This window comes from Arachis ipaensis, chromosome B5, assembly GCF_059453495.1.
Source record: "Arachis ipaensis isolate K30076 ecotype BB chromosome B5, ASM5945349v1, whole genome shotgun sequence".
Classification (NCBI taxonomy): domain Eukaryota; kingdom Viridiplantae; phylum Streptophyta; class Magnoliopsida; order Fabales; family Fabaceae; genus Arachis; species Arachis ipaensis.
Genome location: NC_142440.1, coordinates 21,792,594 through 21,864,682, shown reverse-complemented (window position 1 = coordinate 21,864,682; position 72,089 = coordinate 21,792,594). Strand labels below are relative to the sequence as shown.

Here is a 72,089-nt window from a genome sequence, read left to right as displayed (position 1 = left end):
CTACGGATCTCTGATTTGTGCCAAATCTGTTTAGAAATGAAATTGGATCCGGGATGTCCATGCCGTTCGAAGAACGAGTGAAAAACGATTTAAAATGAGGAAGTTATGTCCGTCGGAAGATTGGGGTTTGAATCTGTAAATTCTGCAGCTTTTAACTTAGAAAATTTTTAGCAGAATGACCCCTCGCGCATAGGCGCACTTGGTGCGTACGCGCCGTTCTTCGAGAAAGCGCCATCCACGCGTGCGCGTGGAGTGCGCGTACGCGTGGACCTGTTTTCATCCCAAAGTTGATTTTTGAGTTTTAAAAGCCAAATTTCATACTTCTAAGCCTCCGATCTCACCACTTATGTCTTAAATCATTATGATATGCCTAGCATGAGAAAAAGGGCTAGTGAATGTGGTAACTTGCGAGTGAAGCAAGGGAAAAATGAATGATCATTGAGGATCAAAGATGATTATGTGAGATGCGGAGAATGGCGGTGGAAGTGCTTGTTGTGCCATGGGCCGAAGGGCCGTAATTGTTAATGAATTGGCTGGTTATGGATTTAACCGTGAGCCGGATGGCTAGATTATTGCCGTGTTACGGCGGAGCCATGTTTATGGCCAAGTATAAATGCATATATGATGTTGATTGAATTGTGAAGGTTTGCACTTCCACCATTGGAGATGAGGGTTTCCCTGGGTAGTAGCAATGGCTAGCCACCATGTGCTCCAGGTTGAGACTCGAAGCTCTTTTGACCCTATGTCGTAAGTGTGGCCGGGCACTGTGAAAGGCCCGGATGAGCTCGCCCCCATAAATATTCACCAGTGATGGTGATGGATAAATATTCACCAGTGAGGGTGATGGATATGGATCATGATTATGATCAAGTTTATGATGAGTATAACTCGAGTTGGGGATGCACGACAGAGGGACAGTCCAATGGCTAGCTACCAGGACTTGTCGGGTTGGCTCTATAACCGACAGATGATATCATCAGCCACTAGGGACAGGCATGCATCATAAGCATACTACATGAATTGTTTGAGATTGCCTATTTGACTACATATTACTTGCTAATTGCCTAAATGCCTTATTTGTTCCTATTTGTAAATCTCTTGTCTGATATAACTGTGTTTGCTATATTATACTCCTGCTGGTTGTTGGGAGGTCTGAAGGAAGTAGAAAGGGAAGTATTAGTTAGACTGAAGGATCTTTAGTTAGTTGCCGCTTACGGTTTAGCTTGTTTATAAGCTTTGATATTTTCTGGAGGAAGTTCTAGGATTGCCTTCGGCTTTCCTCTATTATTATGTATTATATATGTGGAAGCTGTTACCGTACTGGGGACCTCTGGTTCTCACCCATGCGGATTTTGTGGTTTTCAGATGCAGGACGCGAGGCTTCTCGTTGAGGCATGCTGGGGACTTCTGGATTAGCGAAGATTCTTGTTCTCGGGACTCTATCTTGATTTATATATCTTGTTTAGATACTTTTATCTCCATTAAATAATACAAACTGTGATGACTCCTTCTAGAGGGGATTTTGGAGATTAGGTTTTCGGTATTTATGTCCCTTTGGGTTTTCCTTGGGGTTTTCCTTATTTTATTATATGTATATATTGCTATGCTCGAACCGGTTACCTTCGCAGCCGAATTTTGAGTTTTGATATTCCTGTTTTTGATACTCTTTATATATATGATCTTGCGTTAGCTTATCCTTTGCTCGTTGTGTTAGTGATCGGAGTGTTGCGCTTTCGAGTTGCGGTTTTTGTTTATCCTTTTTTTCTACAAGGCTTCTAGTTATAATCAATCATTCATACTACTATACGTACTAAATTTTTGTTTTAGAGGTCGTAATACCTTGCCATCTCTGAATTATGACTTAAGCATAAGTCTCTGTATGGTAGGGTGTTACATAACATTTGTTCATTATAGAAAAGAGACATCTGACAAACCTGCATGGATATTTAAATTATGAGCTACACTCATGTTTTTCTTCCTTTTCCTATTCTTAGCTACTTTACATTACTAGCCACCATCTTTATCCAATTAGAGTTCTGTTTATATTTTCCTTTACCTAACAAATCATTCAAGAATATCCCAGTCAATCAAATACCAAGTTTTCATGATCAAATTCCTTTTATGTAATTAAATTTTAACTATTGCTTCTAGGAGGCTTTTTGCTCAAGTTTTTTTTTGTAGTTTTCTTATTTCAATGGTCTATAAATATTTGTCTCAATAGCACAAATTATTTCAAGCTTTCAAGCATGCAAACAATAGGTTCCAAGCCAAGTAAAATTATTTTACTCAAAATATGGATGCTTCTTTTTCGACTTTCTTTCAATGAATCCCTCGTAATTGATATTTATGTCTTTTGTATATTTCGTAGAGATTGATAAGAGTTTATTTCTTCCCGCTGATTTTGAAGATGATAGGATTTTTTACTTTGTAGTTGATCCGAAGGAGGTTGATTTTTTTAGTTATACTTGATGTTATATTGATGTAGTTCTTATAGATTTTATTTATTATATTGGTTATTAAAAGACATTCTGGATATCCTTTATTCAACTTTTGTGTTTCATGTAGGTTCAACCTTAGTTTTCATCTATATTCTATAGGAGATATAAGCAACAACTTTTTGAGAGATTTTTTTATTGACCTAAATGAGAATTTGGTTGAGTTGATAAGAGGATTATATGAGTCTACTAGATATATTCTATTTGGCTTTGATAATTTGGTAAAGTTGTATGGTTTGGATAATGGTGGCTAGCTTAAAATGATCTATGTAGGTGAGAATATCTTCATAATCACGAAGGTTAAAAATGTTAACATGGCTAGGAAGCCACTTCCTTATTCATCCTAGAAGTGTTTTCTCGATCCTATATTACATCTTCTTTCCAATACCACAAGCACTGATCCTTCTCTTAAGGTTTTATCATTACAACCCAATCCTAATGTTTGTGATTGATATCTCATCTAATTTTAGCTTTAACTCCAATGTCTCACCTTTTATTGAGCAATTCTCTAATGATTGTGTCATGCCACAGCCTAATATTTTGAGCTCTATCCCATCTCATTGTACAAATTATAGTGGGATTGATACAAATATTATGTCTTTGAAGATACAATAAACAATTATCTTCAGACATAGCAACAATCTTATTCTAAAGATCCCATAATTCATGATTACCCTCAGATGAATTATTCATATGTTCAACATCCAATAAATTCTCCATTCCCACTACAACATGGTGATCCTGTAGGTTTTAGTTTTAGTTTCAGCTCATTTATTAACATGAATAACAATATTCTAAACCTTGCTAATAGTTCTTTGTAGAAAATTAACCATTGTGACATATCTAGCCCCTTTAAGCAGCCAGATAGCATCTCTATGAAGCCATCTCCTGTAGTTGCCACAAGTAACTATCCTCTAATTAGCTTGATATTTTCTCTTTGATAATTTTTTATACTTTATTTTTCAGAATGTTATATTTTTTAGTTTCTGATTTAACTTTATTGACATTCTTTTTTCCTTTATCATGTAGCTCCTCCCTTCAAGATTTGCAGAAAAAACTTTTCTTAGCAGGAATGGTTCTACCCTAGTTGTGTTTCAGAATGGACATTCATATAGAATGGGTTTAAGATGTGGTAAAGCTAAGAAGGCTCAGCTCTATGTGACAAGGGAATGGAAGGATTTTGCCACTATACATGGTTTCAAGAATGGCACCCTATTAAAGTTTTCTGTTTGTTCTTTGGACGAGCCTATAATGCATGTGAAGGTTGTTGAAGCATAAACAGTCAAGATTTTAGCTGATCTAAGTTTATTTATTTCTGAATTTTTTAGTTCAATTGTTTTAATTTAAGTGTAGTAGTTCAGTCTCTAGTTTGTTATGAATCTTGTATCAATTTACCTTTCTTATCATTTTCTATTTCTAATTTAGGTTTATGATATTTAGTGTTATGTTAAGTTTGTATTAATTTTTTATTTTAGTAATTTTTCTTAAATCTGTTTCATGTGTTGGCATTGTGTTTTCAGTTGTGCAATATGAGTTACTTTATGTTTAATCAAATTCAAAATTACTGTACCAATTTTTAGTTTTTTTTTTTTTGCACCGAATTGATATTATCTGCTCTTCATTACCATTGCCCAATATTCCGATTTTGTTATATTTAGATTGTTTTTCAGGAGAAAACTTTTTTACTCGTGCTTTTTAACATTGAACCAGTTGCATATGATATATTATCAGAAGTTTTTGTTTTTGTTATTTTAAAGGTGTTTTAATCATTTTTTTCTTGCTGTTTAACAATTTAGTGAGTTTGTTCAGTGTTCTTTCAGTATAATGCATTATTATATATGTCCTACGCTATTTAAAATTTGTTAATGTTAGTACTTTCTTTAGTTCTAATTGAATTGTCGTTGTTGAGTTTTTAATATTTGAATTGAGATTTAATAATTTTTCCTTTTTATTTTGTTCAAATGTCATAATTTAATATGTAATCCATTTTGTTTGATGCAATGGCTACGTTAGTTTTCATATAGTCATTCTTCATTAGCATATCACATCTCAACTTTATCTAATGGTTTATTCAGTTCAGTATTCATTCAAATGGTTTCTTTCCATTATGAAATTATATTGGAAAAAAGTATTAAACTTGCATATTAGGTTTTAGAATAATTCTATAAATCACTGCAGATTCTGTAACATTTAATTCTTATACAATTATTATAGTAGGAAGTATGAATAGAACATAAGTAGGTCTTTCTGTTTAGTGCTTGTTTCTCTATTTATTTAAATTCACATAGCTTAAACAATTTTTATTTTTCAATATAGTTTTAATCATTGACCTGATATTGCCCTTTATGGTGGACATCCCACCTCTTTAGATCAAATATATTTGCACTGCTCAATGCTAATCATGATATTTTTTGCTCTTGAACTAACCAATCCAGATTCTGAGCAGCAGTAGGTTCTTAGCTTAACTTATTGTATTCCTTCTAAAAAGTAAACAATCCACAAGTGGTTTTATTTTGAGCACATTAAAGGAAAATATATTTTTGATTTTTTTATTAATACATACGCAACATTTTTAAAATCCATTAACAAGTTTAAAGCTTTCAATTCAGCATGATCATGATATCTAATAGGTAGGAAAGTGTAGAATATGCAGTGTCATTTACTCAACCTATTAAACTATTATAATATTTATTTATATTATCAAAGTTCATTGTTTCTTTTTTTTTTTCCGATAAAACCTTTGTGTCTCTCAAAAATTTTCATTAGTTGATTACTTTTTCTTATTGTCTCTAAATCAATTTCAGTGTTTCAATTCAATATGTAACACTTTAAATGAACCTCGTCTAACTTACATTAAGTTTTTCTTGAATGCATAATTTACTTATTGTTATCTTCATTACTAATTTTTTTACTTCATTTATTGTTCTGCATCAAGTATTCATCCTAATTCCTAACTACATTAGTCAATTTCTCTCTTTATTGCGTAGTCTATCAATAACTAACACCAATATTTCACATATCAAAGATATGGAGGCTAAAGTATTCTACCTAAATATTGATCCCTTTTCGGTAGGTGAATTTCCTTTAATGACACATTTCGATATTTTAGTTCTATGTATATATTAGTTACATCTATCATTAATACTTATCCCCTTTGTTTACTTTTTGTTTACTGTGTTTGTTCTTTTGTAGTCACTGCATGGGATTCTACCTCTCTTTTATAGGAAGTACAAGAATTTCTTTGGGGATATCATATTGCTATATGATGAGAATGACAATCAAATTGAGTTGCGTATTCTTAGAGGAGAATCAAGTGCATATATTATTGATGGGATGCATAATATTATTGAACTAGATGGTATTAAAAATGGTGGTTCTTTGAAAATTAAATATATTACCCAAAAGTTATTTTCTATTCTTAGGGTGAGGGATGGCTTGGCCTTAAGAATGTTACCGCTAAAACGTAGTTACAAGTTTTCTTTGCATGTTACTGTATCTCTAAAGGGAAAAGTTTTTATTTTTGATGATGAAGAACAGATTTTTAGGCAGAATGTTATAGCTGCTTACAAGAAAAAAATATAACAAGGATGATAATTCTTCTCAAGTGCCACCTCCCATTAAGGATAATGTATTGGACTAGAACACACATTATATGCATGATCCAAATCATTCAAGTAACATTGGTAGCACTGTGAAGCAAGCTTTTGAATTTACTCCACTCTATACCAATAATCCAGCTCATTCTATTGAGTATTTGATTCCAATCAAATTTCATGATTTTTTTTCCAAAGATTCTAATGACCAAGTTGTTTATCTTCCTAACCATCCTATATCTGATGCTGCATTGAACCGTTATATGTTTTTGAGTTTTTCCCAAATACCTAGCAATCCCAGTCGTTCTTTGTACAATTTGTTGTTGTACTTGATGTCAACGGTATCCATTTTGCATCACTGGTAAGTTTGCATGCTTTTTGTATATCAATATTTTTTTATTCTCATTAAACATGTTGTTTGGTTAACATGTATTATTCTTTGCATTGGCTTTATCTCTTTTGATTTCGCAAAGAACGCATTTCCTTCTTAATTTGATTATATACGTTTACTTCAGAAGGGTGAATATGCTTACAATATGATGCTAAGATGGATTAAGGTGAAGGCTTATTATGAAGTTTTAATGACAAGGGCTTGGCGTGCATTCATTAGGAACAACTTACTTAGTACAGGTAATGAAGTTAGGTTCATTGTATCATCAAGAGATGAGAGAGTAATTTATGCAGAGATTTTAAAAAATTAAATTAGTAACTAGCATTAAGTCTAGATAGTTCTATTGTATTTATGCATGGTTTGTTGTATTTAATTTATGGCAAGTGGTTTAATCATGCACCAATTTTTTGTTTTGATAGATATGCAAGTACCATGTTAAGATGTTCATGGTACCTTAATATCTAAAGATTGCTTTATTTTGTTGTAATCTACGACAGCTATTTATCTCAACTTATGAACCCATCAGTTCAGTATTTATGCTCATCTTCATTATTTTATGAGTTAAGATTGTGTAATTTATATTTTTTAATGATTAGTTCAGCTTTGAATCATCAGGTGCAGCTTGTCCAATAATAATATTATTTAATTAAAAAATGGTTTAATACTTTAATTGTACATTTTCTTTGATAATTTGTTATCTTAATTTAGTTAATAAATCTGTGTCATTCTTAAATTTTTTTTTATGAAATCATACCTTAATTTGTTCTTTCGGGTTCTTAATATGATTTCTTATTTTGGTTGTATTAAGTAATAAATAATTGCTACCATTTTTACTCTGTTTCATACTTTGCAATTGCATAGCTTTAATATTTCTATATATATTACTACTTTTTAATCATAATTTATTCATTTTTGTATTTAAAGTTAATTCCATTACTTTAAGCACTAGGGTAGTCACATTTATGTTTCATTTAATTAACGAAGCCAGCATGACTGTGCTTTTTTATTTCTATGCACTAACGAATAGATCACTTTAGTGGATTTTTTCTATTCTTTAATTTTACTACAATTCATTATGTTATATGTATACTTATGTATTCTTTTTTTAATGTACCTAACACGTTAATTATATTTGTTATTAGCATTAGTTTATAGTAAATCATTAGTTGTCTCAGTATTGTTGAGTTGTGTGTTTTTCACAGTTCTATGTGCTATTATTTAGTTTCACTTCATTAGCAAATACCCTGTTGCTTAGGCCAATGCAACGTCCTCATATTGGTGTTATTTTACTTCTTATTTTAATGAAATGATACACTAGATATCTCTTTTTTTAGCTCTATAGTTTTGATAACATGTGTATTTTTCTTTTCTTCACGTTTCTTATGATTGTCGTTGATTTTATTTATTAAGATTTTCAATTTATCATCTCATTTAAAATGATACACTAGATATATCATTTACCATATATCACCAAAGCTTGCAAGGGCAAATAGAATTTTCATAAGAAGGCAGAAGAAGAGTTTGAATGTGGTATTTCAAGGTTATATAATCTACATCTTATGAAATGTATCACAAAACTGCATAGTAATTTTGATATTTTACATATTGTCCAAATAATATATCTATTGAATGCTGTGTTTTTAATCTACAGAAGTTTCAGATAGAGATATGTTACCATTCAAGAGACCTTTGGTCAATAGAAATGGATCTATGATGTCCAAAAATGAAAACATTCTACAAATGAGTAATCTATGTGCCAATGCATCACGTTCAAATTTTCAGAAAGCAACAACTTCTCATATGATCTTGTAGTTTCTGATCAGTACTATAGAACATCACTATTTGATATATCTAATGGTTAGCCTCTTTAACTTTTCATTTAAGTGGTTTTTAATTAAGGTCTCATTTTATTTTAGATTAAGTTTTTTTATGTATTACCTTTCCACATGTATACATTTTGCTAGCTCAACAAATTTATCTATCGAACAAGAGATCTGGGGTTCAAATTCATGGAAAGAAAAATACTATGTTGGACTAAATTGTTGTTTTCAATTATAAAGAAAAGATGAAGCTTATTTCAGATCCATCTAGTAGTGGTCTAGTATCTTTTGATATGTTGTTTTAGATCTTCCTCTAAATTTAATTATGGAACCAATGCAGAACCATGTTATAGGTATTTTGATGAATATGTTTTGTTTTTTTCTTAGTTCTTTTATGCTTTTACTGCCACATTCTTTTTTAAATTTGTATTTTTTTTTGTCACATTTTGATTCACAACGCTATCATGCTTTAATTTATCAGGAACAAGCATCCTTTGAATCCCTCGACAGAAACTTTGAACTCTCTTGCACGTAGTACATGCAACATGTTTAATGAATCTCAATTAAACATTGATCATTCATCATTTAATTCAGTGGATATTGCTTCTATTCAAGAATATTCTAACAGTGAAGAATATGAAGGTCATACATTGTTTTATTTAATTTTTTATATACTTATATGATACTTCTTTTTCTACATTTTTTACATATTAGTGAATTTTTTTTATGCAGTAATTGATGGTTATGATGATATTATCTTAGATGAGGATTTCACCACAAAACCAGAAGAGATGGATGTCAATGGTAAGTGATGGTTGGTCTCATTAGTGGCCTTTATTATTGTATTATATATTTCAATTTAATTTCGTTCTTATATAGTTTAATCTATCTACCTATTTATTTTTCAAACCATTTTTACCACATTTTGAGCAGGATGTTGTTACCATGCATGAGGAAGGTATGAAGATTAACCCTTAGAATTTTTTAACAGTTATGCGTGGTACCTTTTACATTTTTTTGGTATTAATTTGTATTTTTTGTTGTGAAATGTCTATTCTATGTCGGTATAGAATATTGGGATGCTGGTGATCCTATTTATACATGTGTATTTGCAATGCCAACATGTGGGATAAAGAGAGGTTTAGCATGACTAATGGCCATGCTAGACCACATTTTGGTCTGTGTTGTATGGATACAAAGGTTGAATTGCCTGTTCTAAAGTCAGCACCTAAGATTTTACAAGATCTTCACTTTAAGGATGATGACATGTCACGATACTTTAAGAAGAACATTCAGTTATTCAACTATATGTTTTAGTTCATATCTATGGATGGTAGAATAAATAACATAAATAATGGAACTGCGCCACCCACATTCTTACTAAGTGGTCAGAATTACCATTGCATCAGGAGTTTACTCCTTTTAGTGAATAATAGCCCAAAGTTTGCAAGCTATATATTTATGATATAGATAATGAAGTAGAAAATCGAATTAATGTTGTTCGGTTAGAATGCTTTTTCATTTTATTTTAAATTAAAAGTTAGAGGTTTATGCCACGAACATTTTTGTTTTAGTTTGTTGTTAATTTTTTATCTTTGTTGCAAAATTTTTTAAACAGGCAATTTGATTCTTGCAATGGTCTTGAAAGGGTCATTGTTGCTGAGCTAAAGAGTATGCTTGATCTCCACAATCCCTTGGCCAGTACATCTCGATATGCTTGAGACTGGTTTAAAGAATGCGATTCTCATAACATAAGAATAAAGTTGATTTGGAAAAGAGATATCGATGGTTGGCATTATAATCTGTCAACTGCACCCAAGGTTGCGGTAATAGTTGTCAGTACATCTCCATATGCTTGAGACCGGTTTAAAGAATGCAATTCTCCTAACATAAGAATAAAGTTGATTTGGAGAAGAGATATCGATGGTAGGCATTATAATCTGTCAACTGCACCCAAGGTTGCGGTAATAGTTGTCAGTGATATTGATGAGTCCTGTTTGGATATGGATATATAATAATAGAGTCATGCTCTAGCCAGCTTAAAAGAATTGATGTTCTTCACCCGTAGTACCTTGCATTGCAATATCCTTTATTGTTTCCATATGTGGAAGACGGATGCAGAATTGGAATTGAAACTTCTTGTCAATATAATACTAATGGTTCGAAGAAGAGGAAAACTATCAGCATGAGAGAGTTTTTTTCATATTGCCTGCAAATGCGGTTTCTCAATTCTCTTATTTTGTTGTATTCTGGTAGACTGTTTCAACAATTCTTGGTGGATTCATATACGATGGTTGAGGCCAAATGATGACACGTCATCTTAAGCAATTTTTAAGGTTATGTTTTTATTTATTTTCTTAGATTTTTAATTAAATTTCTTATGATTTCTAATAGAATTTAATAAATAATCAAATATTTGGAGTTGAGATAATGTTTTTATGTTTTCAGGGGTTTTAGACTTAAAAAGTAGCAAAAATTAAGGCTTTTTTACAAGAAAGCACAAAAAAATAGAAGCATGGTGTAAGAAGTGTAGCCCAAGAAGCATAGCCTAAGTTACAAAAGCATGCCCAAAGGGAAGGAAACTGAAGCCCAAAACACATACGCCCATCGTACATGTCCACCAGCCCTGACCTCTTTGCACTCCAATGGTCATAACTTGAGCTATAGAAGTCCAAATGAGGCGGTTCAAGTTGCGTTAGAAAGCTAACATCTAGAACTTCAGAATGATATGCATATGTTTATAGTGGATGTTTTTGTCTCAGCCACGTACCACCATCATCTTTGGGACACAAAAAAACAGCGCCCTAAACAACTCAAAATGCAAGCCCAGCGCATTTCAACTCTCAGGATGCAACAATTAAGGCTCAAGCTTAATTATCTACATCATCAGAAGCCTTAACCACATCCAAAACACTCAAAATTCTAGAAGATTAGTTATTAATTCTTTCTAAATCATAAAATATTTGGTTGTTAGGATTTGATTTGAATTTGAAAGTTACTAATTAGTTATCTTATCTTTCTCTCTCTGAATGATAAGATTAGGATAGTTTGAATTTGAATTCTAGAATTTAGGCTATAAATAAGTGAACCTTGTTCACAAGAGAAGGCAATCTGGGGGAGGATCTTAGGATCCAAATCCAATTCTCCTCAGAATCTCTTCTTTTTATTTTTCTTACTTCTTCATAGGTAACTAATTCTCTGTCAAAGGGTTAGAAGCTCTGTTTATGTTTTCCATGGATAATTAATCTACATTTATTTTATTTCGAAGTCTTGCATTGATCTATTTCATGATTTAGTTATTCATTTTTCATTCGGATTAGTGAATCGGAAGGTAAGCTAATGCTTTTTGGATTCTTGTATTATAATTGGAAAATTTGATATTTGAAAGCCTGAAAACTCTTCACACGACTATTTGTATTCGGCTAGGAATAGTGGTACAATTAGTGTGCGACATATACATGATTTTCAATCACTCTAATTTTGAATAAGTGACATATAATTTGGATTAGAATAACTTTTGAAAATTATGTTTTCTTTTAAGATTTAATCGGACAAGACTAGCTTGAATATGTGACATATAATTCGACTTAAGGACTACTTTTTAAACTTATTTGAATCAAAAATCAGTTTTTGTACTTAATCTCTTGATTAATTAAAGTGACGCCTAATTAATGCTTGAGAAACTAAGGAGCCAAGAAATTGAAAATCAGTTACTAAAGGTTTCGTCGTGAAAGATCTTTGCAAACTTCAAGATAAATAAAAAAGATTGGTTATCCTAAGAGCATAAGCATCTCCAAAGCCCTTGACTCTCATCATCACTATCTGTGGCATTCAAGCATCCAACATTCAAGATTCTCAACCCTCCCAGCGAGATATTCTCTTGTCCTCTTTGATCATCAATAAGGTTTTATTAATCTAATTAGGATTTTTAATTGGATATTTACTTGTTCAGTCCTTTAATCCTCGTGGGAACGATATCCACTCACCATGGTATTACTTGTACAATCTGGTGCACTTGCCGGTATCTGTGAGCTTCAATTTTTGCTCATCACCGAACAATTAAACTTTATAAGATTTAACCAACCAAAGTTAAGGGTTGAAAGGCTTAAAAGTCCTTCATGAGTCTTTGGTAAGCGGAGAAGTTGATGCTGTTGCAATTGGCCAGCGTATTATTCTACTAAACACTTTTATTGGTGGTCCAAGGTACATGTTTAATAATTGCAAGGATGCTTTTGCTACTTGCAAGTATGCCAGATATCCTAGATTTTTTTATTAACAATTACTAGCAACCCTGAACAGGATGAGGTCAAGAGATTGCTTTGTGGAACATGATTATCACCTCAAGATCATCCTGATGTTGTTTCAAGGATATTCAAAATCAAGCTTAATAATCTAATCAGCAAATTTAAAAGTGGCATTCCTTTTGCCAAGATTGTTGGATGTAAGTATTTTTGTCTTTTACATGTTTTGGTTATTCATTAGGTAATATTCATGCTTCTTGAATCTATAATATATTTTTCATATTTTTGTAGATGTTTGCACTGTTGAATTTCAGAAGAGGGGATTACCTCATGCACACATATTGTTATTCATGCATCCTACAAACAAGCCAAGGTCTCCATTAGATATTGACAGGTTTATTTCTGCTGAAATACCTGATAGGCTCCGTAGACCAAGGTTATATGCTGCCTGACGAACGGATTTCTGTCAGTAAAGAATTTCACAAATAAAGTCTCGTTGTAAGTATAGTTTCTAAACCAACAGAGAATCCTTTCGTACAAAAGTTTTGGTTGTCACAAGTAACAAAACCCAATAAAATTTATAACCGAAGTATTTAAACCTCGGGTCTCTCAAGGAATTACAGGGAAGTATGATTTATTATTGGTTATGAAATTGTATCTTTTTGGGTTTTTGAAATAGGGAACAGGAAAATAAATTGGCAGGAAATTAAATTAATAACTAGAAAAACTCTTGGCAAGGTATGAGAACTGGAAATCCCATCCTAGTTATCCTTATCAGGTGTGATGAGAATTGTTATTGCTCCCACTTATTTAACCCTTACTAAATAAAGGAAAGTCAAGTGGACTAATCAATTTGATTCCTCAAGTCCTAGTCAACTCCTATGGAAAGACTAGCTTTAGAGGGATCCAAATCAATCAGCAATTTCCAATTTTCAATCAACAGCTGAGTTTGACAACTCAAGTGTCACCAATTACTCCACCAAAGCCAAAAGGGGAAAAATCTAAATTATTTATATCATAAATAGAAGAAAGCAATCATAAATCTGAAATACCTCAAATTGCATTAAATAGAATATTCAAATCTAACATGAAAATGTTCATAAGCCAATTTGGCAACATAAGTAATTAACAAGTAAAAGCATTAGAATAAATAAAAGTAGAAAAGAAACATAAATTAAAGAACATTGAACCTGGAATGAAAAAATAACCATAAACTAAGAGGAATCCTGATCCTAAATACCTAAGAGAGAGGAGAGAGCCTCTCTCTCTCTCTAAAACTACATCTAAAACCAAAAATTGTGAATAATGAATGTTGTATGAATGAATGGATGGATTCCCCTATAGCCTCTAATCTGTGTTTTCTGGGCCGAAAACTAGGTCAGAAACAGCCCAAAAATCGCCCCAGTGATTTCTGGTACGTACAGGTTGTAAGACCCAAAATCTTTGAAAAGTCTTATTATGATCAAGTCTCAAATCATATAGTTATTTATAGCCTTAATTTCAGATATTATTTTATTAAAGATAATTAAGGCAAGTTTTGATTTATTGAACTTGAGATAAGTTATGATTTTTATCCAATTTTATAATTATTGGATTATTTTCTATATTTCAGGTATAAGGCTGATAGTTATGAAATAATAAAGATTTTATATGATTTGGACTAGATAAGTAATATTTTAAATATTAATACTGCTACTTTGGAAAAATAAAGGGGTTTAATTATATTATTTCTAATTATTTTGATTTGGGCATTTTATGGAAAATAATTTGTGAAATTGATGAGCAAATAGTATTTTCTATATATAATTAGTATGGGATTTAATTTGAGTTTCAATTACTATATTACCCCATAATTTTATTAAAAATTACCTAAACTACCCCTAACCCTAAAAACCCTAACCCAGTTAACCTTTCCCTCTAACCCTATAGCCACAAAACCCTCCCCCAACAACCAGCAGCAGCAACGCTGCAATGGAAAAGGAAAACAGAGGCAGAATCAAGGATAGGGGAAGAAGGGGGAAGCAGGGAAGGGAGATCCGAGAGGGGAGGAGGGCGACGCAGCCGCCAAGCCCGTCACTGTGCCGATTCATCGCGCGAGGAGCTCGTGCCGTCGCCGATCATCCTTGCGCAGCATCAGGGGCAGAACCGCGACCTGAAGAGAGCGCGAGCCATAACCACCGATGGAAAAGGAGGAGCGAGCGCGGAGAAGGTAAAGTCGCCGCTGTCGCCGGCACCTCCAGCCCGCGTCGCCGCCGAACACGCCGTGGCCTCTGCCGTCGCCAGTCTGGTTTGCTCAGCCGTCGTGCCGTTGAAGAGAAGGCCGTCCAGTCACACCAAACAGGAGAGACAGAGAGATCTGAGGCTGAGCTGGGGTTCAACCACCATGCCCAGCCGTGCTTGCGTTGCCGGCGCCGCCTCGGTTGGAACTGTCGCCGTCAGAAAAAGGTCCAGGCCGCCACTAATGGAGCTAGCCGGAACTGTTCCAAGGTTTTGCCGCTTATTTAGATCCTGCTCTATTTTGGTTCGTGGCGTTATCATTGTTCTGGTCGCCGGAAAACCTTGCTGCCGTCGCCGGAAAAGTATGCCAGTAAGGGTTTCAAACTTGGTTTTCGTTTCTTGTGAGATGATGGGAGTCTTATTGTCGCGGCATGTTGGTTTCAGTCACCGTCGCCGGAGTTGGGTCGCCGCAGCCGCTGAAGGTGGCTACCGAGGCTACCGCCAAACCGGTTCAGAGGCCGTTACTTTCGTTTTGGTATTACAGTAAGTATCTTATGTTCCGAAAAAGCCTCGCGTTAGTATTCGGTTGTGTTTGGTTAATGAATATGAGTTTTGGGTAATGTGAGGCCGAGTCCTGATTACTATATGTTGCGATTAGTGTTGCTATGGTTATTGCGAACGTGACTTGGAGCTGAGGTTTTGGTTGCCGTCAGTTCAAGTTGAGGCGGAAAAGGACTCTGTGAGACTTTTGAGTTATGGAATTTGCGTTTTGAGGTAGGGGCGCTTTCCAAAAACTATAGTTTATTATTGGAATTATTACATATGGGTACTGATGTGAGATATTGTGTATTTGGTGATTGTATCTGCCTTATGTATTAATTGATTGACTCGAATGACTATGGATGTTGGTTTGGCTGAATTATTGTGTGGCCTGTGAAATGTAATGTTTGAAGTTGATTCTTTAAAGATTTGAAATGAGTTTAATCCATTGAGAATTGGTTTGAATTGAGTCAATTATTTTGATGATGTGAAAGATAGAATACTCTTGAAATTCAGCCTGGGTTGCTTTAACTGATTTGGTTTTGATAAATGATTTATCGCTGAACCGATTCTTTAAAGCTTTAGAAATGAGTTAAATCGGTTGATATTGAGTTGATTTTTGAAATGGTTTCCTTGAGATATGCCACTGAGGCGACTGTTGGGTTTAGCTTGCTTTTGAATTGATTTCTGGATTTGAGCTGTTGAAAGGAATGAGAAACGGTTTAGTTGGGACCTGAACCGGGTGGCAAAAGTCCAAGTTTTAGGGGAGGTGCTGTCGAAATTTCTATAAAATCCGAGTCTTTATTGAAATGTTGTCTGGAAAATGATGAGTTAAAGACTTCTACTATTTTATTTGAATTATCAAGAAAAGGATGATTCATGCTTTCGAAATGAGTTAGTAAAGAGGAAATTGTGATTTAGTCTTGTTTCTTAAGAAAGGCATTGTATCTCTTTCAAGAGAAAGTTATTTAGATGAAACTTGTGTTTTAAAGCTATTTGAATGCGAAAAGGGTTTATGCCTTTGAATTTGACTTGGGGGTTTCAATTAAAGAAGTTTCAATGACTTTGAAAGAACCTGAATGTCTATTGACAAGTTTTATTTTGAAATGTTTTGAGAAAGGTTTTAAGTACTCTTTGAACTCTGAACTTTTGCAAGACTAAAACAATTTTGAACAGTTGAAATGCTTTAGAATTTATCATGGGGGTTGAAGCTGGTTTTGCCTAAGTAAAGGAAACGGCTTTGAAAGAAGTAAATGATTACGTGACTCGGTTCAGCTTAGATCCTATTTTATTACTCAAATCGGAAAGCCAAGGTTTTAATGACTTTAAATGAATTCGGCGAAATGAGTTATGCTATTCTCCCCTAAAGACTTGGGACTCTGCCGAAAAACTTTGTTATAAAATCCCATTGTGGGATGGGTGATTTTGAATGTTCCCAAAATTAATCTTTAACTTTCCATGGTTTTGGAAGTTTCGGAAAGAGGATGCCGAGAGCGGCTTTGTTTTAAAAAGGGAACTCACTTTGAGTAAATTTGGCCTGAGCCTGAGATGATTTGAGAAACGAGATTTCTAAAAGCCAAGGCTAAAAAGAGTTGAAGTTTGATTTCAAAGTGAAATGGCTTGAGAAAAGTGATTTGTGGCTAAAATGTCGGTTTTATGAATTTGATGATGTTGAATGGTGGAAGTGCTGTTTTGTTATGGGCCGGAATGGCTGTGTATGATTATGAATATTGGCTGGTTCTGGATTGAACCGTGAGCCAGAATGGCTATGTATGATATTGATTTATGGCTGATTGTCGAATGAGTTATGGGCCGTATGGCTGACTATGAATTATGAATTTAAGCCGGATGGCTAAGATGGATGTTGATCCATGGCTGGGACTGAATGAATATATGCTTGAGATACCTGGGTAGTAGCAAGGGTTGTGGTTCGTCCCACTTGCTCCAGGTCAGAGACTGTGATGCCTGGGTAGTAGCGGTAGTAGTGGTGATTCCACTCGCTCCAGGTTGAGCTGTTAAACACCCGCCTGGGTAGTAGCCGCAGTAGTGGTTATTCCACTGGCTCTGGGTTGAACGGGTAGTAGCAATGGGGTTGTAGCTCAAACCTACTTGCTCCGCGATGGGTGTTTCTGTCCATGGTTAGCTACCAGGACGTGTCGGGTTGGCTATATAACCGACAGATGATATCATCAGCCACTAGGGACAGGCATGCATCATATGCATCTATGTGACATTGTTTGGGTGTGCATATTGTACTTGGTTTGTCTATATGATTAACTGCTAATTGTTCTACTTGCTGTAACTGTTGTTTGTGCTTGAACTTCCTATCTGTGTTTGCAACTGGGACTCTGTTGGATTGTGGTGATTTGGTTGATGGTTGGATTGTTTGGGCCTATGGCCGTGGTTGGAATGAGATGAACCGATGGTTGATTTCAGTTTTATGTTTCTGATTTGGAATAAAATATGAAATGCTATTTTTTTCAGCATAGATAAACCATTTTGAAAGACTTTTGAGTTTTTGAGAATTGAATGGTTCCTCTTTCAGAAAAGATTTCCGACTTTACTTTTATTGTAAATCGATGTTTTTGAAAAGAGGCATGAGACGGTTATTAATCATTGGTACGGTTTATCTTCAAGTATCCTATTACAGTAATTCCCAAAAACCCTCTACTGAGAACCCTTTCGAGGATGATGTTCTCACCCCCCTACATTTTTTCCCTTTCAGGATATGGGCGCAGAAGTTACGAAGAGCTTATTTAATTATTGTTGTGATGCTCTGTATTGTTTTAGTTATGATTTACTGCACCCTCGCCTTTATCTTGATATAATTTGTAAGAGGGATAGGAATTGTATTGGATTATTGCTTGTAATATTATTTATATATGTATGTATGTATATATATGGATGTACTCTTTAGGAGTTGTTGTAAGTTGTATGGTATTTATGGATATACATTATCGAACGAAAGTATTTTTGGGAGCGGTATTGTGGTTTAAAGTTTTAAACAGGCTCATATTTTAGTATTAAGTAATATAAGTGTCGTCGTAATGTCCGAGCTATCAGAGTCGCGCAGCCGGAAGTGTGAACTTTGGTAGTTATGGTGTTACATTATGGTATCAGAGCAGTTCTTCCTGTAGAGCCTGAGGAATGGACTGACTATGCTTCAGTTGCATGCTCTGAGCGTTTGTCATGGAATAGGTCTTGTCAAACGATGAGAATTAGAGCTTTATGCACATGACGATCTATTGATTAACGCTGTTAGTCTTGCATTGCATAGTTCTTGGTATTAAGTTTGGCCGGCTTAATACTAGTGAATTATGTATATGAAAGCACTAATGGGTTGTCATAGATGATATACGAGTTTTGAGTAAAGCGAATCGCGGGTTTTGGGAACGTTAGAAACTATTTCTTGAGGCTATTCAGTTGTGTGTCTTGAATTCTGTTCGAGTTGACCTGTTCTTTTATATCCTAACATGAAGTTCTTGTTTGCTAGTCCTCTTGAAAAGTAGTTTGATACTTCAACTCTATTCCTCTATTCATATGCATTCTTGTTTGATCCTAATTGCATATGCTTGTTTGAAATCCTTGCTGTATCTATCTTTCTCTGTTTGAGTTCTTGGTTCATGTATTCTTTGATATAGCCTTGAACTTGTCCTACTGCGTTGTACATTGTAACTCTGGGATTCTGAGTCCATTCTTTGAGAAATTGTTGATTCAGTTTTTCTCTTACTTGACAGTGATCACAGCCAATTTTGAGATTTTTATAAAGTTGCTGTTGATTAGATATATACTTTTCTATATATGAGACTTTGAAATTATTTATACAGTTTAACAACTATTTCTTTCTAATACCTTGCCTGTACTTTTACTAGTTTACGCAATTGCACTTACTTTAAAAGTAAATTTTGACCTTCTAGTAATTTTACTATAGTTCCAATGGACATCTTTATTTGATTGTGTATTTGGATATTTTCTGAAATACTGGAAAGAAAGGATTTTTCGCTTTTATTCCGGTTGAGTTTCGTTTGATAAGCTTTACTTAACTATTTTGAATTGAGTTTGGTTTAGCATACTACATGGTTTATGCCATTGTTGTTCTTTTGAAAATGTTGGATTCATAGCTTTCTTCTCATGAACGAACTGGTTCCTTCTTAAGCTTTTCACCTCTATAAATGTCATACGTGATTTTGTTTTTAACTAATCTTTTACATCTTGTGAACATTACCATTGATCTTGGTTTGTCCCCTCTTGTGAATCTCATCCTTATGTGGGTCAGTTTGATTCGTTTCAAGATAGTGCATTGTTTATTCTCTCATTATCTCTACAAGAATTTTTAGTTAAAGATTTATCATTGAAAAATTACAAATGATTGAGTTGTCTTTTTCTATGACTTTTGTATTCTTTTGGATCAATTTAAAACTTGTTTGATGTTTCATGTCTAGTGGATCTTGTTTGAACTACTTTAAATTAAGATCCTTTCTTGCAAGGCTTGACTCTTTTTTAGTACATCTTAAACTTCTTGAATGTTCTTCCGAGATGGTGATTTCAAGAACGCTTTTGGAGTCTTGTTTTGAACCTTTTAAAGAAGTTTCGAATTCTCTTTGACAAAATATTAAACGGAATTTATTTTCTATTGTTTGATTGAGATTAAAACCATTGTCCAATTTTGACGAAATTAATTTAAAGTTGGCAATGCGCCCTTTTAAATGAAGTTTTGGAAAGCTTCCTTGTTTAGTGGAAACCGGTTTGTTTGTAACACACCACTTATTTCCTTACCAGATTGTGTGCAAATTTTTACCTTGGAGTTTCTTTTCTAAAAGGAGTTTAATTTTCCCTTTCATCCTTGCTACGAATGTTATACACGCTTGTTTGAATGTGAACTTTGAGAATTTTTGAACAAGCCTTTGATTTCTCTCCCGAGTTTTATGAACTGCTTTTGGTTAAGTTGTGCTCTAATTATCTTTCTAAAATATTTGAGGAAATATTTTTGCTCTTGGCCAAAGTTGTGTGCATTTTGTTTTTGGAACTTTACAAAATCTACTTCAACATGAAATTTTATTGAAGTAAAGCCACGTTTATGCTTTTGTTACTCCCTTGAAGGATGTTTGTTGTTTAACTTCTCTTTTAGACTGCGAAGTGATATTTTTACAAGTTTTCGATTCTATTAAGAACAATGTATTCGGAAGTATTTCAATTATGCTCTTGAGTTCTGTGAGCTTTGTCTTGGGTTTGAGAGATTCTTCTCTATAAACTTCATACTTCTTCGACTCACCTTGAATTTGTTTCAAACTAATGCGCTGATCCTTCTCTTTGTTGATCCTATTGGATTTCTTTGATTCAAGGGTTATCTTTGAGGTTGTCAATTGAATTGTGTCTAGTAAACTTCATTGCTTGAGTATCCTTGGTTATCTGGGATTGGATATATTCTCTCAAATCTATTATTGCTATCCTTGACATTTGACTCTCCTTTCTAAGTCTTGTATCCTTCTGAGTAGACTCGAGAATTGTTTTGATATCACGTGCGACTTGTAGACGTATACGTAACGTGATGAGTTAGTTCTTTAAGACGTGATATCTATATATGGAAGTCGAAGCGGTAGGTGTACAACGTTATGAGATGTGGGCGTTTTGTTCCTTGCGAACGGATTTGAGGTTGTCAGGCTTATGATCGAATATGGGGATTGTAAAGTGCTTGATGGAGTTGGAAAGTTGAAACTTTGAGGTTGGTATGAGATTAGTGTGCGGATGTTAAGCACGTCATTTTAACCCCATTCTGTTTTATAGCCTTTGATGCTTTGCCCTACTATCACGTGATTGACCCATGTTATCTTTTGCATTGAGCCTACCTTGTAACGTTTGCTTTGCAATCACACCCCTGCCTTTGTACCCTTATGCATATGATAATCAAAGTATTTAAAAATCGTATATATGTTCATATGATAAGATATTTTTGCTTCTTCCTTAAATGTGTTCAAGGGTGAACTGTTATGGAATTTCTTTCGTTTTGTATTAATTTTCGAGGGCGAAAATTTTTATAAGGTGGGTAGAATGTAAGACCCAGAATCTTTGAAAAGTCTTATTATGATCAAGTCTCAAATCATATGGTTATTTATAGCCTTAATTTCAGATATTATTTTATTAAAGATAATTAAGGCAAGTTTTGATTTATTGAACTTGAGATAAGTTATGATTTTTATCCAATTTTATAATTATTGGATTATTTTCTATATTTCAGGTATAAGGCTGATAGTTATGAAATAATAAAGATTTTATATAATTTGGACTAGATAAGTAATATTTTAAATATTAATACTGCTACTTTGGAAAAATAAAGGGGTTTAATTATATTATTTCTAATTATTTTGATTTGGGCATTTTATGGAAAATAATTTGTGAAATTGATGAGCAAATAGTATTTTCTATATATAATTAGTATGGGATTTAATTTGGGTTTCAATTACTATATTACCCCATAATTTTATTAAAAATTACCTAAACTACCCCTAACCCTAAAAACCCTAACCCAGTTAACCTTTCCCTCTAACCCTATAGCCACAAAACCCTCCCCCAACAACCAGCAGCAGCAACGCTGCAATGGAAAAGGAAAACAGAGGCAGAATCAAGGATAGGGGAAGAAGGGGGAAGCAGGGAAGGGAGATCCGAGAGGGGAGGAGGGCGACGCAGCCGCCAAGCCCGTCACTGTGCCGATTCATCGCGCGAGGAGCTCGTGCCGTCGCCGATCATCCTTGCGCAGCATCAGGGGCAGAACCGCGACCTGAAGAGAGCGCGAGCCATAACCACCGATGGAGAAGGAGGAGCGAGCGCGGAGAAGGTAAAGTCACCGCTGTCGCCGGCACCTCCAGCCCGCGTCGCCGCCGAACACGCCGTGACCTCTGCCGTCGCCAGTCTGGTTTGCTCTGCCGTCGTGCCGTTGAAGAGAAGGCCGTCCAGTCACACCGAACAGGAGAGACAGAGAGATCTGAGGCTGAGCTGGGGTTCAACCACCATGCCCAGCCGTGCTTGCGTTGCCGGCGCCGCCTCGGTTGGAACTGTCGCCGTCAGAAAAGGGTCCAGGCCGCCGCTAATGGAGCTAGCCGGAACTGTTCCAAAGTTTTGCCGCTTATTTAGATCCTGCTCTATTTTGGTTAGTGGCGTTATCATTGTACTGGTCGCCGGAAAACCTTGCTGCCGTCGCCGGAAAAGTATGCTGGTAAGGGTTTCAAACTTGGTTTTCGTTTCTTGTGAGATGATGGGAGTCTTATTGTCGCGGCATGTTGGTTTCAGTCACCGTCGCCGGAGTTGGGTCGCCGCAGCCGCTGAAGGTGGCTACCGAGGCTACCGCCAAACCGGTTCAGAGGCCGTTACTTTCGTTTTGGTATTACAGTAAGTATCTTATGTTCCAAAAAAGCCTCGCGTTAGTATTCGGTTATGTTTGGTTAATGAATATGAGTTTTGGGTAATGTGAGGCCGAGTCCTGATTACTATATGTTGCGATTAGTGTTGCTATGGTTATTGCGAACGTGACTTGGAGCTGAGGTTTTGGTTGCCGTCAGTTCAAGTTGAGGCGGAAAAGGACTCTGTGAGACTTTTGAGTTATGGAATTTGCGTTTTGAGGTAGGGGCGCTTTCCAAAAACTATAGTTTATTATTAGAATTATTACATATGGGTACTGATGTGAGATATTGTGTATTTGGTGATTGTATCTGCCTTATGTATTAATTGATTGACTCGAATGACTATGGATGTTGGTTTGGCTGAATTATTGTGTGGCCTGTGAAATGTAATGTTTGAAGTTGATTCTTTAAAGATTTGAAATGAGTTTAATCCGTTGAGAATTGGTTTGAATTGAGTCAATTATTTTGATGATGTGAAAGATAGAATACTCTTGAAATTCAGCCTGGGTTGCTTTAACTGATTTGGTTTTGATAAATGATTTATCGCTGAACCGATTCTTTAAAGCTTTAGAAATGAGTTAAATCGGTTGATATTGAGTTGATTTTTGAAATGGTTTCCTTGAGATATGCCACTGAGGCGACTGTTGGGTTTAGCTTGCTTTTGAATTGATTTCTGGATTTGAGCTATTGAAAGGAATGAGAAACGGTTTAGTTGGGACCTGAACCGGGTGGCAAAAGTCCAAGTTTTAGGGGAGGTGCTGTCGAAATTTCTATAAAATCCGAGTCTTTATTGAAATGTTGTCTGGAAAATGATGAGTTAAAGACTTCTGCTATTTTATTTGAATTATCAAGAAAAGGATGATTCATGCTTTCGAAATGAGTTAGTAAAGAGGAAATTGTGATTTAGTCTTGTTTCTTAAGAAAGGCATTGTATCTCTTTCAAGAGAAAGTTATTTAGATGAAACTTGTGTTTTAAAGCTATTTGAATGCGAAAAGGGTTTATGCCTTTGAATTTGACTTGGGGGTTTCAATTAAAGAAGTTTCAATGACTTTGAAAGAACCTGAATGTCTATTGACAAGTTTTATTTTGAAATGTTTTGAGAAAGGTTTTAAGTACTCTTTGAACTCTGAACTTTTGCAAGACTAAAACAATTTTGAACAGTTGAAACGCTTTAGAATTTATCATGGGGGTTGAAGCTGGTTTTGCCTAATTAAAGGAAACGGCTTTGAAAGAAGTAAATGATTACGTGACTCGGTTCAGCTTAGATCCTATTTTATTACTCAAATCGGAAAGCCAAGGTTTTAATGACTTTAAATGAATTCGGCGAAATGAGTTATGCTATTCTCCCCTAAAGACTTGGGACTCTGCCGAAAAACTTTGTTATAAAATCCCATTGTGGGATGGGTGATTTTGAATGTTCCCAAAATTAATATTTAACTTTCCATGGTTTTGGAAGTTTCGGAAAGAGGATGCCGAGAGTGGCTTTGTTTTAAAAAGGGAACTCACTTTGAGTAAATTTGGCCTGAGCCTGAGATGATTTGAGAAACGAGATTTCTAAAAGCCAAGGCTAAAAAGAGTTGAAGTTTGATTTCAAAGTGAAATGGCTTGAGAAAAGTGATTTGTGGCTAAAATGTCGGTTTTATGAATTTGATGATGTTGAATGGTGGAAGTGATGTTTTGTTATGGGCCGGAATGGCTGTGTATGATTATGAATATTGGCTGGTTCTGGATTGAACCGTGAGCCGGAATGGCTATGTATGATATTGATTTATGGCTGATTGCCGAATGAGTTATGGGCCGTATGGCTGACTATGAATTATGAATTTAAGCCGGATGGCTAAGATGGATGTTGATCCATGGCTGGGACTGAATGAATATATGCTTGAGATACCTGGGTAGTAGCAAGGGTTGTGGTTCGTCCCACTTGCTCCAGGTCAGAGACTGTGACGCCTGGGTAGTAGCGGTAGTAGTGGTGATTCCACTCGCTCCAGGTTGAGCTGTTAAACACCCGCCTGGGTAGTAGCCGCAGTAGTGGTTATTCCACTGGCTCTGGGTTGAGCGGGTAGTAGCAATGGGGTTGTAGCTCAAACCTACTTGCTCCGCGATGGGTGTTTCTGTCCATGGTTAGCTACCAAGACGTGTCGGGTTGGCTATATAACCGACAGATGATATCATCAGCCACTAGGGACAGGCATGCATCATATGCATCTATGTGACATTGTTTGGGTGTGCATATTGTACTTGGTTTGTCTATATGATTAACTGCTAATTGTTCTACTTGCTGTAACTGTTGTTTGTGCTTGAACTTCCTATCTGTGTTTGCAACTGGGACTCTGTTGGATTGTGGTGATTTGGTTGATGGTTGGATTGTTTGGGCCTATGGCCGTGGTTGGAATGAGATGAACCGATGGTTGATTTCAGTTTTATGTTTCTGATTTGGAATAAAATATGAAATGCTATTTTGTTTCAGCATAGATAAACCATTTTGAAAGACTTTTGAGTTTTTGAGAATTGAATGGTTCCTCTTTCAGAAAAGATTTCCGACTTTACTTTTATTGTAAATCGATGTTTTTGAAAAGAGGCATGAGACGGTTATTAATCATTGGTACGGTTTATCTTCAAGTATCCTATTACAGTAATTCCCAAAAACTCTCTACTGAGAACCCTTTCGAGGATGATATTCTCACCCCCCCTACATTTTTTCCCTTTCAGGATATGGGCGCAGAAGTTACGAAGAGCTTATTTAATTATTGTTGTGATGCTCTGTATTGTTTTAGTTATGATTTACTGCACCCTCGCCTTTATCTTGATATAATCTGTAAGAGGGATAGGAATTGTATTGGATTATTGCTTGTAATATTATTTATATATGTATGTATGTATATATATGGATGTACTCTTTAGGAGTTGTTGTAAGTTGTATGGTATTTATGGATATACGTTATCGAACGAAAGTATTTTTGGGAGCGGTATTGTGGTTTAAAGTTTTAAACAGGTTCATATTTTAGTATTAAGTAATATAAGTGTCGTCGTAATGTCCGAGCTATCAGAGTCGCGCAGCCGGAAGTGTGAACTTTGGTAGTTAGGGTGTTACACAGGTTGCTACAAAGTCACACGTACGCGTCGTCCACGCGTACGCGTGGATTGAATTTTTGCCAGGTCATGCATGCGCGTGATTTACGCGTGCACGTCGCCTATCTTTGAAACAGCTATGGCAAATTATATATTGTTGCGAAGCCCCAGATGTTAGCTTTCCAACACAACTGGAACCACGTCATTTGGACCTCTTTAGCTCAAGTTATGGTCGATTTAGTACCAAGAGGTCAGGCTGGACAGCTTTAGCAATTCCTTCAGTTTCTTGTATTCCTTCCACTTTTACATGCTTCTTTTCCATCCTCTAAGTCATTCCTGCCCTATAATCCTTGAAAACACTTAACACACATATCAAGGCATTGAATGGTAATAAAGGATAATTAAAATTGACAGTTTAAAGGCCTAGGAAACATGTTCTCAATTATATCACAGGATTAGGAAGGAAAATGTAAAACCATGCAATTAGTATGAATAAGTGTATGAAAGATTGATAAAATCCACTCAATTGAGCACAAGATAAACCATAAAATAGTGGTTTATCAATCTCCCCACACTTAAACATTAGCATGTCCTCATGCTAAGCTCAAGAGAAGCTATAAAGGAGTGAAGAGGAATGGTAGAATGTATGAAATGCAACCTATATATATGAATGCAACTACATGCAAAATGTTTCTACCTACTTGGTTAAAAGTAAAAAAATCTTTTAAGGACAAATATGAACTAGATTTCACTAATTCAAATCACAAAATAAAGTACAAGTAAACTTGCAGAAGAAAATAGCTTATGAAAGCTGGGAACAAAGAATCGAGCATCGAACCCTCACCGGAAGTGTATACACTCTAATCACTCAAGTGTTTAAGGTTCAACTCTCTCAATTCTCTACTAATTTTGCTTTCTAAGGCTTGCTCTTCTTCTACCAATCAACAGAAATTTGATGCACAAATACACATATCAAGAGGTCTTTTAAGGGTTGTAATGGGGTTAGGGTCAAGGTAGAATTGTATTTGGAAAAGTGGAATAAAATCTGAATCCTTAATTAACTTAAACTTTCCACCTAACTTTAGACAATCCATGTAATCATAATACCACATCTAACTATCCATTAACCATGTTTTCTACATATTCATGCATCCTAATTTCGAGTACAGTATATATGCATTGCTTTTCACCATTTACTTTGGGGCATTTTGTCCCCCATTTTTTTATTTGCTCTTTTTTCTTTTCTTTTTCTCCTTTATTTTTTTCTTTTTTTTTCTCTTTTTATTTTATTTTATTTTATTTTATTTTATTTTTATTTTCTCAATGCATATGATTAAATTATTGAATGCATGAACATGTCCTAAATATTTCTTTTTCATAAAGAAGTTTAACATACTTAATTTCTAAAACCAAACGTTTCCAAACCCACTTTTCCCATACTTAATTCATGAGCACTCTCACTAGTCTAAGCTAACCAAGGATTCAAATTAAGGACATTATTGTTTTCCGCTTAGAGTTAATGATGTGCTAAAGTAAAGAACAAAGGGGTATAATAGGCTCAACATTGGTTTGCAAAGGATAATGAAAGGGTAAGGCCATATGGGTATGTAAGCTCAGTGAAACAAAGGCCTCAATCATATAAGTGTATGCATACATCAAACAATGGAAATATAGAATTAAGCATGACAAAGATCACAATTTTAGAAAGAACAACACACACCAAAAAATAAAATATTGGTTGATAAAATGCAACCAATTCAAATAGGCTCAAAATCTCACAGGTTTTGTGTGTTCGAGCTCTAAACCATGTTCCAGTATAATATTCCTTCAAACAAGTTTATCAAAAATTTTAAATCAAATTAGTGAAATGTTATAAAAAGTTTCTTGAAAAAGAAAATATTACTTTAACCAAGTGGTGGTAAAATATGCACAAAATCAAGCAAATATGTAATCAAACATGCAAATACAACAATGAACAAACAAAGAAAATAAAACATTGGTGTTGAGAAGGAAATAACTAACCCACAGAAATCAGTATCGACCTCTCCACACTTAAAGATTGCACCGTCCTCGGTGCATGCTAAGATATGCAAGTGGACGGGTGGCTACAACTGATGTTTTTCTCCAAAGATTGTGCAGATGGACTTGTTTGTCTCCCCATGTAAAAGTTTTCTGTTTCCCTTCCTCGGTGGCCATCCTAAAAGAAGAGGAAAAAGAAGAAAAGTAACCCAGGAATAAAGAGAAGAAAATAAATAAAGTATGGGTGGGTTAATGCCAAATAATGAGGGTCTCAATTACATGGTAGCTACAACATGTACGTGAGAAAGCAATAGAAGCACATGACATATCAATAGTGTAAAAATTGCAACAATGGGGGAGAGAGTGTGGGTAATGAAAGACAGTGTGAGTGCATGTCAATGCAAAAGAATACAAGTGTCAGAAAAGATCAACATTGACTTAAATAATATTACCAAATCAGAATAAAACAAGTCACTAAGCACCAAAATAATACCAGAAAAGACACAACAGTTGAAGAAGAAAATTTAACACCAATGGAAAAATAATAAATTTAGAAAAGAAAATAAAAATATGCACAAAATTAAAATGCAATGAATGAAAGTATGCAAATAAATTAAGTAATATAGAATGAAAGTGAAGAGGGATGAGAAGTTAAAGGGATGAAGAAGAAGAAAGTAAGAAAGGAGGAAGAAAGAAGGAGAAAAGATAGAATAAAAGGGAGGGAAATTAAAAACGGGACGCGACGCGTGCACGCAGGGCACGCATGCGCGTGAAAACTACATAAACCATGTGATGCGTAAGTGTCTCCCACGCGTACGCGTGGGTGGTCAGAATTTAAAAATGGCACGCACGCATCAGGGACGCGTACGCGTGGGTGATTTTGTGCCTTGGGCACAGTGCCCGCACCAAGCCAGCACAACTTTCGGCCTGAAACCTCTTTACGCCGATTTGTAGGGTCACGCGTACGCGTGGGTGACGCGTACGCGTAGAAGGCTGATTTTGCAATTGATGCGGACGCGTCAGGGACGCATTCGCGTGGGCGTGTTTGTGCCTGAGGCATGCCTCCAGCCACGCTCCCGCGCAACTCTCTGTAAGGTTTAGCGTCGCATGTGACGCGTGCGCGTGATTCACGTGCACGCGTGGAATGTGCTTCTCCTTTTTTTTATGCAGTATGCAGAATGCAAAATGCATATGCTGATGCAGACATTATGAATGAACACTAAGAAAAATAGAATAAAATAAAACTAAGAATAAAATAAAACAAAATAAAACTAAGAATAAAAATATAATAAAATAAAACTAAGGATAAAAATAGAAGATAATACCATAGTGGGTTGTCTCCCACCTAGCACTTTTAGTTAAAGTCCCTAAGTTGGACACTTGGTGAGCTCCCTGTCATGGTGGCTTATGCTTGAACTCATCTAGGAATCCCACCAGTGTTTGTAATTCCAATAGCTTCCAGGATCCCACACTAGTTGCATAAATCCTTCAAGCAAGTCAAAGCAAGTGACAAGGCCTCAAGAGTGTTGATTGCCAAAATGAATTCCGGGGTCCCAAACCTTGCTTTTGCACCCGTCTTCTTGTTGATCATCATTTTTCCACTTGGGTGGTGAACAATCGGAATTCTTACGGAAACATCCAAACAATTTCCTAGACCCATTCAATTGAGAATTATACCAACCCTTATACTTCAATTTAGAGCATGCAACCATATTGAACCTTGCATGACAACTCTTGCCACTAACCATCTCCCTCTTACTCTTATAACCACAAAGTGCTCTAAGTTGCCCATCCGTCTCAAGCAAAACATATTCAAGTGGGCTAATTAAGCTTAGAGATGAAAGATTTACCCACTTGAATGAAGGAATGGACGGTGATGGCTTTGGGGGAGAGGTCTCCAACAACTTTGGCAAGGTGATTTCCAACTCTATTCCCTTGAGCTCTTCCTTGACAACTTTCACCTCCTTGCAAGCTTCTTCAATTTCAACCTCTTTCTCTTGGTAGCTTTCTTCCAATTCGATCTCTTCTTCATTGTTTACCAAGGGCATGGGAGGTTGTGCTTCTTCTTCTTTAATCTCCATGTCAAGTCCAATGGGAGAGGATTCAAATGTAGATAAGAATTCATCAATGATTGAATCCATCTCTTGATCACTCCCTTCAACGTCTTCAACCATGATATGCCTTGGAGGTTGTACACCCTCCTCAACAACAAATTCAAACTCTTTAGAAGGGGGTTCTATGACTGGGCTTTCCCATGGACGTTCCGCATCTCCTAAGTCTTCGACCACTTCTTCCTCTTTAATGATTATGGCTTCCTCCAATTGTTCTAATACAAAGTCATGCTGCTCACTGTCCACTGGAGTTTCTAGTGTCTCCTTCATGCTACGTTCTTCATTAGATTCTCCACATGAAGCCATGGGGGTTCATTGAGTGTCCAAACGTTGGGAAGCTAATTGATTTATTGCTTGTTCCAGTTGATGAAGGGTTGCATGAAATTGATTTACTGTTTCCTTGAGGCGAGCCTGTGATTCTTGGGTCGATGGATATGGACATGGTGCATATGGAAGTGGTGGTTCTTGGGAGTACTTGGATTGGAATTGGGGTGGATAAGGGTTAGGGTCATATGGAGGTGAATGGTTGTAGGTGGCTTGTAAGTATGGTGGTTCGAAGTTATGTTGAGAAGGTGGTTCATAAGCATATGGTGGGGCTTGTTGGTAACTACAAGGGGGTCCACCATATCTATCATCTTGGTATGCACCTTGGAATAGCTCTTGACCATAGTAATTTGGTGGAGGTGGTTTGTCACGAAAGGGTGAAGAGCAGAAGATTGATGGTTTAGAAGTTATAATAAATACTCGTTGTAAGTATAATCACTAAACCAAGCAATCAACCTTTCTTACAAACGTTTTGGTTGTCACAAGTAACAAACCCCTAAATAAATTGATAACCGAAGTATTCAAACCTCGGGTCGTCTTCTCAAGGAACTGCAGGGAAGTATGTTCTTATTATTGGTTATGGAGATTGTAAATTGGGGTTTTGAGAATGAGGAGTGAATAGCTTAATTAGCAAATAAAGTAAATGAAGAACAAGCAATTTAAATGGCAAGTAAAATAAATAAATGACTGTAAATAAACTTTTGGCAAGGTATGAGAAATTAGAGGTCCTATCCTAGCTATCCTTATCAATGATGATGAAAATTGAATCTCAATTCCACTTTGTTAACCTTTACTAAGATAAAGAAAGGTCAAGGGATTAATTAGTTTGATCTTCGAATCCTATTTATTTCCTAAGAAAAGATTGGGATTATTGAAGTTCAATCTAATCAACAAAGATAACAATTATCAATCATGTTTGAGTTTGATAACTCCTGAGTTACTGATTTCTTAACCAAGACCAAAAGGAGAAAAGTAAATCTACTGGAATAAAAATGTCTTCAGATGGGAATAACAATAATGTAAATAAAAGAAAGCAATATTAAACTGAAATACCTCAAATAACATTAATTCAAAAGAGTAATCTGTAACATGAATATAGCATAAGCCAAATAGGCAACATAACTAATATAAGTATTAAAGTATCTGAAAGTAAGAGATAAATATAAAGTAAAAAGAACATTGAACCTGGGATTGAGAGTCACTCCTAAAACTAAGAGAAATCCTAAATCCTAATCCTAAGGAGAGAAGAGAAAGGAGAGAACCTCTCTCCCAAAACTAAATCTAAATCATGAAAACTAACTAAAGTGGAGACTCTCCCTGAATGGATGCATTCCCCCACTTCATAACCTCTGGTCTATGCCTTCTGGACTTGGATTTGGGCCAAAAAGGGCTTCAGAATTTGCTGGGAGCGTTTTCTGCAAATTTTGGTGCGTGGCCTCTGTCACGCGTCTGCGTGGGTCACGCGGTCGCGTCATTCGGAGTTTTCCTTGTCACGCGGTCGCGTCAGTCATGCGACCGCGTCATATGTGTTTCGCTCAAGGTGTGCGATAGCGTCAGTCACGCGTTCGCGTCGCGCTCTCTTTGCACTGGCATGCGTCCGCGTCGTCCATGCGATCGCGTGGCTGCCAGTTTCTTCACAAACTCCGTTTTATGCTTTCCTTCCATTTTTGTATGTTTCCTTTCCATCCTTTGAGTCATTCCTGCCTTAGAAGATCTGAAACTACTCAACACACTAATCACGGCATCGAATGAAAATAAAGGTAATTAAAATAATTAATTTTAAAGCATAGGAAACATGTTTTTCACATACATCACATAATAAGGAAGGGAAAGTAAAACCATGAAATTAATATGAATAAGTGGGTGAAGGATTGAATAAATCACTCAAACTAAGCACAAAATATATCATAAATATGGGTTTATCAACCTCCCTACACTTAAACAATAGCATGTCCTCATGCTAAGTACAAGAGTAATGTTAGGTTAAAGTGGTGGAATGCCATGCAATGCAATCTAATCTAAATGCAACTACCTAGATGCATCATGCAATTCTAATTTTTATTCACTTGTATATAAAGCTTGCATGTAGTTGAATTAATTCACATTCTCAAGGAGTCATATATATATACATAGCCAAACCTTAGATGGTTGATAAAGTGCCTTTACAATTGAGATGGGAGAGAAAAAACATTTTATAAACTTGCAAGACAATTAATAATTTAAGCAGAGATATATGTTAATGAGCTATTGAACCCTCACTGGATTTTGTGTTTACTCTCTAGTCACTCAGTGTTTATTGGGTTAATCACTCTATTCTTCTTTTTATTCTTACTTTCTATAACTTTGTTCTTCATCTAACCAATCAACAATTATAGAATATAGACATACCAAAAATCATGAGGTCTTTAGTTAAGGTTGTAATGGGGCCAAGGTAAAGGTAAGGGTATATGTATAAGGCTAAATGAGCTAATAAGTGAATCCTTAATTAGTCTAAGATCTCATCTAACATACATACTTTGTAAAGCAAAGCTTCTTCACCTATTCTCCCATATTTTCCCACTTTTGATGTTACATGCTCATGTTTCAATGTTTATTTTTATCCCATGTGCATTGCTTTATTTCACATTTGGGGAATTCTTTTGTGTCCCCTTTATTCAACTATTGAAAAATAACACTTTTTTTTTAATGCACATGGTAATTCAATTATTTTGATTTCACATGAGTATGCTTCCCAAAACTTTTATTTTGAATTATTTTATTCTTTTCAACTTTTCTACCCTTTTGTTTTTATCATCCATGTTCCCAATAGGTTTCCCACATGTAAACCATACACAATTTCTATCTTAAGCTAACCAAGGATTCAACTTGGGATTTTTATTTTGTTTTTCTGCTTAAGGCTAGTAATGCGGTTTATAGAATAAAAGGGGATTTAAAGGCTCAAGGGGACTAACAAGGGTGATGTAAAAGGTAAGCTATTTTGGGATAAGTGAGCTAAAATCAAATAATGGCCTCAATCACTCTCTTGGTATGTATTTCTATTCTATAATCGGACATATAGATTAAAATAAAATAAAGAACACCAGAATAGAAAAGAAGGGTGGAACACACAGGAATAAAATATTATGGTTTGAATGTAACCATACAATTAAGCTCAAAACTCACAGGCTGTATGTTCTCTAGCTCAAAAATCATTTATCAGTTATGTATGTCATGCAGGTTTAGTTAAAAATTCCCATTATTCTCAATGTAAAATTTATATTGAATGGCTTTAAATTTCTATTGTTTCTCCTTGATGAAATGTTGTTAACTAACTAACATGTAATGCTATATATACAAGTTGTGTGGATTGTTTCTATTATGTTCAAGTTCCTAGTTTACTCTCCTTTTATATTTTTCAATTCAAACTAAGCTATCTTATGCTAAAAAGGGTAAACTATACTAATTAATCCACAATTTCTATAACTAATAAGTTAGAATTGCTACTAAGACTAAATGGCTAAAATATGAACTAAAGTGCAACATAGAATAAATACATAAAAATAGCAATATATATAAGTACTGAGAAAATAAAAATAAAAATAAAAATAAAAATACAGAAAAGTAGCAGAATAAATAAAAAGAGTCTGTAGTGGTTCACCAAAAAAAGGAACGCCAGAGATGGCGATCTTCCCACACTTAAAATGAAGCATCGTCCCTGATGCTCACTCAAGCAGGGTGTGAAGGGGTGTCATCACTGGAAGGGTGGGTAGCTGGAGTCTCTGTGGTGGTGGTCTGAGGATCAGCCTGCTGCAGAGGAGGTGCTGACTGGATAGGAATCTTGGGGTCTACAGCCTAAATCTGAGGCAGAGCCTCCTGATGTGATGCGGCCTGTTCTGTGCCTGCCTGCGCAGCCTCACTCTGGGGATGGGTCTCTGCCTCGTGATCATCCACCTCCTCCTCAGATGCCTCGGATGGTGTGTCAGGCTCGGAGGGGATGTCGCCAGATCGTATCATTAGCTTCAGGTGCTCATAGCGTCGCTTGTTGCGACGCTCCATCTGGTCAAGCCGTCGAAACAGGCGGTGCACTAGATGATAGATGGGCTCTGGGGCAGGTGGAGGTGCAGTGGTGGTGGCAGGGGTAGCTGTAGAGGAAGAGGGGCCGGCAGATGGTGTAGCTATGTCAACAGTAGCAGTGAGGAAAGGAGGTCTGTAGCCCAAAGCCAGAAAGTTCCTGCTGTGAGGAATAATCTTCTTGCATTCTGCAGCAGGTGGCTTCTCATCAGCATCCTCCCAAGGCACGTCAGCTCGACGGCCTACCTGTGTAATCAGATAAGGAAAGGGAAGAGTGCCTCGGACGTGGACCCTGGCCATGTGGTACCGGATAAAGCGTGGCAGGTACAGGTCCTTACCCTCCATCACACACCAAAGGAGGGTGATCATAGCGGCTGGTATCTCAGTCTCGTGAGTACTCGGCATAATGAAGTTGCTAAGTATCTGATGCCATAGCCGAGCCTCATCATTCAGGTAAATCCGCTTGATTCCCTTTGGCATGGTGGTGTTCTGACCCATAATCCAAGGAACGGTCGAGTCAAGGGCTATCCTGGCCTTGACTGCATCCCAATCAAACTTCAAGAAACGCATATCTTCCTCAGCTTTCTGATAACCATCCAGCTGATCAGTTTTAGGCAGAAGCTTCAGAACGTCTTCAATTGCCTCTTCGGTGACCAGAATCCGCTTTCCTCTAAGGTTCACTGCATCTAGGGAGGTTTTAAAGTAATTGCAGTAGAATTCCCTAACCCAAGATGCATTGACCTCAGTCAGGTTTCTCTCCAGGAAGAACCAGCCTCTTTGTTTGATCTGGTCAGAGGTGTATTGCTGGAGTTCTTCTGGGATCTTCAAAGTTCTCTCCAGGTATAGGTTCCTGGAGTTTGCAAACACCGGATACTTCAGCTCACAGTGTCGGTTTGCAAACTTTATTGGATCAGTGGCAGGGATTAGCTGGTCGGCCTTCTCCTGCGGGGTAAAATTTTTTTCCCGCAAGGAGTCATCGTGCATGATATCCATAATGGACATGGAGGATTCTCCTCTTTTCCGTTTGCCAGTAGTAGCCTTTCCTTTTCCTTTTCTCTGGCTGGCAGACATCCTGAAAAATAGAAAACCAGGATATAGTGAAAATAGGAAAATAAATAGGCAAATAATAAAAAAAAACACAAAGTGGCAAAGGAGCAAAAGGATAAGGAAAATGAGTTAAGTAAATGTGCATTAAGGATTGTATAGGAGTTAAAAGTCCGAAAAGGAGAATTCACAATCCAAAATGGAATTGAATTCATGTTAAATAGAAAAATTAACATCATGCCATGGTCAGAATGTTAAAAGAAAGTGAAAGAAAATCAGAAGAGAAGTTTTGAAAGGTTAGGTTGGTTGGAATTGAAAAAGAGTTTAGGAAGTTAACATTAGTGAGTTAGTAAAAAGTGGGTTAAAGTAAGTGGCATAATGAAAATATTCCAAGTAACAAGTATTCACAGTTAGAAGCTATAAGTAACTCATATCCAAATAAGGAAAACAGGTTGATGATGATTCAAATAGATATAGAAATAGCAAAAATTAGAATCAAACATCAAAAATGCAAATTATGAACCAGGAAATCAAAAAGAATAAGAAAGCTTGCCCTGGCATTCATGAATTGTTTTGGTTAAATCTAAGGAAAGCACAGTTGAAAATGCCAAAATCAAGACATGAATGGAAACATTTTACAGAGATTTGGGCAGCATTCCAGCTAAAATTGGATTGTCCCGGAAAATAAACAACAACAGGATAGTTCATATGAATCAAAAAGACAGCTGCAACTACATATAAGGAATAAGAGCATGAAAAATCAGAGTAAAGAGCAGCATGAAACAAGAAATTACAGCATATGAACAAAACTAACATCACAACAACAGCAGAATTGCGAAAATAATGAAACAAGAGACATGAACAGCGCAATTAAACAGACCTAAATCTACTAACCATATCCTAGGCTACCTAACAACCTAAAATCCACTACAACATGCATATCTAACTAGCCTAATGACGAACATAAACAGAAAAATATGAATTAACTACGAAGGATAGAAGGGTGGCGTTCGTCAGAACCGGGTAGGCGTAAGAAAGAAAGTTGGGCAGAGAGGTGGCTGGGGATGACGGCACTGGCGTCCGACGCGGCGGAAGAGGGTGGCGCGGCGGCGGTGGCTGCTGTTCGGAGGAAGTGAAGGAAAGGTAGGGGTAATGAGGGTAGGGGGTAACAGGGGAAGGAAAGGGGCGTGTGGGTGGCGCTGGGCAGTGGTGACAGGGCGGCGGCGATGGGTGGTGCTCGCGGAGGGGGGGCAGTGGCGTTGGAGGGGAAAGAAGAAGGAAGAAGAAGAAAGAAGGGGGAAGGAGGAAGGGGGTGGGTGGCGGCGGCGTCTGGGTGGTCGGCGGCGTGATGGTGGTTCGGTGGTGGTGGCTGGGTGGTGGTGGTGTAATTGGAGAAGAAGAGAGGGAAGAGAGGGGTTTGGGGGGCGACTGATAGGGTTCGCGTGACTGGGGGAGGTTATAAATTTGAATCCACGCGATCGCGTGGGGCACGCGGCCGCGTGGTTGGGCTGAAATGGTGGTTGACGCGATCGCGTAGGGCACGCGATCGCATGGAATGGGAAAAGAGTGAATGACGCGATCGCATGAGGCATGCGATCGCGTCGCTGGAAATTGTGCAAAATGCACGATTCCAACGTCGTTTCAGCGCAACTCTCTGACTCCTTTTGGGGTGTTGTGCAATCCATGCGATGCGATCGCGTCGCTCACGCTGTCGCGTGGGATTGAGGTTGTGCAAGTGACGCGATCGAGTGAGGGACGCGATCGCGTGGGTCATTTTTGCCAAACGCACAATGGCCGCATGATTCCAGCCTAACTTTCTGGACGTTGGATCTTTACGCCGATCTCCAGGTCACGCGGCCGCGTGAAGGACGCGGTCGCGTGGGAAGTGTTTTTCGCAACTTGACGCGATCGCATGAATGATGCGGTCGCGTCGCGCACCCCTTTTTTTTCAGGTATGCAATTATGCAGTATGCAGAATGCAATGATTAATATGAATGAGATGCAAAACTCCAGGTTCAATAAAATAAAACTTGAAAACAAATAAAACTAAATAAAAATTGAAAAAGGGACGATCATACCATGGTGGGTTGTCTCCCACCTAGCACTTTTAGTTAAAGTCCTTAAGTTGGACATTGGGTGAGCTTCCTGTTATGGCGGCTTATGCTTAAATTCATCCAGAAATCTCCACCAATGCTTGGAATGCCAATAACCTCCAAGGTCCCAAACTAGGCATGTGAAGCTTCCGAGCAGCTTCAAACAGATTGTCAGGCTTCCGGGGTGACGAATGTTAGCATAGATTCCAGGATCCCAAACTTTGCTTTTAAATCCGCCTTCGTCTTGATCTATACTTATCCATTTGGGCGGTTTAGAAATTAGATTCTCACCAGGATAACCAAACGTTTTCCGAGATCCATCCAATTGATCATGATGCCAATCCGTGCACTTCGAGTTGAAGCGTGGAACCTTATTGAACCTCGTGCACCAGCTCTGAGTACGAGCCATTTTCCTTTTACTCTTAAAGCCACAGAGAGCTCTAAGCTGGCCTTCTGTTTCAAGCAAACCATATTCAAGTGGAAAAATACAGTTAAGGTTAAGGATTGTACCCACTTGAAGCTTGTATTGGGTGGTAATGGCCTTGGGATAGGTGGTTCTAGCGGTTCTGTGAGTTCTACTCCCTTGTGCTCTTCTGTGAAATTCTCCACTTCCTTGCAAGATTCTTCAAATGTATCCATGTCCTGATCAAAGCCATCTATGTCTTCCTCATCACTTAAGTCATAGACTGGAGGTTGAGAGAAATCTACCTCCGTATCATCTTCGTATTCACTTGGGGAAGAGTCTTCGATCTCAGAGAATTCACTTGCAGATGCAAGTTCATTACTAGGAGAACTTGACCTGTGATTATCATCATCAAGGAAATTTGCTTCTTGGGTTATTCTGTCTAGTTCTTCATGAAGGACTTGCTCTGGGGATTGCGCACAATTCTCCTAAGCATCAATTGTAACATCCTTGACAGAATGCTCCACAACTTTGGATTCCCATGGAGGTTCAGCGTCTCCTAAGTCTTCAACCAACTCTTCTTCTTCAATAATAACAGCTTCCTCTACTTGTTCCAGTACAAAGCCATGCTCTGTCTTGTCCACTGGAGTTTCTAGTATCTTCTTCATACTACGCTCTTCGTTAGATTGTCCACATGGGGCTGTGGGAGGTCCTTGAATGTTCGAACGTCTAGAAGATAATTGACTTACTTCTTGCTCCAGTTGATGAAGGGTTGTTTGAAGTCGGTTTACTGTTTTCTTGAGGCGAATCTCTGATTCTCGGGGTGATAGATTTAGATATGGTACAGGGGGAAGTGGTGGTGTTTGGGAGTGATTGGATTGGAACTGGGGTAAATGAGGATCATACGGTGGTGAATGGTGGAAAGGAGCTTGTGAGTGTGGTGGTTCGAAGTTACGTTGAGAGGATGGCCTATAAGCACAGGGTGGGGCTTGTTGGTAATTACAAGGTTGTCCACCATGTCTATTTGCTTGGTATGCATTGTAGAATGGTCTTTGTCCATGATATCTTGGAGGGTGTTGTTGCCTAAAGGGTTGATCAGATCCTCTTGGCTCCATCCATCTTTGATTGCTCTAACCTTGATGCATGTTCCTGTTATAACTTCCATTCCTTTCAATAACATTAGAACCAAACTCAAAGCGAAAGGGGTGAGAATTCATAGTAGCTAATAAAAATAAAAAGGGGAAAATAAAGACAAATAAACAAGTAAAAGAAAAATATTTACAATAACCAATAATAAGGCACACAATTGCAGCTCCCCAGCAACGGCGCCATTTTGATGAGAGAACTTTTGCGTGGTCTAGAATTTTGCGGATAAATCCTCGTTGCAAGTATAGTTTCTAAACCTTCAAATGTCCTTTCATACAAACGTTTTTGTTGTCACAAGTAACAAACCCCTAAATAAATTGATAACCGAAGTATTCAAACTTCGGGTCGTCTTCTCAAGGAACTGCAGGGAAGTATGTTCTTATTATTGGTTATGGAGATTGTAAATTGGGGTTTTGAGAATGAGGAGTGAATAGCTTAATTAGCAAATAAAGTAAATGAAGAACAAGCAATTTAAATGGCAAGTAAAATAAATAAATGACTGTAAATAAACTTTTGGCAAGGTATGAGAAATTAGAGGTCCTATCCTAGCTATCCTTATCAATGATGATGAAAATTGAATCTCAATTCCACTTTGTTAACCTTTACTAAGATAAAGAAAGGTCAAGGGATTAATTAGTTTGATCTTCGAATCCTATTTATTTCCTAAGAAAAGATTGGGATTATTGAAGTTCAATCTAATCAACAAAGATAACAATTATTAATCATGTTTGAGTTTGATAACTCCTGAGTTACTGATTTCTTAACCAAGACCAAAAGGAGAAAAGTAAATCTACTGGAATAAAAATGTCTTCAGATGGGAATAACAATAATGTAAATAAAAGAAAGCAATATTAAACTGAAATACCTCAAATAACATTAATTCAAAAGAGTAATCTGTAACATGAATGTAGCATAAGCCAAATAGGCAACATAACTAATATAAGCATTAAAGTATCTAAAAGTAAGAGATAAATATAAAGTAAAAAGAACATTGAACCTGGGATTGAGAGTCACTCCTAAAACTAAGAGAAATCCTAAATCCTAATCCTAAGGAGAGAAGAGAAAGGAGAGAACCTCTCTCTCAAAACTAAATCTAAATCATGAAAACTAACTAAAGTGGAGACTCTCCCTGAATGGATGCATTCCCCCACTTCATAACCTCTGGTCTATGCCTTCTGAACTTGGATTTGGGCCAAAAAGGGCTTCAGAATTCGCTTGAAGCATTTTCTGCAATTTCTGGTGCATCGCCTCTGTCACACGTCCGCGTGGGTCACGCGGTCGCGTCATTCGGAGTTTTCCTTGTCACGCGGTCGCGTCAGTCATGCGACCGCGTCATATGTGTTTCGCTCGAGGCGTGCGATAGCATCAGTCACGCGTTCGCGTCGCGCTCTCTTCGCACTGGCATGCGGCCGCGTCGTCCATGCGATCGCGTGGCTGCCAGTTTCTTCACAAACTCCGTTTTATGCTTTCCTTCCATTTTTGTATGTTTCCTTTCCATCCTTTGACTCATTCCTGCCTTAGAAGATCTGAAACTACTCAACACACTAATCACGGCATCGAATGGAAATAAAGGTAATTAAAATAATTAATTTTAAAGCATAGGAAACATGTTTTTCACATACATCACATAATAAGGAAGGAAAAGTAAAACCATGCAATTAATATGAATAAGTGGGTGAAGGATTGAATAAATCACTTAAACTAAGCACAAAATATATCATAAAATATGGGTTTATCAAAGGGTCCACCATAACTATTGTCTTGGCATGCATCGTAGGATGGTCATTGTCCATGGTATCTTGGAAGGTGTTGTTGCTGAAAGGGTTGATCAGATTCTTGTGGCTCCTTCCATCTGTGATTGTTTCAACCTTGACGCATGTTCCTATTATAGCTTCCATTCCTTTCAACAACATTAGAACCAGACTCAAAGCGACGGGAGTAAGAACTCATAGTAGCTAATAAAAATAAAAAAAAAAACAAAAATAAAAATAAATAAACAAGCAAAATAAAATATTTACAATAACCAATAATAAGGCACACGTTTGCAATTTCCCGGCAACAGCGCCATTTTGACTAACAGATTTCTGTCAGTAAAGAATTTCATAAATAAAGTCTCGTTGTAAGTATAGTTTCTAAACCAACAGAGAATTCTTTCGTACAAAAGTTTTGGTTGTCACAAGTAATAAAACTCAATAAAATTTATAACCAAAGTATTTAAACCTCGGGTCTCTCAAGGAATTGCAGGGAAGTATGATTTATTATTGGTTATGAAATTGTATCTTTTTGGGTTTTTGAAATAGGGAACAGGAAAATAAATTGGCAGGAAATTAAATTAATAACTAGAAAAACTCTTGGCAAGGTATGAGAACTAGAAATCCCATCCTAGTTATCCTTATCAGGTGTGATGAGAATTGTTATTGCTCCCACTTAGTTAACCCTTACTAAATAAAGGAAAGTCAAGTGGACTAATCAATTTGATTCCTCAAGTCCTAGTCAATTCCTATTGAAAGACTAGCTTTAGAGGGATCCAAATCAATCAGCAATTTCGAATTTTCAATCAACAGCTGAGTTTGACAACTCAAGTGTCACCAATTACTCCACCAAAGCCAAAAGGGAAAAAATCTAAATTATTTATATCATAAATAGTAAAAAGCAATCATAAATCTGAAATACCTCAAATTGCATTAAATAGAATATTCAAATCTAACATGAAAAGGTTCATAAGCCAATTTGGCAACATAAGTAATTAACAAGTAAAAGCATTAGAATAAATAAAAGTAGAAAAGAAACATAAATTAAAGAACATTGAACCTGGAATGAAGAAATAACCATAAACTAAGAGGAATCCTGATCCTAAATACCTAAGAGAGAGGAGGGAGCCTCTCTCTCTCTCTCTAAAACTACATCTAAAACCTAAAATTGTGAATAATGAATGAATGGATGGATGGATTCTCCCACTTTATAGCCTCTAATCTGTGTTTTCTGGGCCAAAAATTGGGTCAAAAACAGCCTAGAAATCGCCCCCAGCGATTTCTGGTACGTACAGGTCGCTGCAAAGTCACGCGTGGATTGAGTTTTTGCCAGGTCACGCATGCGCGCGATCCATGCGTGCGAGTCACCTATCTTCGGGGAAGCTATGAAAAATTATATATCATTGCGAAGCCCTAAATGTTAGCTTTCCAACACAACTGGAACCGCGTCATTTGGACCTCTGTAGCTCAAGTTATGGTCGATTTAGTACCCAGAGGTTAGGCTGGACAACTTTAGCAGTTCCTTCAGTTTCTTGTATTTCTTCCACTTTTGCATGCTTCTTTTCCATCCTCTAAGTCATTCCTGCCCTATAATCCCTGAAAACACTTAACACACATATCAATGCATCGAATAGTAATAAAGGATAATTAAAATTGACAGTTTAAAGGCCTAGGAAACATGTTCTCAATTATATCACAGGATTAGGAAGAAAAATATAAAACCATGCAATTAGTATGAATAAGTGTATGAAAGATTGATAAAATCCACTCAATTGAGCACAAGATAAACCATAAAATAGTGGTTTATCACTGCCATAGAGAGATTCATGGTTCATGGCCTTGCGATCGACATAACAAAAATAGTCTGTGCATGGAAGATGGTCATTTTTTAAAATATTTTCCTAAGAAATTTAGGTCATGTGCTGTTATTGATGTAGCTAAATTTCCAAAGTACAAGAGACCAGGCAATTGTTGCACGATAACTAAGAGGAATGTTATCATTGATAATTCCTTCATTGTTCCATACAATCCGTATTTGTTGTTGAGATATGGTTGTCATATAAATATCGAGCATACATGCCAAACTTTTGCTATCAAGTATCTATTTAAACATGTGTACAAGGGCAATGATCGAGTAACTGCTTCTTTTTATCAATTTTCTACTGACTCATTGCTAGACAGGTTGTGGATGAGATACAAAATTATTATGATTGTCATTATATATCATCATGTGAGGCAGCTTGGAAGATATTTGGTTATAATATTCAGATAAAGGAACCTGTAGTTATTAGGTTACCCTTTCACTTTCTTGAAGAGCATGTTGTTATCTTTAGAGATGATGACAATATTCAAGATGTTCTCAATCGTGTAGATGGCAAGTTGACAAAATTATTAGCATGGTTCCTTGCTAATACTTTATATACTTTTGCCCGGTTGTTGACTTATAGTGAGTTCCCTAACAAGTTTGTATGGAAAGATGATGTTTGTATGTGGTTGCCACAAAAGTAAGGCTTTTCTATTGGTCGATTGACTCACGTCCCGTGGGAAAATAGTGAAGATTATTACTTAAGACTTTTACTTAACATATAGAAAGGATGCACAAGTTTTGTTGACCTTAGAACTATTCATGATGTTATTTATGATACATTCAAGGAAGCATGTTATACATTAGGAATTCTCCAAGATGACAAGAAATTTGTTGATGCTATATTGGAAGCAAGTTCGTGGGTATCAGGATCTTACATTCATGACCTCTTTGTTATTCTTCTTCTATCGAATAACATTCTTATCCTAAATTTGTTTGGCAGTCATTTTACCAGCAATTATCTGAACACATCCTATATATTCATAGAAGAAATCATCGTTGTGAAGGTTGTTGTCATATTTCTCTCGCTAAAGAGTGCATAATTATTTTTTTTCTCTTGCATTTCTTATTTCATTTTAAGTAACTTCCATTACTTAGTTGTTTTATTTGTTGTTGTTAGAGCTACCATTATCAGATGAGCAAATATTGAATTTGACATTGGTTAAAATTAAGGAAAAATTACAAGCAAATGGAAGATCTCTTAGAGAATTCTCTACATTATCGTATCCTGATATGCAAAACATTGATGGTGTATATGATCGATTCTTAATGGATGAGATGAATTTTGATAGGGAATTACTACATGAAGAGTTAAAGGATTCTTTGAAATCTACGACTCACGAACAGAAGAATGCATACGATCAGATATTGAATTCTATCTCCATGGACCTTGGTGGATTTTACTTTGTTTATGGTTACAGCGGTACTGGGAAGACTTTCCTTTATCGCACGTTATCTGTGTCATTAAGGTGTAACAGCAAAATTAAGCTAAATGTTGCATTAAGTGATATTGCTTCACTATTACTCCCTAATAGACACACTGCTCATTCTAGATTCAAGATTCCACTAAACATAAACGAGAATTCGCTTTGTAACTTTAAACAAGGTTTCTCCCTTGCTAAGCTTCTTGCTAGAGCCAGTTTGATTATATGAGATAAAGCTCCAACGCTTAACAAACACTATTACAAGGCTTTAGACAAGTCATTGAAGGATATTCTTAGATTTGAGCAATCCTACAAACCTGACATGCCATTTGGAGGAAAGGTTGTTGTCCTAGGTGGTGACTTTAGGCAGATCCTTCGAGTCATACCTATGGGATCACGATAGCATATCGTGCAATCTTCCAATAATTCATCATATATATGGGATTACTGTAATGTACTAAAGCTAAGTAGGAATATGCATTTATCTTCTTCATCATGTTCTCAAGACAATTGCGAAATTATGGATTTTGCCAATTAGCTTATTCATATTGGAGATGGATTGGCTGGTGATTCTATAGATTGTGAGTCTGAAGTTTTGATCCCGAATGAGATTCTCATTGATGATACTAACACTGATTTTGAAGAGTTGATACAGTTTGTCTATCCCATGCTATTATATAACATGACCAACACAGATTATTTCAAGAAACAATCAATTCTTGCTCCCACTCTAGAAGTTGTTAACAAGGTGAATAACAGTATAATGAGTCTTTTACCTGGCGATCAAAGGGTTTATCTTTGTTCTGACTCTTTGTGTGTTGAAGAAGGTAACATGGAGTCTCAATTAGACACCTTTTCACTTGATATGTTGAATGCTATTAATTGTTCAGGATTACCTAATCACCAGCTATGCTTGAAGGAAGGTGTACCGGCAATAAGAAATATTGACCAATCTAATGGTTTGTGTAATGGTACTAAGTTGCAGGTACGTTGTTTAGGTCATCATATAATTAAGTGCATTGTATTGACTAGAGAAAAAGTGGATAGAGTTGTGCTTATTCCACACATGAACATATCAAACAATTACACTTTGCCACTACAAGAAAAAAGGCCTATGGCCACGCTTTTGTGAGGGTGGCAATTGAATAGAGATTCAGCCACGTTTTTTTCGCCACGCTTCAAAAGCGTGGCGAAAAGGGTCAATGGCTACGCTTTTGTAAGGGTGGCAGTTGAATAGAGATACGGCCACGTTTTTTTCTGCCACGCTTCAAAAGCGTGGCCATAGATAAAAACAGGGACGTTTTGAAAGCGTGGCAACAGGATTTCACTATAGTAACATTTATAAAGCGTGGCCATATCCTGGTGCTCTTTTGCCACGCTTTTAAAGCGTGGCCATATCCTGATGCTCTTTTAGCACGCTTTAAAAGCGTGGCCAAAAAGTTTTCTAAAAAAAAAACCTAATAACCCGCCCCAAACCCAATAACCCCTGAATCCTAACCTAAAACTTTGCCAACAGATCCCCACCCTTCATCGAGACTCTCTAACTCTCAACTCTTACACCTTCACTCTCGTCGATCCAATTCACTGACCTCATGAATCCAAAATAGACACCACTCCCATTCCTTCCACCACCGAAACCCAATTCCAAAGCTTTCTAACTCAATCTAACACCAGAAAATCAAATCTCCCCATACTAATAACCCAGTAAATCCGCAGTAACCAATTATGAGTTCCGTGAACCTCAACACAAGTTTCCTGTTCCACCAAGGCAGCAGATCCAGATCTCCAACTTTTCATCTGTTCCACACACTCACAAAACTCCCCATTTCTTCAATTACCACGAAGAAGCCACAAAAAGGGAATCGATTTTTTCCTTTTCCTTCATTCTCGGTCTCCGTGGTGCTTACCAAAGAAGAAGTCCTCAAGGGCAAAGAAGAAAATAAAGAGAGCGAGAAACCCGCTTTCAATTTCAAGTCCTATATGGTCAATAGAGCGAGAAACTTTGACAACCTCCCCTCGCTGCGCCATTTTGAGGATTTGATGGTGACTCCCTTGGCGCTCACCGTCTGTCACGGAGGGAGCGCCGGAGCTGTCACAGAGGGAGCGCCGGAGCTTCTCCCGAAAGAGAAGGATTCAGAAGGCGGCGAAGGTGGAAACAAACAAGGACAACAAGGGAAGGCGTCAGAGGGAGAAGAACGAGCTAGCGAATCGCCTTGCAAAGCTGAGTCGCAGCGCGGCATGATGAAGAGTTCAGATAAACCTCCGAAGGGGTCGAATTCAGGAACCCTAGCTGCTGAATCACCTGTTGTGAACAATCGGAGTGATGGTACGGTTTGGTTTCAATGAGTATTTGCATTTTTTTTAATCTTCAAAAATCTAAATGAGTGATTTCTTTGTGGTGAAATGGTGCGGTTGGGGTAGCAGAATTGCAGGGGAGCCCTGCTACGCCGAATATGGATGTCAAAGCTGAAAGTAAGGTTAGAGCATTTCCATGATAACTTGTGACTATTTTTATTATATTTCTTAAATCGAGATTTTAAGTATTGTTTTGCTGTGATCGTTTTAAATTTTGTGGGAATCTCACTCTTCGTGTTCATCTGCTTGAAGTTGTAAACTGTACTTGAACATATGTGATACGTGAGAAGGTCTGGTTTTGGTTATGGTTAGAATTTTCTGAGCCGCCTGGTTTAGGGTTGTTCTTATCTTTCTTAATGTTGAGTGTATAGTCTGAGAACAGCACCGATAAATGAGAATTATACTTTGCAAATTAGAAACTTGGATCTGGAATGATCGATAGGTCATTACGATTAACCAGTTGGTGTTTGGACTTATGGTATTTATTTCTAAGGCCTTCCGTTTTCATTTTTCTTTTAAAAATTTAAGTGGATGCCTATAAACTTCTTGTTAAGTATTAATAAGGAATTTAAATTTGCCCTGCTAAATACTTGTTGATTGATCCCATACAAATGAGGAATGGAATTTAATAATGATGGTTTAAGAATGTAATACATGAAATTAGTTTTCTTGAATTCATGTTAGCATATTAGTATCTATGACTACGAGATGGTTCCATGGTGTACTGAACAATAGTCATTTGGTTGCTTTTCTTGCATTTAAATTAAGCATTAGCAAATTATAGGTTCTCTACTTCCAACATAGATTTGGTTTCTTTTGCACTAAAAGTAGGTCATTTCATGCTCAGGAGACAGATGGACCTCAATTTTTTTTTCAGATATATAAATCATTAAATTCTCTCTCTCTCTCTTTCTAAGTCTTCATAATCATCAAAGCTCTTAAAATCTCAAACACTTTGGCTGCTCTCTCCATTCTCTTCCTCTTCTTTCTTTTCTCACTCAAGCTTAGATTTTCCAAGACAAAATAAAAATAATAGGAAAGAAAGAAAAAATGTATGCAAAAACTGGTCTTTTCTTCCCGTTTTTGCAGAACTTCTCTCAAGAGCTTCAACAGCTTCGGGAGTATTGCATGAACCAGAAATCCATTGATTCAATGGTACCTATATAAATCTCTTATTAATGCTTTTACTTTGTTCAATTTTCTTCGGCACTGCTTGCTTCATCTGCATTTGACCTAATGAGCTCTTTTACTTGCATGAACTAATTGAAATCTCAAAATTGAGTTGCTTGATTCATAGTACTAAGTTTAATGAGAAGAAAATTGAGTTGATACTTATTTAATTTTTGTCAATTTATTTCTTTAACACCATGTTTTTTTTAATTATTATTTCATTTTGATCGTTCGCACCATCCCATTCAGAATGTTTTCATGGCTGGAGTTGGATTTTATATGCTGGATCTGGAAAAAGTGTTACAAAAAAAAAAGGGAAAAAAAAGAAGCATTGATGGAAAGTGTTATTAGTTGTGATACTTCCGTGTTCTGTGCAATTTCTTTCTTTCTTCTATTTTTAAATTTTAATTTTAATATTTTTTGGTGATGAAGTGTGAACTCATAGTGGGGCTTGTCTTTTTGTGCCGCACTGAGGGAGGTTGATTGAAGGGGAAAAAAGATTAAAATTCTTTTATTATTATTATTCTCTTTTTTCTTTATGGCAATGATAAAGAAAAGGGTTAGAGGAAAAGGACTAGTTTATGCTCAACTTAATAGCTTCATCATGGCTTTGTCTCGCACTAAAATTTTGTAGTTGGAGGAGAAAGGAGGCGATTATTATACTAGTTTGCTTCTATTTCTCTGCACTACACAATTTTAAAATAATAAAGTCACTAATAAACAAATAAAAAAAGTACTGCTTCACTTGCAAACATGTTTCTTGTGATTCTGTTGCAAGGGTTTCAGTTTCTGATGGTTACAGCTGGCGGAAGTATGGTCAGAAGCAAGTGAAGAGTCCCACAGGATCTCGAAGCTATTACAGGTGTACTCATTCAGAATGTTCTGCAAAGAAGATTGAATGCAATGATGATGTGGGTCGTGTAATAGATGTTGTTTATAAAAGTCAACACAGTCATGATCCCCCACATAAGCTCAATTCTACAAGGGAAAGTAAGTTAGTGTCTTCCGATGGCGCAAGTATGGACAGAAAATGGTGAAGGGGAATCCACATCCGAGGTGATTGCCTGTTTAGATCGTTTCCTTTCTAGTTTATTCTTAATGTTGATTACTTGATTTCATAAAGTTTCCTTATAACGTAAATATCTCTCAACAAATATGCAAGTTTTTATTAGATTTAATGGGTATTTAAAATAAAATAAATAAAATAATCAGTTATATAGTGGCAACTGGCAAGCTACATCCATTTTTCTGGTAAAGCAGTCTGAAGGAATTAAAAAATGATATCTTAATCTATTGATTTAGGCTAATACTTTGTTGGACCTAATAAAAGCTCTTCTAACCTTTTATTAGCTTTTTTATGTTTACAAGTGGTAATAATACTAAAAAATGTTGTTCCAAGGCTATTTAGGTTAAAAACGTTCTATATGATAATATGCTGAAAGAAACTTGTGCTTAGTGTCAAATTAACGGGTTTGAGCAACTGGAACATTTATGCACTTACTCACTTTGATAGTTTTGGATTAGGTGATTGCTATGGTGCTTAAAAGGTAATGCCTAACATGCCAAAACAAGTTAAAAATCAATATTTAATTTAAAAAGTATAAAAGTAAATAATTTCTAAATATTTAAAGTTTGCCATAAAAGGTAAGTTAGGCACTAATTAGGCACTAAGTAATAGACATCATAGAATTGGCCTTTGGGTTAAAGTATTTTTCGAATTGTTCTGCATGCTTAGTTTGTACTAATTAGACACTGTCCAATTGATATATACTTTGTCTTATTGATTGATAATTCTGAACCTACACCTGTTGAAGCCATATATAAAAATAATAGAGAACATAGGAGAGATGGTAGCTTATAACAAACTTAACTAACTTAAACATTTGTATCTATTTTTGCCGCCTTTTGCAGGTAAAAAGGTTCACAAATATTTCCGAAACAATTATGTATGATCTAAGGGAAGGAAGTTTGAGAGGGCTAGAGGAATGAGAAACAGCAAGGGACTTAGGATTTAAGTTGTATTGTTTTTGTATTTTTCTTTAGTTTTTAGTTTTGGAATTTGAACTCTAGATTTATTTTGTATTTGAGTATTAGTTTTTTAATGTATAAAACAATTATAGCAAAAATTATATATGTCACTAATTATTATTTAATTTGTCTTGTAATAAAAATTGTATACTATATTTATAAGTTTGGTAACAAAAAAGAACTGAAAAATTTATATTTTGTATTGATGAAGGTAAAAATCAGAAAAATGTTTTTTTTTTTTAATTTTACAAGGTTATTGCCACGCTTTGAAAGCGTGGCCGTATCTCTCTATCGCCACGCTTCAAAAGCGTGGCCATAACCTCCCATACGGCCACGCTTTTAAAGCGTGGCCATATCTCCCACATACGGCCACGCTTTAACGGGTTGCCATTTGTAAAAAGCGTGGCAAAAGAAAAAGCGTGGCGATAGGTTACCAAAAGTGTGGCGGTAGCTCAAAAAGCGTGGCGAAAAGCTATCGCCACGCTTTTTTCAGTTTTTCGCCACGCTTTAAAAGCGTGGCAATATAGCTATTTTCTTATAGTGTGCCTTTTAGATTCCAAAAGAGGCAGTTTTCGTTAATTGTATCTTTTGCAATGACCATGAATAAGTCACAAGGTCAAGCACTGGGTATGGTTGGGTTGTATCTACCGAAACCCTTATTTACTCATGCTCAACTCTATGTTGCTCTATCTAGAGTCAAATTAAAGAAATGTCTCAGAGTTCTAAATCAGAACAACGGTTTCATGCCTAGGGGTAGTACCATAAATGTTGTATTTAAGGAGGTTTTTAACAATGTAACTTGAATAGTATATCATATCTAGGGAGGATATTATGGTTGCTTCATGCAACGATATTAGTGAAAGTGCTATATTTGATATTGTAAAATAATTCGCATCCCTCGACATTATGTTCTTCTTCAGCTTCTTTTGTTGATCTATTTCCGTGCATAGTACGGGTCCTTCCCGTGTGTGTATATATATATAAAGCATTTTTTTGAACAATTTTAATAATATTTTATATTAAAATACAAACTAAAGCTAACAAATATTTTTAATATTTTTTAATTGTATAAAATATTTAAAATAATTTTATTTCAATAAATAATGATATATACTATTTCAAAATTCATTTTAAAGATATAGGTGAACAGTAAGGTTGGACACAATGTATTTGTAGAAATTAAATGTTTTGTTATTTTTTAAAGACAGATAGACATAGAAAAGGCGCGTATCAAGTCGACACGCAAACATAACAAGTTAGGAAAGTACTCGTACTTTATAATCTATAAATGAACTAATGAAGTCCTTTTACAAACTTGTTTAATTTGGTAGTTTTTATTTAAATAAAAATTTCTTTGATTTTCAATTTTCGTTCAAAAGTAAAAGGTTTATGCTTTAATTTTGCAGACTTCGGTTGCAAAAAAATACTTTGTAAGCCTTGTCCACAAAATGAATGACAAAAATTTTACATTATATATTTCTTATGTAATTTATATTAAATATTAATTTATATATTTCACTACATGAGCTAATTGATTTTATTTTCCATTAATTTCAAAAGAAATATTTTGATAAAAAAATCCTTATTTTATCGTAAATAAAATATTAAAAAATTAAAAGAAATACATATGAGAATTTAAATTCTGTATTTTAGTGTAAATTGAAGAATTTTTTACAAATTTATAAATTTAAATTATTAATACTTTTTAAAAAATATTAAAAATTATCTTTTAGTTCATTAATATATGAACAATTACCTCGAGAATTTTTATTTTAGGAACAAGACTTAACAAATCTTTCAAGGTGATATTTGAATGATAAATTTTTAAAAACCTTTTCGATTTGCATCACACATGTGGGGATGTTCACCTGCAAAATGAGCATTGGGTCGGCTTGCATTGGGGAGAGATTTTTTATTAAAAATTTATTAACAAGTCCAGTTTCTAGTCTCTACTTCATTCGACGAGTTCTGGACTCCGAGTCTCGGCCTCCGGGTAATCCATATAATAAAAAGGGTTAAATACAATTTTGGTCTTTATCATATAGGTTGAAATTTTTTTTGTTTTTAACTTTTTTTGCATTCAAAATCGTTCCTAAAGTTCAAGCTGCTTTTAAAATCGTCATTCGGACAATTATCCTCTTCTCCTACTTCACCAAAATATTCAGCAACAACAATAAATCAGAAGCAAAAACAATGAAGTCATCTCTTCTTCTTTTTTTCTTCAGCAACAACAATGAAGCAAAAACAAAAGTAGAATAGGAAATAAAAAAACAGAATCATAAGCAGAAGAAACAGAAGCAAAAGTATAATTAAAAATAAAGCAAAAACAAAATTGGAAATAGAAACAGAAACAAAAATATAAGCAGAATAAAAAACATCAAAACAGAAGTAGAATCAGAAGCAAAAGAAATAGAAGTAGAAGAACAATGAATTAACAAAATAAGAAATAGAATCAAAATTGAAAACAATACGATTAACAAAATCAAAATCAGAATCAAAATTAGTGAATTAACAAAATTAGAATCATAAACATGTGGTTAACAATCTGATTAACAAAATCAGAAATAAAAGTAAAATTGGAACCCTAGAAAAGATAGGTTTTCCAATCTGATTAACTAAGTCCCATTGCAGCTTTAGCACAGTCCTTCAGCAAATGGAGAAAGAGAGAGAGAAATTAGTACCTTGGGAATAGAAGATGCTGGGGAGCCAGAGCAAGTCCCCGTTAGAAGACTCTAGAAGGTTATAGACCTTGCGAAAATTGCGGTGATGGTGATGGGGAAGACCTAGCGGAGGATGCCGTCGTTCGGCGGCAGCAGTGTAGGAGGGCGAGAGTGCGGTTCAGGGTGACTTCAGTGACGATGCAAACTCGTTGAGGGACTGGGCAGTGGCGACGCGGATGACAGAGGAGAGGTTGTCGCAGAGGGACTGAGTTCGGCGCAGTCGCAGTGGCTCTCTCCCTCTGGTTCTGATTCCCGACGGCAATGGCGGCTCCAAGCCTCGCCGGTGCCGTCCTCCCTTTCCTTCTCTTTCATTCTTTTCCTTCTTCCCTTCTCCTCCTTCTTTTTCCCGTCCTCTCGCGATTCCCTTTCCCCTCATCCATCCTCTTTCTTTTCTTTTTTTTTCCTTTTTTTTAATTTATAGCTTCTTGGTTAGGAGTAATTTAATAATAAAAATTAAAATTTTGGTAAAAATAACGATTTTAAAACTAAATTAAATTTTATGGACGATTTTATATGCAAAAAAATGTTAGAAATGAAAAAAATTTTCGACATATATTTTAAGGACCAAAATCATACTTAATCCTAATAAAAAACTTTAAGAAATTATTAATTATTCTATTTCAAATTCATAATGTATATAAAAATTATTTTCTAAACTTAAATTTAAACATTACTAATGGTTCTATTTTCATTTTTATTCATTTATTTTAGTTTGGAATTCTCGCATTTCACAATTTTTTTTTTAAATATTAACATTTTGATTCTTTTTTATGTCAATTGGAAGGAGCGTATCAATTTCCAAGACTTTTATTTATGGTGGAGCTGTGACACGGAGAACAGTTTATGATAACAAATGCTAGCATTTGAAAGAGAGAAATTGAGAAACGAGTAGTGCAGAGACTACAACTACAATTTTTTTTATTTGTAGCTATCAAGTAGTTATTAATGATATTTTTAAGAGGAATGCTAGGAGGCCAGCAACATTTGGGATTTATAGCCATCAAATAGCCATCAATGAGGTTTTTAATGGTGTGAGATTAATGTGAGATTTCATCCAATGGCTCACTCTTCTTTTATGGTTACATGCTGGCCAGAATTTGATAAAATTGCTGGCTCCCTAGACTTTTCCTATTTTTAATGGTGTGAGATTTCATCCAATAATATATGATTATTCATTTTCCTTTTGCTAGTTACATGCGGACTAGAATTTAATAAATTTGTTGGCCCCTAGACTTTTCCTTGAGAAACTGAGACCGAGAGATAAAGACGGAGAGATAAAGATTGAGAAACAGAAATTGAAATAAATTTTAGTATTATATTTAGTATAAAGTGGGAGATAGAGACCGAACCTCTAATTTAATTTGCGCAAAAAGTAAAGTTAGAATTAATTAATTGAAATAGAAATATTTTAGGTATAAAATGTTATTAAAGTTTCAATCTTGATTCCAAAATATTTTAGTCTCTTATGTCTCCACTTTTTATTTGATGATAGAGATTAAAATGTTAATACCAATCTCTAAGTTAACAAAATATTAAATTCCAATCTTTCGATCTCTGTTCAATAACTCAAAATAAACGTTAATACATACCTTTTAGAAACAGTTAAGTAATTCAATGTTCATATTATTATTTAACAGAAATAAAGTAGCGAACTAACAACGAGAAAAGAGACCTATAGCTAGAAACATAATATATAATATATTATGTATGTTCAAGTTTAGACACAGTTTCTGCAAATTGAAGCATATATTATCTTCTCATCAGAAGCACGCATCCAACAAGCAGCAGCAGCAGAGAGCAGCCAAACTGCACAAATTCACAAAATTTGAACAAAATCAACATCGATATCGCTGCACATCACTATTCAACAGCACACTAACAATTTCATATATCCAATATATACTATAAAGAATTAGACTTCTCCTTCCATGCATGCATAATAATTACACAAAACTTTGTTCTGAAATGAGTTCTCCGATCCTTTGAGGCAAATCTGAGAAGTAGTCATCACCTGTGACTAACTCATCGTCTGAGAAAAATGTACCTTGCTCATTTCATTATTTTATTGATTCAAGAAGAGATCACATCAAATGATTCTGGATTGGACATAACTAAGTACGCATGCACTAATAAGTGGGTTTGAGTAGTTAGCTGGAATGAGTGAATCAAAGCTAGGAATTGGAACAACAAACATGCAGATCTGATCTCTATATATATGTAATCAATATACACATGTAATAATAATGAGTGATGAGAGAGAGGAAGAGGGACTAACCAGCCTTCCAAGCAACCAGGGCCGGATGAGTTATTATTATGGTGATGGTGATGCTGAGGAGGCGGAGGCTGATGATGCGGGTAAGGTGGTGCGTAGGGCGGAGGATACCCCTGTGCTGGGTATGGCGGAGGAGGATAACCTTGAGTGGGGTATCCCGGCGGTGGAGGATACCCTGGTGGTGGGTACCCTGGAGGCGGATACCCTGCCGGAGGATATCCCGGCGGCGGATAACCTTCTTTTGGTAGATCTGGCGGTGGATAACCTGCATCAATGTAAATGCACACAATTATATTATTTATGAGACAAGAAGGATTATATTCCTGAGATTTTGGCATGACATGATCAAAATCGATTGATGAGAGGAAGAGGAAGAGAAAGGGGAGGGACCTTGGGACGGCGGAGTTCCAACAGGGGGTTGATGCTTCTGGCTGTGATGATCATGACCCATGGTCTCTGGCTGATTGTGAATACAACAAGGTTGTGGTTATGTGTTGCGTGTGCATGCCCTGCTTTAATTTAATAATGGTTTGCTCTCTGCGTCTTAATCAATGTGAGTTGTGACACCCTATACTCTCTGCGATTACCAAAAATACATAACCACTATACCAATAATATCAATATGTGTATTAAAAAACACTGTATTGTTATTACTAAGTTATGCATGCCCTTCTATTTTTGGCGTAAAATCCTAACTGTATAACTTAATAAACGCACCATTAACATTTTTATTCAACGAATTTAGACGATTATTAGTTCATCTTGTTGCAATTCTTATTAACAGGCTATCCCGCATTTTTTTTTTCAAAATGGAGATATTATTGGGGTCTTAAAGGGTTAACATTTTTAATTAAAAAAATGAAAAATTAATTAGTGTAGGGTTAAAGGTAAAAATTATGTTTCTTCCAAAAAAACTAGAACAATCACAAGGTGTAATTAATACAGCAAATACCTTGTGTAAGAGCAACTCAAACAAAAGTTTTTTGATAAAAAAAATCTTAAATAACTAGTCTTTTGTTCAGATTGAATTGAGACCAACTATTAAAATATTAAATTTTATATTTAGTCTTAAATCATTATTTATTATATATGATCTCGTAAACTTCTGCGGAACATTTTATAGGATTTAAGATAAAAAAGAATCAAACCATCAAGTCAAGTAATGGCATAGTCTCCTATCTTTCCAAATTTTAATGAGTAATAACTCAAATGGCATAGTTTTTCCATACTCAATTAAGAGGTTGCGAGTTCGAGTCTCATATCTTTAGTAAAAAAAAAAAATTAATGGCATGATGGATTTTATTTTTTGTTTAAAGTAATCCAGTATTCTCATATGAATTACAATAATGTTATTGCAATTTTTTTTAAAGAAAGAAAGCTAAACAAAAAGGCCCAAAATATCACGTTAGACATGGGTTCAAACCTCAGGCGGTATGACCAACTAAGGTTTTTTTTTTTTTTTTTTCTGGAGATCACTTCGATAAAGACATTAAAAATATCTTTTTTTTAAAGACATTTACATGCGTCATGGTATTATTAGATATCTTTATTAAACCTAATAATTTATTTTTTAATAAATTAGAACAAAATTGGTTTATTATAGCAACAATAATAAACCCAATTGTTCGTATTATAATTATTAGATCCGATTTGATCCGATCGATTTACACAATCTAAACTGAATCATGTTTAAATTTTTTTATAAAAAGACAAATATATCCCTGATTTTTGTGTAAAAAAAACAAAAAAAAACCATGATCCAGTGGATTATGTAAATTGGTCGGTTCGACCAGATCTGATAACAATTAGGTTTATTGTTATTGTTATAAAAAAATCAATTTTATTCTAATTTGTTAAGAAATTAAAAAATAACCGGCTTATTAATACATCCAATAATAATGCGACACATAAGTGTCTTTACAAAAAGACGTTTTACGCATCTTTATAGGAGCATCCTCCTTTTTTTCTTTTTTAACGGGTGAGATTTGGTAAGTTTTAAACTTGTGTATAGCTAGTTAACTTCTCCAAGAGTGGAGCCTCACGCTCTCCAAAAGTGGAGATACACTGCTTCGACAAGCGGAGCTTTGATCATAATAATTTCTCAAGTCTAGTTCAGATACAAATTTGAAGACAATCACAAAATAACTGAGAGAGACAAAACAAAAGAAGGGAGTCAACTCAACTAGGCAAGTCATGGAAGGTACAAAAAATTCAGACATGGAAGGGGATGTTTTAGAATTGGAAGAATCTCCAGCTCAACATGGAGATAATACAAATCAGAAACTAGTGGGCCGGGTGTTGACGGAAAAGGTGCTAAATACGGTCACAGTGCGTAAAACGATTCTTAATATGTGGGGAGATCCGCAGGGTCTGGTGATCACCAATGTAGGACCAAACTCCTTTATCTTGAACTTCAAAAGTCTGGAGGAAGCTAGAAGAGCGTATGATGATGGACCATGGAGAATTGAAGGTCATATGCTGAGTCTGCAATGGTGGAGCTCAAACCTGTCCATTGATAAGGTAAACTACAATCAACTTCCTATTTGAGTCCAAATACATGGGTTACCTTATGATAAAATTAATATAAAAAAAATGCTGAGAAAATAGGAGTCATAGTAGGAAGAGTGATATGTGCTGAGGATCCTTTTGTTGAAGGAAACATGCTTAGATCCTTTTTTAGGGTCAGAGTGGAGATAAATGTTCAAATAGCTCTGAAAACGGGTTTCTGGTTCAAAAGAAATGATGGAAGTCACCCATGAGCTGAATTTAAATATGAAAAACTGTATGATTATTATTATAAGTGTGGAAGAATTGGGCATGACAAAAGAGCATATGTTGAGGAGCTAGTGAGGTCATTAGTAAACCCAGAAATGCCTAGATATGGACCTGAACTCACAACCCTGGGGCTGAGATCGATAGAGAATGAGGCAAGAAAGGCAGGAATCAGGAGGAGAAAGGAGGAACAAAATAATTGGGTGGAGGAGTTGTGGGAGGCGCGTGAAAGAAGTTTGCAAGGGAGAGAGTGGCTGAAAAGACAATCACAGAAGGATAGAGGGGAGTCAAGTCTAGGGGGGTATGAGAAGCTCTCAAGCTAGTGCCTCTGCCAAATCTTGGGACAGATTAGCAAATCTACATGAACAAATGGGAGAGAGACAAGTGGCAATACAAGAAGTGCAAGATCAAGATGAAGGGGCTAATGATGATGGAAAGAACGGTGAGAAGCACAACAATATTTTCAATGTAGATGATGGGACAACAAAGCACAAAAAAGGGAATCAGATAAAGTATGGGAGAAAGAGGAGGACAACAGCAAAAATCCTAGGAAGCATAAAGAGAAAGGTGGGCCAAGCATGAGAAGAATAGACAGCATAAAAAGAGGGGCATAGGCTTTCATAAACCAAAGGCCCAATAGAAACAGACAACAAATTAAAAGTGGACCAACTGAAGAAGAAAGAAACCTCACTATTGGACAAATATTGAAGGAGTTCAACAAAAACATGGCTGAAGAAAAAAAGGAAGAAAAACAAAGAAAAAAGAGTTGAAGAGGAGGCCCAAAACATAAATAACATGGACATTGATGGGCTAATCAGACAGTACAAACCAAAAGAGCAAGAGTCAGAACAGAAGAGCAAGCAATTAGTCATAGAGAGCGATGGAGGCTTCTATTATGTAGAACTAGCAGAAGATGAAGAAATAGAGCAGAAAAATGGCAAAGCAATTGTAGTGGCCAGAGAATACGAAACAGAACTTGTTCAAAGAATGGAGGAAAAGTTGAAGCTTAAAAGAAGAATGGAAGAGGACCAACAGGAGCAGATTAGAAATTTTCTAAAAAAGAAGAAGAGAAAGCTATACAGATGTGGAGGGCCAACAAGAAGAACAAATGGGGCAGATGCCTAATAGAAGGAAAAGCGCATGAGGAAGGGTCAAAGATCAAAGAAGACTTGGAAGACTCAATGGCTGAGGAGGCGGGCCTACACAAGCCCCAAACTCAACCATGAGTATCATAAGTTGGAACTGCCGCGGGGTAGCGGCCCCTGCGACAGTTTTTGAACTGCACAGCATGTGCAAACAATTAAAGCCTGCAATAGTATTTCTTATGGAGACTAGAGCTAGAGAAAGTACTATTAAGAAGCTGAAAAGAAGGCTACATTTTGAGAATGTATTTCACATAGAACCCCGGAGATTGTCCGGAGGGCTATGCCTTTTGTGGAATAAAATATATAATATTGATATTTATTTCTGGTGTGATAATCATATAAAAGCCCGTATTGATTATAGAAAGGGAAGATATGGGAGTGCAACTTCATATATGGAAACCCATGTTCTGGAAGAAGAAAAGAGCAATGGAGAGCTATCACAGCGAATAATGGCAACAAGGGGGAACCATAATTATTCATAGGGGATTTCAACGACATTTTGAGTTAAGAGGAGAAAATTGGTCTACATCCAAAGCCACAAAGCCAGGTGAGAGAATTTAGGCAGTTTGTAGATATGAATTATCTTATGGACTTAGACATAAAAGGAGGAAGATTCACGTGGTTCAGCAACCCGAGGAATGAATTTATCACCAGGGAGAGGATAGATAGGGCACTAGTCAATTGGGAATGGAGACTCCTGTATCAGCAGGCATCACTCAAAGCTCTGTCGGCTATTAGTTCTGACCATTGCCCATTAGTTTTGGACATAAATCAGATTCAAAGAATAGAGAGGAGTTTTAAATTCGAGGCATTTTGGACCAATCATGACGAGTGCAAGAATACAGTAAGAAAGGGATGGGATAAGGAAGACGTCCAATGATGCGTTTGGAAAGGAATTACAAGGAGAATGGAAAATTGTAAAGAGGAGCTTAAAAAATGGAGCAAGAGGACATTTAAATGAGCGGACAAAGAAATCAACAAGTTGAAAGAGGAATTAAAGAAGCTACAAGAGTCGAAATTAACACAAGATAAGCAGGAGAAAATACAGCAAATAAAGGAGAATATAGCTGCTTTAGGGAAACAGGAAGAAAAATTTTGGGGACAAAGAGCCAGGTTGAAGTGGTTGAAATGGGGAGACAAGAACACATCTTTTTTCCATGCCACTACCATTCATAGAAGGGGAAGGAACCGAATTGATAAGCTTAAAAATGAGGCGGGCCTATAGATAGAGGATAGAAAAGAAATTATGAATCACATCGAGGAACGATTTGAGGTGTTATTTACTTCCAACAACAAAAGAAATTGTGAATCAGTCTTAAGCAAAATTCCAATGAGAGTCACGGAAGACATAAATAGGGAGCTGATCTCAGAGGTCATCGAAGAGGAGATTAGAAAAGTAGTCTTCAGCATGGGCAGCCTCAAGACTCCGGGGCCAGATGGTCTGAATGGACATTTCTACCAAAAACACTGGGAGATAATTAAGAAGGAGGTATGTGCAGTAATTAGAGAATTCTTTTGGAATGGGTACTTGCCGGAAGAGATTAGTGAAATTATAGTAGTCTTAATTCCAAAGGTCAAGAATCCGGAAGAACTTAATCACTTAAGACCAATCAGCTGCTGTAACTTCATTTACAAAATTATAACTAGGGTCATAGTGTTAAGGCTGGAAGGGCTTCTTGAGGATATAGTGTCCCCAACCCAAAGTACTTTTGTGGGAGGAAGGCTCATACAAGATAATGTAGTAATTGTCCAAGAAGTTTATCATAGCCTAAATAAGAAAGGAAGAGAGGGATCACAGAATATAACAATCAAGTTAGATATGAACAAGGCATATGATAGGTTAGAATGGGATTTCCTTGAAAAGGTGCTCATGAGACTCGGGTTCACCGAAAAATGGGTTGAATTGGTGATGAAATGTGTCAGAAGTGCAAGTTATAGGGTGAAGGTCAACAGAGAGTTATCTAAGAAGATCAAGCCTCAGAGTGGTCTTCGACAAGGGGATCCATTATCCCCCTACCTTTTCATTTTAGCAGCTGAGGTATTCACAATTCTAATGCAGGAGGCTCAAGCGAAAGGCTATATAACTGGCCTACAGATAGCCCCAACAGCCTCGGTTCTTACTCATTTGTTGTTCGCAGACGATTGCATTATATTCGCGAAAGCAAAGAAGGATGAGATATTTTATATTATCACCGTGCTAAATGAATACACAGAGGCATCCGGACAAAGGATCAACTTGAACAAGTCAGGCATTACTTTTGGAAGCCAGGTCTCGATACAAACGAGAGTAGAAATTGAAGAGATTTTAGGCATGACAACATGGGACACGCCGGAAAAATACCTGGGGTTACCAGCCATATGGGAAAGATCTCATAACAAAGCTCTAGTATGGATTGAAGAAAAAATCATGAATAAACTAGAGAGATGGAAAGAAAGGTTACTGAATCAAGCAGGCAAAGAAACACTAATAAAGTATGTAATTCAAGCAATGCCATCATATGCCATGAATGTCATAAAGTTTCCCAAGAGCTTTTGCAGGAGAATTTGTACAAAGGTTGCAAGATTCTGGTGGGCAGCATCGGGGAAAGAACGAGGCATCCATTGGAAAAAAGTGGGACAACATTACTGATAGCAAGAGCGATGGGGGGCTGGGGTTCAAAGACCTCGAGAAATAAAGTACTGCCTACCTTGCCAAACAAGCATGGAGAGCATTGAAGAACCCAGATGCAATCTGAGTACAAGTTTTGAAATCGTTATATTTCCCGGATGGCAACTTTTGGATAGCGACACGTAAAAAGGGCGCGTCATGGGTCTGGAGAAGCATCTTGCATGGAAGAGAGTTACTAAGGGAAAGAGCAAAGTGGAGCATCGGAGACGGTTCCAAAGTAAACATATGGAAAGACAATTGGATCTCTGGGAGGAGCAAGCCTCTTAATGCTAACAGCACAAATGACTCGAAGGTAAAGGATCTCATTGTGAATGGGGAAGGGTGGAATAAAAGAATGATTGAGTGCATGTTTCCCCAGGACATTTGCAAAGATATTCTCAACACCCCTGTTAGTGTAATGAACAAAGAGGACCACTTGTATTGGCCATGGAAGGAGGATGGAAATTATTCAATAAGAACAGGATATTATGCTGCAAAAAGAGTTGGGCAGAACATGAAATATGAAAATCCATCAACGAGTGAAGATAAAAAGGAGATATGGAAGGAGGTATGGAGAATGGAAGTCCCACAGAAGATCAGAATGTTCTTATGGAAAGCATGTCATGATATATTACCAGTAGGTTCTAACTTACATAAAAGAAAGATGGCACCGGATCCAGTTTGTCAAATATGCTTAAAAAGTTTAGAGACAGTAGAACATGCATTACTGCTATGTGATTGGGCTAGGGCAACATGGTTCGGAGCGGAATGTCAATGGACCCCAACAGTTGAGATAGTCAGCTCAATCAGAAATTGGATAGTGGAATGCATAAGAAAGGTGAGAGCAAGAGGTAGAGAGGACCAGGAGAAGAGAATTAGCAAGTTAGGATTTCTCATGTGGGAGATATGGAAAATGAGGAACAGTAAGTTGTTTCAATAACAGGAAGTAAACCATAGTTGGACAATTAGCAAGGCAAAAGCACTAGAGGCAACATACTGGAAACTAACAGAAAAACATCAGTCACAGAAAACAGAAGCCAATAGGAGCAAAACTAACCTGGTGAAATGGAGACCTCCCCCTGAGAACTGGTTGAACGTAAATGTTGACGCAACCTTCAGAAAGGATACTGGAACAAGTGCAATAGCTGCAGTTATTAGAGACAGTAAAGGAAGGATTATTTTAGGTTTCTCAGGAAAGATTCAAGCCAAATCAAGTACTGTGGCAGAAGCCCAGGCAATAAGGCAAGCTTTAATCATAGTGAACAATCTACAAATGGGCAGAACTCTAATAGAATCTGACAACTTAAAGCTCGTTCAAGCAATCAAATCCAAGACAACATTGGCAGGGGCAATGGCCATAATCCAAGACATTCAAATTTTAATGAAGAGTATACCTGAAAAGGGAATGACTTGGACTCCTAGAAACGGAAATCGTCTAGCCCATGCAGTGGCAAAAGCAGAAACATTACGAGCGAGTTGGAGCACTAAACCACCTGCAGACATACAGAGCATTATCAGAAGTGAATTTCAAATGTGAAGCAAAAACTATAAAGAATTATAGGAAATATCAAATCAGGCAAAAAGAAAATGCTTGAACCAAGCAGAGAGGCAGGAAAGTCCGGATACAATCCAGATCGTTAATGATCTGAGACAGAGGATCTGCATGCAACCCAAGGCGACGGTGGTACTCGGATGGTGCTGCGGCATCATGAAGCAGAGGAGGGCTAGGGCGGTCTCAGCAGCGGCGATCTACGGAAGCTGCGGAATCCAACTGCTGGGCGAAACCCCGACAAGAACATGCTATGCCGGCGTTGCTCCGGCTACGTCGCTATCAAGCAAGGGTTCACTTATTGCTCTGAATTGATGGGTCCGAGTCGAGCTGCTGGAGAGTGGAAAGTGATGGAAGGCTTTAAAGACGATGTCCTGGCTACTGTCATGGATGCAAGACGGTGTGAAGGCGGCTCAGACATGAACGCTCTTCGGGGTAGTCACTCCGGCAGCGTCGCCAGTGCGCAGGGGTCCTATCAGCGCTTCGGTTGCTGACGAAAGGATGCTGCTGCGTAGCCTTGGCAAATTCAACCTCTCTCTCATGGTAAGGGTGGAGAAACACGGATGGATTGCGGGTCGGGTAGAGGCATGGATTCTTGTTCTGGACCTGGGCTAATCTGTTGGCCTGGGTCTCTGTCCAAAAAAAAAAAAGAGTTTTTCTATTAGAAAAATCCAAAAGAATCTTCCTTTGTATGTGTATCTAGTAAAGCAGTAACAACCTCTATATTATCAAATTTCAAAATAAGGTAAAGAAAATTGTTGGTACAAAAAAATGGATTTTTTTTATAAGATGGTATTTCGATTACTAATAGTTTTAACTACAGAAGCAAATACAAGTAAGTTGAAGTTGACAAAATATAATATAGTGATGGTCGAAATCGAAAGACAATTACTTCTTTTTCTAAAGCATCAAGGCCTGCTATTCGATTTTTAGGATGAATGGAGAAATAGGCACTAAATTTAAGGAGCATGCAGAAGAAAATGTGAAACTTGAAGACCAAGAAAGATATAGGTGTCAAAACTTGAGAGACAATATTCTTCATAGTCAATGTGAGGTCATAGTTGAGAAAAAGGAGGAAGTAAGATAGTAGACAAACATGCTCTATGGCAAGTCTATGCTCTATAAATAGTAAAAATTCAAAAGAATTAGAGGACTTCAACTAACAATACTAGATCATCACATAAACTCATAAAATTCTCAGTCCCAGCGACACAACGGATAAATAGAGTGTAAGTGCATGTGAGTATTAGAAGTCAGCTTTTAATTTGCTTTCTTTTGTTATTTGATTCATTTTCTTTTATGTTCTTTGAATTTTGCTGTCATTTTGCTTTGATCAATATTTTTACACTTTCATTGTCTTCTTTATTCAATTATTTATTCCTTTATATTGTTTTCATAAGTCTGCCAATAGTAATTTCGACATAAATTACTTTGACACCATATTAAGTAATTTCCGGGTCGAGCTCACTATTTTTCAGAAGAAACGTATCTGCTCTACAATACTTGAGATCTTAATACAAACTTAATTCGACACCTTGTCAAGAAATTCTGTCGAGCGGTTACCAAGAAAGTTTTGAGAAAGATGAATTTCTGAAAAGTGTTTGATGAAAGTAATGAATAATGATGAGGACTTGGAATATAAAAGAGTTTGAATCAATAAAGGTCTATTAAAGCCCATTAGAAACGTTAACATTTCCAGAAACGCACAAATCATTTCATCTTCTTATAACCATTTTTCAAAATTTGAAAATTTAAAAGAAGCACGTGATTCAGTAAAATTACTTTGAAATAATGTTTTAAAGGGCAATATTAGAACCCTTTGAAGTCGAAGAAGTTTTCAATGCCCTTTGAAATCGGAAAAGTTGTTGATGGCAATGCGTATGGAATAAGATATACAAATAACAGCGGAATCACGCATGTAAAAGGTAAGTATCTCAACAAATATCATTGTCACTAAAACAAAAAAAAGTCGGAAATGCTAAACAAAATAAGTAGAACTAGAATAAGCTCCTTAACATAAGTTTCAGATCCTGTTGATGTTGCTCCAGGTTTGAGTAAGTTCCTTAAAATAAGAGTCCTTCTCTCTTTGATGCAACCCTGCCCTCTCTCTCTTCCTGAAAATCTTGGGTAAATTCTCTTTGAAGGCATAACCGACTGAGATGTAATTCACTCAAACGGACATCACATAAAATAAATCATTTGATTGCTAACTCAAATATCATCACTAAAATATTATATTATACATAAAAAAATCAAACGTTCAAACAAGTAAAAGAATTAGAAACAAGAAACAAATCTTGAAGCAAACAAAGAAGAGACAACATCGTATCACTTGGCAACACATTGAAAAGAGCTGCTTAGCTTCTCCAAAACAAAATCATACACTTTGATATCATCTTTTCCCAATTTCTATCACTTTTTATATTTAGTTTCTCTCTCATTGACAGATTTTAAATCTTCCATCCATTATTATTAAATTTGAAGGATTTCTTGAAATTTGGTAAAAAAATCTTTGTTCATATGAAGCCTGCATCACCAAAATACATGCACATTTAATTTTTCACAAATCATAATTCAGATCAATCTCAAACTTGGCATCAGAAGCAATCTCACAAAATAAAAACTAAAATTGAGTTTCAAAACTCATAATAATATTTGCAAGAAATGCAAGAAAATCATCAAACTCAAGCTTTTTGCTTGATTTTCCTGTCACGAAACATATGGAAGAATGTTATAAAACTAAAGTTTAAAGAGAGAAAGACGAGAGAAAGAGGAGAGCATACTAAAGGGTTGCCTCTTCATTGTCGACTGGAAGCAGAAGGAGGTGCGGGTGCAGTGGTGGGTGGTGGGTGTCGGGTGTGTGCAGCAGCAATGTAAAGGGGCGCAATGGAGAGAGGGAGGAGAAGAAGAAAGCTTTTTGTGAAGCAGAAGAGTGTGATAACAAAGAGAGAGCAACAAATATAAGAGTATTTTCATCCGAAAAACGATTTTAAAACTAAATTTAATGTCAGACACGATTTTTAATGCAAAAAAACCTTAAGGATGATTTTGATTTTTGGCCAAAACTATAGATACTAAAATCATACTTAACCTTCAATTTATCATAACTCTTCACACTTCTAAATCTTTAAATTATATTCCTTACGTATTTAATTTCATTTCTGATTTGAAAAAAAAATACCTTAAGATATCAATTAATGCAAAAATATGGTGTGACGAGAAATTAACTTGAGATGAAGTGACTAAAAAAGATATAATTAAGATGAATAGTGTATGAATTAGTGCACAATTTCTAAAATTATGTTTAAATCAAATGGAAACACTATTCATACACACTATAAGAAAAAATAGTATTTATAACAAAAAAAATTGTTAAAAAAATGTCAAATTTGTTATCATAGAATTTTATAACAAAAAAAATTGTTTCAGAATTGTTGCCATATGTCTCGCTATAAAAAATTTTTATAACAAAAAATAAAATTGTTACAAATTTACACTACAAGGTAATACTTTGTAATAATATTTTTTAATACAAAAAATAAAATTTGTTACAAAATCATTAACAAAATTGACAAGTAAACTCTTTTTTGTAATAATTTATATTTTGTGTTGTAATATTTTGTAAATTGTTACAAAATATTACTTATTTTTGTAACTTTTTTATTCTTTTAGTTACAAAAATAGAAGATTCATTGTAATATTTATTTAAATAATTGATATATCAATTAATTTTCTAAACACACTGGTGCACGAAATTGTGATCTCAACTGCACCAACAACTTGGTACGCACGATCATAATCTCAATTCTTTTTCACAACTCCGCACAACTAACCAGCAAGTGCACTGGGTCGTCCAAGTGATAAACCTTACGTGAGTAAGGGTCGATCCCACAGAGATTGTCAGTTTGAAGCAAGCTATGGTCATCTTGTAAATCTCAGTCAGGCAGATTCAAATGGTTATGAGGTTTTGATAATTAAAATATAAATAAAACATAAAATAAGATAGAGATACTTATGTAATTCATTTGTGAGAATTTCAGATAAGCGTATGGAGATGCTTGTTGCTTCTGAATCTCTGCTTTCCTACTGTCTTCATTCAATCATCTCCTTTCCATGGCAAGCTGTATGTTGGGAGATCACCGTTGTCAACGGCTACCGTCCGTCCTCTCAGTGAAAATGGTCCAAATGTGCTGTCACCGCACGGCTAATCATCTGTCGGTTCTCGATCATGTTGGAATAGGATCCATTGATCCTTTTGCGTCTGTCACTACGCCCAACACTCGTGAATTTGAAGCTCGTCACAGTCATCCCATCCCAGATCCTACTCGGAATACCACAGACAAGGTTTAGACTTTCCGGATCTCAAGAATGCTGCCAATTGATTTTAGCTTATACCACGAAGACTCTGATATTTCGGAATGGAGGCCAAGAGATACACACTCAAGCTATTGTAGATAGAACGGAAGTGGTTGTTAGGCACGCGTTCATATGTGAGAATGATGATGAGTGTCACGGATCATCACATTCATCAGGTTGAAGTGTGAGTGAATATCTTAGAATAAGAATAAGCTTGAATTGAATAGAAAAACAATAGTACTTTGCATTAATTCATGAGGAACAGCAGAGTTCCACACCTTAATCTATGGGGTGTAGAAACTCCACCGTTGAAAATACATAAGAACAGAAGGTCCAGGCATGGCCGAATGGCCAGCCCCCTAAACGTGATCAAGAGATCAAAAGTGATACAAAGATAGTCTCAACAATGATCAAAAGATGTGAAATAAATCACTAAAAGTAGTTTTTATATTAAACTAGTCACTAGGGTTTACAGAAAATGAGTAACTAAGTGCAGATAGTGCAAAAATCCACTTCTGGGGCCCACTTGGTGTGTGCTTGGGCTAAGCATTGAAGCTTTCACGTGTAGAGACTCTTCTTGGATTTAAATGCCAGGTTGCAGCTTGTTTGTGGCGTTTAACTCTGGTTTGTAACCTGTTTCTGGCGTTTAACTTCAGAATAGGGCAGGAAGTTGGCGTTTGAACGCCAGTTTGCGTCATCAAAACTCGGGCAAAGTATGGACTATTATATATTGCTGGAAAGCCCTGGATGTCTACTTTCCAAATCAATTGAGAGCGCGCCAATTGGGTTTCTGTAGCTCCATAAAATCCATTTCGAGTGCAGGGAGGTCAGAATCCAACAGCATCTGCAGTCCTTTTTCAGCCTCTGAATCAGATTTTTGCTCAGGTCCCTCAATTTCAGCCAGAAAATACCTGAAATCACAAAAAAACACACAAACTCATAGTAAAGTCTAGAAATGTGAATTTTTCTTGAAAACTAATAAAAATATAATAAAAATTTACTAAATCATACTAAAAACTACCTAAAAACAATGCCAAAAAGCGTATAAATTATCCGCTCATCACAACACCAAACTTAAATTGTTGCTTGTCCCCAAGCAACTGAAAATCAAATAGGATAAAAAGAAGAGAATATACTATAAATTCCAAAATATCAATGAAACTTAGCTCCAATTAGATGAGCGGGACTAGTAGCTTTTTGCCTCTGAATAGTTTTGGCATCTCACTTTATCCTTTGAAGTTCAGAATGATTGGCATCTATAGGAACTCATAATTTAGATAGTGTTATTGATTCTCCTAGTTCAGTATGTTGATTCTTGAACACAACTACTTTATGAGTCTTGGCCGTGGCCCTAAGCACTTTGTTTTTCAGTATTACCACTGGATACATAAATGCCACAGACACATAACTGGGTGAACCTTTTAAGATTGTGACTCAGCTTTGCTAGAGTCCCCAATTAGAGGTGTCCAGGGTTCTTAAGCACACTCTTTTTTTGCTTTGGACCACGACTTTAACCGCTCAGTCTCAAGCTTTTCACTTGACACCTTCACGCCACAAGCACATGGTTAGGGACAGCTTGGTTTAGCCGCTTAGGCCAGGATTTTATTCTCTTAGGCCCTCCTATCCATTAATGCTCAAAGCCTTGGATCCTTTTTATTTTACCCTTGCCTTTTGGTTTAAAGGGTTACTGGCTTTTTGCTCTTGCTTTTTGGTTTAAAGAGCTATTGGCTTTTTCTGCTTGCTTTTTCTTTTTTCTTTTTTTTTTCTTTTTATTTTTGCCATTTTTTTCGCAAGCTTTGTTCTTCACTGCTTTTTCTTGCTTCAAGAATCAATTTTATGATTTTTTAGATTATCAATAACATTTCTCCTTTTTCATTATTCTTTCAAGAGCCAACAATTTTAACATTCATAAACAACAAATTCAAAAGACATATGCACTGTTCAAGCATTCATTCAGAAAACAAAAAGTATTGTCACCACATCAAAATAATTAAACTAATTTCAAGGATGAATTCGAAATTCATGTACTTCTTGTTCTTTTGTTAAAACATTTTTCATTTAAGAAAGGTGATGGATTCATAGGACATTCATAGCTTTAAGGCATAGACACTTAGACACTAGTGATCATGTAATAAGACACAAACATAAATAAAACATAAAGCATAGTAAACGAAAAACAGAAAAATAAAGAACAAGGAGATTAAAGAACGGGTCCACCTTAGTAATGGCGGCTAGTTCTTCCTCTTGAAGATCTTATGGAGTGCTTTAGCTCCTCAATGTCTCTTCCTTGCCTGTGTTGCTCCTCCCTCATAGCTCTTTGATCTTCTCTAATTTCATGGAGGAGGATGGAATGCTCTTAGTGCTCTACCTTTAGTTGTCCCATGTTGGAACTTAATTCTCCTAAGAAAGTGTTGATTTGCTCCCAATAGTTTTGTGGAGGGAAATGCATCCCTTGAGGCATCTTAGGGATTTCATGATGAGGAATTTCCTCATGCTCTTGTTGAGGTCCATGAGTGGGCTCTCTTGTTGGCCACAAATTCATAGAAGTGGTCTTGATGGACCTTTGAGATGAATCTTTCCATCTCCCATGACTCAGAGGTGGAAGCAATTGCATTCCCTTTCCTCTTTCTTGAGGTTTCTCTGGCCTTAGGTGCCATTAATGGTTATAGAAAAACAAAAAGAAATGCTTTTACCACACCAAACGTAAAAGGTTTGCTCGTCCTCGAGCAAAAGAAGAAAGAAAGAAGTAGTAGAAGAAGAAAATGGAGGAGATGGAGGGAGATATGTGGTTCGGCCAAGGGGTAGAAGTAGTGGTTGTAATGTGTGAAAATGAAGGAGTGGTGAGGCGTTTATATAGGGGTGGGGGGAGGGTTAGGTTTCGTGTATTAGGGTTAGGTTTGGGAGGGAAAAGATTTTGAATTTGAAGGTAGATGGGGTTTTGGGGGAGAGTGAATGAGGTGATTGGTGAAGGGTATTTGGGGAAGAGATATGGAGGTGATTGGTGAAGGGTATTTAGGGAAGAGTGTTATGAAAAGGTATGAAAAAGAGAGAGAAAGAGAGAGGTGGGGTAGGTGGGGATCCTGTGGGGTCCACATATCCTAAGGGGTCAAGGACTTATCATCCCTGCTCCATTTAGGCGTGTAGATGCCCTTAGAGTGCAATCTTGGCGTTTAACGCCAGACTGCTGCTTGTTTCTGGCGTTAAACGCCAGCTTTTCTCCCTTTATTAGCATTTAACACCAAGTTGGTGCTTGTTTCTGGCGTTAAACGCCAGACTGCAGCCTGTTTGTGGCGTTTAATGCTAGCTTGATGCTTCTTTTTGGCGTTAAACGCCAGTCTGATGCTTCTTACTAGCGTTTAAACGCCAGTAAGCGCTTCCTCCAGGGTGAGCTATTTTTAATGCTGTTTTTCATTTTGTTTTTTATTTTTCAGTTGTTTTTGTGACTTCACAAGATCATTGACGTCGGGCTTTCTACCAGTAAAGAAATTCATAGAACGGTTGCGTTGTAGATATAGTTTCTAAACTGGCAAAAATCCCTTCGTACAAACGTGTTGGGTGTCACAAGTAACAAACCCCTTTAAAAATTGTTAACCGAGTATTCAAACCTCGGGTCGTCTTCTCAAGGAACTGCGAGGAAGTATGTTCTTATTATTGGCTATAAAGGTTATAATCGGGGTTTAGAAGGTGAGAAGCAAGTAATCTAAATGACGAGTGAATTAAATGGCAATTAAGAATAAATAATAACTGTAAAGCGACTTTTAGCAAGGTAGAGAAATTAGAGGTCCAACTTAGTTATCTCTCTCAATTATAATGAAAGTTGAATCTAAACTCCACTTGGTCAACCTTTACCAGGGCAAAGGAAAGTCAAGGGACTAATTAAATTGACTTTTGAATCCTAATTATTTCCTCAGAAAAGGTTGGGATTATTTAAGTTCAGCTCAATTAGCAAGATAACGATTATCAATTATGTTGAGTTTAATAACTGTTGAGTTACTAAATTCTTAACCAGAACCAAAAGGGGAAAAGTAAAATTTCTGGAATAATAAAAGTGTCCTTAGATGGGAAGCAATGGCAACTTAAGTCAAAGAGAACAATCATAAACTGAAAATACCTCAATCATCATTAATTCAAATAGAAATCTGTAACATGGAATAATTCATAAATAATAATAATCAATTCAAATGTTGGAATAAATAAAGAGAAGTAATATTAAAAGAACATTAAACTTGGGATCCAGAGTTACTCTTAAAATAAGAAGAAATCCTAAATCCTAAAAGAGAGAGAGAGAAGATCTCCCTCTCAACTAAATCTAATTCATTGAAAGGTGAAAATATGCGAGCTCTCCCTGAATGGCTGCATTCCCTCACTTCATAACCTCTGGTCTATGCCTTCTGGACTTGGATTTGGGCCAAAAAGGGCCTCAGAACTCGTTATGAGCATTTTCTGCAATTTCTGGTGCGTGGCCTCTGTCACGCGTCCGCGTGGGTCACGCGGTCGCGTCATTCGGAGCTTTTCCTTGCCACGCAGTCGCGTCAGTCATGCGATCGCGTCATGTGCGCTCTACTCAAGGCGCACGGTCGCGTCAGTCATGCGGCCGCGTCGCTGCTGATTCGTGCTTGGTACGCGATTGCGTCGTCCATGCGATCGCGTGAACACCAGTTTCCTCAAAGCTCTGTTTTGCTTTCTCCTTCCATTTTTGTATGTTTCCTTTTCCATCCTTTAAGTCATTCTGCCTTAAAAAATCTGAAACTACTCAACACACTAATCACGGCATCGAATGGAAATAAAGGTAATTAAAATAATTACTTTTTTAAAGCTTAGAAAACATATTTTTCATTATATGACATAATAAGGAAGGAAAAGTAAAACTATGCATTTAATGTGAATAAGTAGGTGAAGAGTTGAATAAATCACTTTAATTAAGCACAAAAGAACTCATGAAATATGGGTTTATCAACCTCCCCACACTTAAACACTAGCATGTCCTCATGCTAAATCCAAGGTAAATAATTAAGGTTAAAGTGATGGAATGTTATGAAATGCAACCTATGCTAAATGCATCTACCTAATGAGTCATGCAAT

At 36.4% G+C, this 72,089-nt stretch overlaps 3 protein-coding genes and 2 pseudogenes across 3 annotated transcripts; 3 read left to right on the top strand and 2 right to left on the bottom strand.

Annotated features, from left to right (window-relative positions):
* The first annotated feature begins 15,166 nt into the window (after positions 1 to 15,166).
* Positions 15,167 to 22,425, top strand: LOC148563572 (uncharacterized; annotated as a pseudogene).
* An 11,498-nt stretch (positions 22,426 to 33,923) lies between these two features.
* Positions 33,924 to 35,261, bottom strand: LOC148563571 (uncharacterized; annotated as a pseudogene).
* Positions 35,262 to 42,575: 7,314 nt separating this feature from the next.
* Positions 42,576 to 45,581, top strand: LOC107640347 (uncharacterized). Its single transcript, XM_088486858.1, has 7 exons — positions 42,576 to 42,839; positions 42,887 to 43,186; positions 43,295 to 43,424; positions 43,690 to 44,208; positions 44,572 to 44,820; positions 44,884 to 44,978; positions 45,510 to 45,581. Exons 1-7 carry the CDS (start codon positions 42,576 to 42,578, stop codon positions 45,579 to 45,581), a joined length of 1,629 nt encoding a protein of 542 aa, XP_088342984.1.
* Positions 45,582 to 45,718: 137 nt separating this feature from the next.
* LOC107641760 (uncharacterized) lies at positions 45,719 to 48,416 on the top strand. The gene is made up of 4 exons (XM_021123326.2): positions 45,719 to 46,319; positions 46,415 to 46,470; positions 47,438 to 47,503; positions 48,321 to 48,416. The coding sequence occupies exons 1-4, from the start codon at positions 45,719 to 45,721 to the stop codon at positions 48,414 to 48,416; spliced, it is 819 nt and encodes a 272-aa protein (XP_020978985.1).
* Positions 48,417 to 53,887: 5,471 nt separating this feature from the next.
* LOC107641759 (uncharacterized) lies at positions 53,888 to 55,087 on the bottom strand. The gene is made up of 3 exons (XM_016345225.3): positions 54,929 to 55,087; positions 54,542 to 54,803; positions 53,888 to 54,072 (listed from the first exon to the last, which is right to left on the bottom strand). The coding sequence occupies exons 1-3, from the start codon at positions 54,987 to 54,989 to the stop codon at positions 54,027 to 54,029; spliced, it is 369 nt and encodes a 122-aa protein (XP_016200711.1). The 5' UTR covers positions 54,990 to 55,087; the 3' UTR covers positions 53,888 to 54,026.
* Positions 55,088 to 72,089: the final 17,002 nt, after the last annotated feature.

Bases quoted from the DNA above. Each gene is read 5' to 3' on its own strand.
- LOC107640347 (XM_088486858.1), top strand. From the start codon at position 42,576: ATGGAAGATGGTCATTTTTTAAAATATTTTCCTAAGAAATTTAGGTCA. The intron at 43,187-43,294 runs GTTTGTATGTGG...CTTAACATATAG, and splicing joins AGTTTGTATGGAAAGATGAT to AAAGGATGCACAAGTTTTGT. The intron at 43,425-43,689 runs GTTCGTGGGTAT...TGTTGTTGTTAG, and splicing joins TGATGCTATATTGGAAGCAA to AGCTACCATTATCAGATGAG.
- LOC107641760 (XM_021123326.2), top strand. From the start codon at position 45,719: ATGAGTTCCGTGAACCTCAACACAAGTTTCCTGTTCCACCAAGGCAGC. The intron at 46,320-46,414 runs GTACGGTTTGGT...CGGTTGGGGTAG, and splicing joins TGTGAACAATCGGAGTGATG to CAGAATTGCAGGGGAGCCCT. The intron at 46,471-47,437 runs GTTAGAGCATTT...CCGTTTTTGCAG, and splicing joins ATGTCAAAGCTGAAAGTAAG to AACTTCTCTCAAGAGCTTCA.
- LOC107641759 (XM_016345225.3), bottom strand. From the start codon at position 54,989: ATGGGTCATGATCATCACAGCCAGAAGCATCAACCCCCTGTTGGAACT. The intron at 54,804-54,928 runs GTCCCTCCCCTT...ACATTGATGCAG, and splicing joins TGGAACTCCGCCGTCCCAAG to GTTATCCACCGCCAGATCTA. The intron at 54,073-54,541 runs GTTAGTCCCTCT...GAATTTGTGCAG, and splicing joins CCTGGTTGCTTGGAAGGCTG to TTTGGCTGCTCTCTGCTGCT.